General features: G+C 35.5%; 2 protein-coding genes and 1 pseudogene across 7 annotated transcripts; 1 reads left to right on the forward strand and 2 right to left on the reverse strand.

Annotated features, from left to right (window-relative positions):
- Window positions 1-11,473: 11,473 nt before the first annotated feature.
- Window positions 11,474-14,178, forward strand: LOC120074596 (uncharacterized). Of its 6 annotated transcripts, none has more exons than XM_039027759.2 (6): window positions 11,474-12,259; window positions 12,458-12,552; window positions 12,646-12,704; window positions 12,811-12,860; window positions 13,505-13,647; window positions 13,732-14,178. In XM_039027759.2, the coding sequence occupies exons 2-6, from the start codon at window positions 12,533-12,535 to the stop codon at window positions 13,931-13,933; spliced, it is 474 nt and encodes a 157-aa protein (XP_038883687.1). In that variant the 5' UTR covers window positions 11,474-12,259; window positions 12,458-12,532; the 3' UTR covers window positions 13,934-14,178. The 6 variants fall into 6 exon arrangements, with proteins under 6 accessions (XP_038883687.1, XP_090168258.1, XP_038883686.1 ...); XM_090312132.1 differs by having other exon boundaries at window positions 11,478-12,259; window positions 13,508-13,647; XM_039027758.2 differs by having other exon boundaries at window positions 11,497-12,259; window positions 12,331-12,552.
- Window positions 14,179-15,552: 1,374 nt separating this feature from the next.
- Window positions 15,553-23,565, reverse strand: LOC120074469 (SET domain-containing protein). The gene is made up of 5 exons (XM_039027603.2): window positions 23,440-23,565; window positions 22,979-23,351; window positions 17,329-17,525; window positions 16,528-16,795; window positions 15,553-16,420 (listed from the first exon to the last, which is right to left on the reverse strand). Exons 1-5 carry the CDS (start codon window positions 23,448-23,450, stop codon window positions 15,773-15,775), a joined length of 1,497 nt encoding a protein of 498 aa, XP_038883531.1. The 5' UTR covers window positions 23,451-23,565; the 3' UTR covers window positions 15,553-15,772.
- Window positions 23,566-33,083: 9,518 nt separating this feature from the next.
- On the reverse strand, window positions 33,084-33,859 carry LOC150037543 (uncharacterized; annotated as a pseudogene).
- Between the last annotated feature and the right edge of the window lie 38,230 nt (window positions 33,860-72,089).

Genomic DNA, 72,089 nt, shown 5'->3' on the forward strand with positions numbered 1-72,089 from the left:
TATTCATGTGATGTTAGAGCTTCAAGCTACAGGTCCATGAAGTCCCCTTGGTAGCTCAATAGGATTAATTTGAATTGTGCAATTTAACCGAGAGATTTAATTATATATGATATAATTAAGTTGTTTCAATTATATGTGATTAATTGTCATAATGTATTTGATACATTATAGCTTAATGGATGGAAATAAATATTTGAATGAGATTCAAATATAGTTTCTATGAATAAGATTCATAGTTGTTAAATTTAATATAAATATGATTTATATTAAATGTCATATAAAAGAGAAAAGAAGTTATAGTTTATATTGTATGTGATACAATATTAAAACTATAAGTTATATGTTATAATTGATAACATATAATTTAATATATATATGTATAACATGATAAGTTAGTTATCATATTTATATTTATATTATTATTATTTTGATAATAACGAAAGGAGTTACAACTCCCTTCCCATTGGATATAACCAATCAATAGTACGATGACTCTTCACAAATTGTTTGTAAGTATAGCTAGGCCAAATTACCATTTTGCCCCTATAGTTACATCTAACTCCTTCAGTACCACTGATTCCTCTAATGAACAATAGATCATAATCCTACTATGACTAAACCCTTCTCGGGCCAAGAGAAGGTATGACGCCACATTGTTCAAGCCCCAAAATCAGCCCTGAAGGGAGCAATTTATCTACTTCCCCTGCATCGGGGAAGGAATGAATTACATCCTATGTAGCTGAGTTTCCAGCTCCCCAATCAGACAAATCCGCAAAATGGTACACTTGTTGAGTCGGCGATCTGGCCACTCTCACTCATGCAAATTAAAGGTGATCACCCTCATAGGCAGGAGTTCACAACTCACTCAGGATTAAGGTCAACCTATGTTGGGGTTGATGACCTAAACTCTCGTAGGGTCCCGTAGTTTGAAAACACCTGTATGAACAAACGCTTGTGATGTAATAATATGAGATATTTTCATCACTATTGCCTATGAAATATGAGATATTTTATAAATATTTACCACAAACCAATAAACTAAGATCCATGATTGTCGTTGTAACTTAAGCATGTATGTGGAGACATACAAGTGGATCATGCCTTAAGTGAAAACCTAAATGGTCTATAGTATATGGATAAAGGAGAGAAACCTTATCCTAGTGACATTGTGAACATGACCCGCTTTGTAGATAGTTACAAGTGTTGTGATGTGCTATAGATGGTCTGATCCTGATCATTCATATGGAGACATATGAGCGAAGGTGTCCTATACAAAGGAGTTTGTATAAGACCGGACCACGAAGTGTTTAGTCTCGTTATATAACGTCGTTCATGATAGAGACTTTCATTTCACTAGGATGACCATAGGTAACATGACCTTAATTCTGAGTGAGTTGGGAACTCCTGCCTATGAGGGCGGTCCTTTGATTTGTAAGGGTGCGAGTGGCCAGATTGCCGACTCAAACCTACCACTTTGGGGATTTGTCTGATTGGGGAGCTGGGAACGCAGCTATACAAGATGGAATTCACTTCTTCCCCAAAGTAGGGGTAAGTAGATAGATTGCTCCCTTAAGGGCTGATTCTGGGGCTTGAATGATGTGGCGCCACACACCTTCTCATGGCCTGAGAGGTGTCCACTCATAGTAGGACTATGATGTATTGTTCAATAGAGGAATTAATGGTACTTAAGAAGTTAGATGTAATTACAGGGGCAAAATGTTAAATTAGCTCAGCTGTACTTACGAGCGATCTGTGAAGAGTTATCGTACTGTTGATTGGTTATATCCGATGGACACAAAAATATATCTGTAGTGAGAAGAGTGCAACTGTTGGCCTTTAGTGGAGTGTCCGGCAGTTAATGGATGGTGGATCTCGTGATTAAAGAGTTTAGTTAGCTATTCACGTACTATTAGAGTTTCAAGTTATAGGTCCACAAGATCCTTTTGGTAGCTCAATGGATTCAAGTAGAGAATTAGTTTTTGGGTCAGTTTGAAGTGTTCAAATTGACAAAAGGGAGTTTGATTATATATAATATAATTAAACAGGTTCAATTATATATGATATAATTGATATGATGTATGAGATACATGGAGGAATTTCATATGAATATGATTTATATTAAATAAAGGAGAAAAGGACTGGTTTAAATATTACATATGATGTGATATTAAAACTATAGGTTATAAATATAATATGATAAGTTAGTTACTTTATTCATTTATAATTAAAACAATTATATGATAATTATTGGTGGTTTCTTCTTTAACCATGCGTGGAAGTGGGAGGTTATGTTCAGTTTTCATAACTGAAGGATAAAATGAAAAATGTTTTCATTTTGAAAAGAATCACTTCATTAAGTACACTACTAAGCATTTAGCTAACTAGAGACTATATGATAGCCTTCTAAGCGAGAGCCTGAACGATCGTGTACTAGCGCCTTTGACTAAACGATCGTGTAAAGTAGTTTAGTAAACAATCACCTGGCAAGCGAGATTATCTAAACAATCGTGTAAATGATCAAGTCTGTTTTTCTAAACAATCGTGTACCTGCTTAGTTTTACTAAATGATCAAGCACACAAAGTCTATACGATAGACAATACATTTTCCCATTTGCTTGGTCTTAAAGTTCGATCGTTTCTTTCCTCCAACCCTCTATCAAATCCAACAGAGCCCACACCTCTTGGATTCTCACTCCAAGAATACCGAGGTTACCAAGGGGTGGTGTCCGAGAGGTTGTTCATGGTGAAGTTTGTTCGTGATCTAAGCGACAGTGAGAGAATGGCTGAACATTTGTAGCGACAATGAAAGGTTGATGTACCAGTGCTTCACAAGAGCGAGAGATATGTAGAAGAAAAGTTCTTCAAAGGTATGTCTCTCATCCCTTTTGTTATTAGTTTCTAAAGCATGTTGTAATTTGTTAGAAAATGCATAACTAGTTTGCATGTTTGCGAATACTTGTAATTCTGTCACAATGAATTTGGATCGATCGTGCTTCCGCTCATGGGTCTCTTCTTTGATAAGAGTTTCTTCAACCTATGGTCATTCTAGTGAAATTAAAATCTCAATTTTGAACGGCGTTATATAACGAGACTAAACATTTTGTGGTCCGATCTTATACAAACTCCTTTGTATAGAATATCCCCACCCACATGTCTGCTACATGAATGATCAGAATCAGATCATTTGTAGCAATTTACAATATTTGTAACATCTACAAAGCGGGCCACACTCATAGTGTCACCACGATAAGGTATCCCTCCTTTATCCATATACTACAGGCCATTTAGGTTATCACTTAAAGAACGATCCACTTATATGTCTCCACATACATGCTTAAGTTACAACGATAACCATGGATCTTAGTTTATTGGTTTGTGGTTAATGCAACTAAAATATCTCATATTTCATAGACTGAATTGAATAAAATATCATATATTATAAATCACAAAATGTTTGTTCATACAAGTGTTTACAAACTACAGAACCCTACGAGATTTAAGCATCAACCCCAACACACAACTCCTGGGTTCTCACCCTGAGAATACCAATGAAATATTCGTGGTAGTGTTCATTCATGTTTGAGGTTATTCTTGAATAAAGTCTTCAAGGAGTTCGTGATTTGTTTGAAGGAAAACGTGAAGAAAGGTCTTCAAACGTGAGGTTTTCTGAAACCTTTTTCTTTAGCATGTTGTAATTTATAATTAGACAATTTTGGCTATATACTAAAACTTGATCCACTTTTATGTCTCCACGTAAAGTTAAAGTATTCATATTATAGCCATGAATTTTTTTATTGGATTTTTATAATAGAATTCAATATCAATAACAATTTTATTGAATGAAATACTCAATGATAATTTTATTGATAAATAGAATATGTTCCCAATATTTACGAACTGTGAGTTCTAGGACATTCCCAACAAATACACCACTCACTGGGCTTCCCAACTCACGTTTCTCAAATATTTTGTTTTGTCCCCTCTCCCTAGGTAGTAGGAGAAGGACATTACGGAAAGCCACTAAAGTCTATCGACAAAATGATTTCTGGAATCATTTCTTCCTAGAGGTTACGTAAGTAATTGGAACTATAATTGGACATGAATTGTAACCTTAATCCTGTATGAACATTATTATCTCAAATGAAATAAGTTTCCTTCTAGCTAAACGTTTTTGGCTTAAGAATATGTTTGGTCTAAACAAGGTGGTTGGATAGTTGATATTACAAAAGTCTTCACACCTTCTTTCGGGTAAAAGTGATAAGCTCAGTAAGGGGTGTGACAAGAAGAAGAAGAAGCAGAAGCAGAAGGAGAAGAAGGAAGAAGGAGCAGGAGCAAGAGAAGGAGAAGAGGAAGGAAAAAAAAAAAGAACTGATCAACAGACATGAGTTCATAAATCATTCAGGATTAAGATCGAGTCGCACATGATCATCCTATGAAATAATAATCTCATGATCCATTAACAGATTTACAAAGAAAGATTAAATATTTTACAGTCTGGTCTTATACGAACTTTTTATATAGGATACCTCCACTCACATGACTTCTTATGAACAATTTGAATCACACCATTTCTAACTATTACAAAGTGGATCGTATCTATTGTGTCACTAGAACAAGGCGGCCAACTTTATCCATATACTATAGACCTTTTAGGTTTTTTCTTGAACATGATCGTATGTTAACTACATATTGTTCAAGATTACATATAATAACCTTAAATTTTTAACAGTTAATGAAATTTAGTATTGTATATTTAATAACTAAATTAATTACGATAAGCTTTAGAGCATAAATCCTAACAATCTCCTACTTGCATTAAAGCCAGTGAGACATGTATTCTATGGCATACTCTATATCCAACATGTTCTCCCACTTGTCCTAGTGAAGAAGGGACATGTCTCGTAATCCTAGACATTCTAGATGACTCTCAAACACTTTAGCCTAAGGAGTCCTTTTATATAAATCAAACCATACGTCATTCAAAGTCATCTTGATCACGACCATGATACTTTCTCTCAGTATGTCTTATACTAGATATTGGTGTTTACTAATATCCTTAGTCTTAGTCTTTGCACCATTATTATCTCATAAAGTGTGATAGACTAACCCAGAACTAAAACACTTTCAAATTTTTAAGGATATTTTATGACTACACAAAGTTTTCTTTTAAAAGAAAAAACAAATGTCTTGTGTACCAATCTCCACCACATAGGATAAAATTAATCTTACATAAATTTCTCTATCTGTAAGACCTAGTGTATCTTGTGAAAGATCATATCTTAACACTATACACAAAATTTCTCATTATCTATAGATACTTTGAAAATGTTTTAAATTTTGTATTCAATGATCACAAATTGATATAACCGATATAACTAACCAATTGTATGTTAAGTCTCGTTTATGTATTAATTATCTCATATAGAGAGAAGATAATTAATCATTTGTCCTCAACACTTGAGGTGTCTTAGGATACTTTTCCTTAAACTTAACTTCTCCTTAGAATGAACGTTATCATTCTTTTGAAATTGTGCGTCGAATACTTAACAAACATTTTTTAAATGTAAGATGTTTGAGACTCACTTTAACGTTGTCCTTAATTTGTTAGGTGGTCAAGTTTTTGTGATATATTTCATCATTCGTAATGAGTAATACTTCATTAACATAAAAGATGAGAAATATCCATTTGAGAATTAATGACCCTCTTATCTATACAAGATCATTAATATTTATTCAAAGTCATGGATTTATGATAACTCTTATCAAATCTTATATTCAAAGATCTAATTGTCTAATTCATTTCTCAAATGAACATATACAATGATGCAAACTCTTTACGTTTGATCTTTGGAAGTTGAACTCCTCTATATTATCTGTGTAGATGCATTCCTTATATATTTTTTATAAAAGAATCTAAACATTCATTTTACATATCTCATATACAACAACGAACAATGCTCAAAAGACTCCATAATGGCAACGAGTGAAAAAGTTGACCCATGATCTAATTTCTCTCAACATGTTTCACCTTCTGCCATGAGCCTTACTTTGAAGATCAATATCTTCTTAGCTACACATGCATGTCTCTTTTGTAGATCTATTCATATCCTAGGGTTTTTACCACATCAAGAAAATCTACAAATCCAAACTGAGATGAAGTACCTAGACTTTATCTTGAGTTCATGACTTTCACCCTACAATTCTTGTCAACATCCTTCACCACGACTTTGAGGATGATAAGCCTTTAATTTGTCAACTAATATGACAATTTTGACTTCAACTAAGTCATAGGGTTGAATTCTCCAATAACTCTCCCACTATGATGAAGGCTCATCTTGTTTGATTAGGATTCATTTGACATTCAAATGTAAATAAATGGTTAATAACACTTATTAACTATTTAGTGGGTTTACTTAGAACCAAAATATCAACACTATTTAACCTTAGTAAAGGCTTGCAGTCTTTTATTCGACATTCCTTATAAAATTAATACTTGTCATATAAATACATTATTTTTTTCAAGATTGCATAAAAGACCATTTTTTCCTCCTTAAGGACAGCCTACATATAGGCATACCTTTAAGCATATATATTCCTTTCGGATTTTCTTCACCATATGCATCTTAACATACCCAAATTCTGAAATGTTATAATTCTTAGAGAACGTAGGAGAGACAACATATTATATACCTCTATTCTTCCACTAAGTATTTTAAAATAGGGGTTTCATTACTTAGACAAACTTAGTTAAATCACGTATCCAAGTTTTAATTTTATTTGCTCAAACATTACTCTTATGTTTGGATAGTTTACACAATGTGAAATTTCCAAAGTTTATTAAACTCTTTAAGAAACTAAGTACATTATGTTTTAATAAAAGTTTGACTAATTCAACTCTTATATCAGTTTCCACATGAATGGTTTGGATCAAACCATTTGTTACTATTACAAAATGGGTCATATCCGTAGTGTCACCAAGATAAGGTGTCTAACCTTATCCATATACTATAGATCTTTTAGGTTATTTTTTGAATATGAACCATTTTGTATGTCAACTACATACTATTCAAGAATACATATAATAAACTTGAATTTTTAATAGCTAATGGAATTAATATTTCATATTTAATGATTTAATTAATCAACTAATTGATAGCACTGAAAATGTGTTATCTCGATCTGCTTAATTCAAGGTCGTTACTGTGTTTAATGTGTTTATTTATTGGTTTTATAGGTTTCGAGCGCCTTGGAGGTAAAATCGACCATTATGGACTGTTCAGAGTTAATTTAGACCAATTAAAAGCTAAAAAGAACACGAGGACTTCAATGGAGGAAAAATGACGAAAACGCCCCTAGATATGTAGTGCTCAGCACCACAATACCAGAACGCGACACTTTTTCCAAAAGCACTAGATTTTGGTGCAGCACCACGGTGCTATGTACTTTGACAAACGTGCATGCGCCTTAGCATCGCGATGCCACCAACCTACTATAAATAAAAATTAGGTTGTTTTTACGATTTATCATGCCGTTTTTCCATTTTCTTCACTTGTAATCTCCACCTCTCCGTTGTGAACGTTAGTTTTTCTTCCATTTTTGTCAACATTGAATCTCAATAGCTTGCTTTGAGGATGATTAGTGGCTAAGTTAAGTACTCTAGCTTTGGTTTGCTTATTTTCCCTCTTTTGGTTTAGTTGTAAGGCTTGTTCCTGATCAACATTATTCAAACTCCTTGTTTACGATTTTCAATATGATTGTACTGAGTTTGATTAGTCTCTTCTTGCTATGATTGAAAATTAAGGTGTGAATTTGGCTTTTCCATACTTTAGATTTGTCCCTGATTAAAGTAATAAATCAACTAGAAGCAAAAGGTTAGTTTAACTTGCTCATTATGAGTCAACCATCGATGAGTATTACTTTAATCGACCTTGATTTGAAACCGTATTGAATAAATTAATTAGACAATGGAAATTAGTTTGTTCATACTTGCATATCCCTACAACTTAATACGATTAGTCAAATTGTGTGGAGTAAATTTGTTTTCTATGCATTTTCGATTAATTAGGATTCTAATTAGTTTGGCAAGGCTTAAGCAAAGTATGTTTGATCTTGAGTTGGAAAATTTACATCTTAATTCCTTTTATTTGAAAATTTTACAATTTGTTATTCAGTCTTGTCTAAATCTAAAATCAAAACTCAATGTATACAATTAATCAAATTTAATTTTCACACCCAATTATAAAGAGTATTCATAAAAAGGAAAGAAAAAAAATATTGGTGAGTGAGGAAGGTAAATGTGTTGGTGGAGGATAGAGATTCCTTTTCCATGGCAAATCTCATAAACATTCAATACTCAATTCGTTTACCATATAATAAGAAATAGATTACAAAAGAAAAAGAAAACCTTAACAAGAAAAAAAATACCTTACCAATTATGAATTAGTAGTTGGAGTTGGCGTTAAGGTCCAGGCATAAAACTGCAAAAAGAAAATAAAATGATACTAACGAAATCGAAAAAGAAAAGAAAAAACGTGAGAGAGGAATAAAAAATGCAAAAAATGAGAAATAAATCGAGAGAGACAATGAAATGAAAATTTGGTAGGATAAAAATTAGATTTTTTCTTTTGTGTGTGATATTAAAAAAATATGGACAAAATAATTTATTTAATGATTTTAAACATAAAATTAGCTAATATATCCCTATAACCATCAAAGGAGAAATCAAAATGTTTCTCTCTCATAACTCCTTTTCCATAGTATAGAATATAGATGTAGATAGGGAAATTTGTAGGGATAGCACCTATTCAGGGTCCACTCAAAATTTTGCCCCACGTTTACAAACAAATGAAATTTGACTCTTTACTGATGTCATCACGATGTGAATTTACCACTTTAACCTTTCTTTCTTCTTCCTCCTTCCTCCTCTCTTTTGCAACACTTTTTCTTTTTCTTTTTTTCATTTTTCTGCTTTTCTTCTTCTTTTATTTCCTTTTCTCATTTTCGGTGATTTCCTTTTTTTCTTCTCCGACGATCTCTGTTTATGTCGCCCTCTTCCTCTTTTTTCGTTTTTTTCTCTTTATTATTTGTTTTGCAGTTTTTTCCCTAAGAGAAATGTTCCAGGAATATCCGATGAAAAACAAGACAAAGGAGAGATGAATAGGAGTGGGGAACGAGGAGCGGAAGCAAGAAAATGTGAGGAAGAATTTGAACAAATGAAAAGAAAAATTAGGGAAAAATTTTTGTTGTGATACTTTCACATGTGGATGACATCAATAGAAGGTTAAATTTCGAGCATTTTTCTAAGCAAGGCCAAATTTCAAATGAGTCCTTAAATAGAGTCATCCAGACAAATTCCCTATATACATTTTTCATAAACATATTATTTACAATAACATGTTATTTAGATAGGGGGTGGTTTTAAAAGTTAATTGGGAAAAATGGGTGGTTTTGAACTTATTTATGGAAAAAGGGTGGTTTTTTTATCCCCATCTGAATGCGTCTTGAAGATACGCACTATGGAATATTTTATTATTTCTTTTTTAGCCCTGTACACCGCATTAAAAAAAAAATTAAATCGGTTCCTCAAGAATATTTTATTTAGTTTCTTTCCCCCGTACCCGCATTAATCGCACACAATCATTTAGTAAACTATGTGATTGTTTAGTAATTATACACGATCGCACACAATCGTTTGTAAATTACTATGCGATCGTTTTAAAAAAAAGTAAACTATGCGATCGTTTAGTAATTATACACTATCGCACACAATCGTTTAAATTATTATTATGCAATCGTTTAGTAATTATACACGATCGTTTAATGCGTCATTCGGGAATATTTTATTTAGTAAATTACTATGCGATCGTTTGTAAATTATACACGATCGCTTAGTAATTATACACGATCGCTTAGTAATTATACACGATCGCTTAGTAAATTATACAAGATCGCTTAGTAAGTTATATACGATTGCTTTAAAATTTATACACGATCGCTTAGTAAGTTATACACGATCTTCTAGTAATTTATACACGATTGTTCATTTATCAATGATTTGTTTATCCAATTGTAGATCAATGGCGTTACTTCCCATCTTTGAAATCAGTGAAGGAGGATGAGATCTGTGAAAAAGAAGATGGAATCGGTAAAGGAAGAGAAATTTGTGAAAAGAGAAGATGAAAACGGTGGGAATGAAGATAAAATATGGGATTTTTTACGCTAAAACGGGGGGAAAATGCCAAATTTGGTTAGAACGGTCAGAATGCGTCTGTTGATCGCGGCGCGTCAGAGTGAGTTGACAACTCACTCTGACACGCGCGTGACTAATTTAATTTTTTTTTTTAAATGTGACCTACGAGGCTAATACTAAGCGATTGTTTAAATAAAACTAAGCGATCGTTTAGGTTTTGTTAAGCGATCATGTAAAGAATACTAAGTGATCGTTGAGCTAACTGTTCTGCGATCGTTTGGTTAATAATAAGCGATCGTTTAGATAATACTAAGCGATCGTTTAGCTAACTATTAGCGATCGTTTAGATATCCATTACACGATCGTGTACTAATTTATAAAGCAACCACTTAGGTTTTGTTATTCGACCGTTTAGACAATACTAAACGATCGTTTAGCTAATACTAAGCGATCGTTTAGATATCCATTATGCAATCGTGAACTAATTTATAAAGCGATCGTTTGGCTAATACTAAGCGATCGCTTAGGTTTTGTTAAGCGATTGTTTAGATAATACTAAGCGATCGTTTAGATAATTCTAAGTGATCGTTTACCTAATTGTTACATGACCGTTTAGTTTTCGTTTAGATAAATTTGTGCTAAAATTACTAAACGATCGTGTATAACTTACTAAGCAGTCGTGTATAAATTACTAAAATATCGTGTATAAATTACTAAACGGTCGTGTATAAATTACTAAGTGATTGTGTGCATTCGTGTATAAATTACTAAACGATCGCATAGTAATTTACTAAATAAAATATTCTTGAATGACGCATTAATGATCGTGTATAATTACTAAATGATCGCATAGTAATTTACTAAACGATTGTGTGCGATTGTGTATAATTACTAAACGATCGTGGATTATTTACTAAGTAATTGTATGCGATAGTGTATAATTACTAAACGATCGCATAGTTTACTTTTTTTTTTAAACGATCGTGTATATTTACTAAATGACCGTATAGTAATTTACTAAACGATTGTGTGTGATCGTGTATAATTACTAAACGATCGTGAATAATTTACTAAGTGATTGTGTACGATCGTGTATAATTATTCAACGATCGCATAGTTTACTAAGTGCGATTAATGCGGCGTATGGAGGGAAAGAAACTAAATAAAATATTCTCAAGGAATCGGTTTAATTTTTTTTTTAAATGCGACATACAAGACTTAAAAAAATAATAAAATATTACAAAAAAAAAACACTAAATAAGTTCAAAACCACCTATTTTCTCCAATTAACTTTTAAAACCACCCCTATCTAAATAACCCATTTTCGTTTTTTTTCTTCCTTCGTCGAGCCCTAATCGCGCCGCTCGAAGATCTTTAGCCTTAGTCGCTCGAAACCGTCGCGTAGCTCGAAGACCTCCAGTCCGTTCGATCGTCAAGGCGAAGCCCATCAACGTCGATTCTCTGTTGTCGCCGTCAGCCTCCTCGTGTCCGCCGTCTGAGAGAATAACCCAGTCGTCGTCGTATCGACGCCGAACCACGCAGCCGGTCACCGCGCCGCCTCTAGCCATCGAGCCGTCGACAGATCTGCTCCACAGTCCTTTAACCGTCCATTTTCGACGCCTAGCCACTGTCCTCCATCGGTCACTGCCTTCCTCCTCCACCGTTCGTCGGATCTTGGCTTGCGGTGGAATTTTGGATAAGATTGGGTTTCTCTTGGGTGCTTTCTTCGTGTATCAGCCCCTCGTTTTGTTCAATCAACCGCAGCGCCCTCCCACCTTCAGCCTTCCTACTCCGCCGATCACACGACGCCCCTTACGAGCCGCCAACGGCGGTGTAAGGCTGCGACGCACTGCCTCCTCAGCGTGCAGCGGCGCATGCGACCCACGACAAACGCGTGAGTTCCGGCAACAGTGCCTTGCAAACAGTGACGCTTCTACCCAAGAACCTGACTCGTGGCGGTTCCCGGCGACGCCTCCGTGTACAAACGGCGGTTCACTCGGCAGCAGCAGCAAACCAACGTGACCCACGCGATTTCGGCGGTTTACAGCGAGTTTTCCTCATTCCGACAAGGTTTGGTTCTGACCCACTTCGATGGACTAGAGATTAGCGTTACTCACTCCCTAACGCCTTCAAATCTATAGGTTTGGGCCTATTCAGACACTAATAGACAGCAAGGTGTCGGGCTGTTTTGCAGGGTTCAGTTGGTAATAGCATGCTTTAAAATCTTAATGTTTTTTGTGCTCTTCCTATTTTGTGATCTATGCACAGGAATTTTCAATTGGAACATTGGTGAAGAATTCCTTCTTTTGATTCAAGTAACCTGAAAACTTGCAAGTTGTCGTTATGGGCAAACCAGTCTCTCGGTATGGCTGCATGCTTTGAGTTTTCCTCTCTTTTGTGTAGCTTCTTATTTCATTTTCGTCAATCCTAAGTTTTCTTGTCTGTTGTCCATGAAGGTCAGATTCGAAATCTAAAGCTGAACGCAAATTTGAAAAGAAGGTCCAGTTTTATGAGAGTGAGTTTTATTGTTTAGGATTTTCAATTCAACTCTTGGGATGTTTATTTTTGTTTTTGAGTGTTGTTTGTGATATCATATCCTAAATATGGCTGGCTACATGCAGGAGTTGGAGAAACTATTTCTACCTTGAATGCTCAAAAGACTATTAGTAAGGTAAAATTATTTATTCCATTACTTTGCACATAGCTTTATATTTCTTCATTGGGTATGGCTATTCAATTTTCTTGTTATTTCTTTTCAGTTTTTGTTATTGATGGCTTTTAATACTCTTCTATTTTTATTATGTGAGTGAATAGTTCTTGAACAATTTTCTGTTTCTCCTTTTATCTTTTAAACTGTCTGTAGCTATAATTTTCTTGAAATCTCAATGTACGGCACATGGTGATAAGCACAATAAATATTAGGTTCAGCAAAGAGATTATGTATCTGTAAAAATTAGCCCAAGTTTCCGTTTCCTATAACCGAACGTCGCAAGGTCATAAATTGATCATGGAACCACATGAACATAGTTACAAGGAATACCCTTGAATTTTCCTCCTCTACAATGAAAAATTTGTCATGGAGCGCCTCAATCTTTCTACTTTACTTTTAAATTTTAAGATTTGAAAATAATTGTTTTAGTTACAACTATTATTGATGCTTCTATAGTATGAAGTGATTGTCAATGGTTAGAATGGGAGCATTTTGATTTGTTATTTGATTAGTTCGATATTCTAATTCCTTGTATAAAGTATTCTTGTACATGTTGCATACTATTTTGCCCTTTTAGTATTTTACTAAAGTTGATTGTGTAATAGAAGAAAAGCTATCGAAGACGTAAAAGAGACTTGAAGGCTTTTGATCTTTCTATTTTGTCCGAGTTTCTTCCTGGATTGGCGCCTAAACAAAAACCTTCTGCAGCCGAGTCAAAACTAAATTGCAAGTCTAGGCTAAAGTTTATGTAAGTTCCTTGTTACCATCATTTGACATGTTTTAAAATTTATCCTTGTTTACGTATATTGTGATGATGGGTTCATTTTAACAGGTTGAAGGAGAGAAAGCAAATGAGTACTGTTCTTAATCACCCTGTATTTCAGGCAGACCCATTGAGAGCTATTCGACTACATTTAGAGGGCACACAACCAATTGAGGAACCAAAGAAAAAGAAGACGAATAAAAATGGGAGCAAGAAAAGGAAAGAGAAGAAGTCGAACGCCTCTGCAAGACCTTCCTCTATGGAGATGTGACTAATTTCTCGCAGGCTTTGTTTTGCCATGTAAGCCGCTTGGTAAATGCTTTCATGCTCATTTTAATTTGTGAAATCAACTTTTTTTTGTTACCATTAACAGTTGATCTCAATTGAGCTCTGAAGCCCCCCGAAAAGGATCTGGTAGATAATTTTTGTTTTTGAATGCATAGGCAACCAAACAGTCCCTCCATCTGGATTCTGTTTGTAATCATCCAGAAAATAGAGGAAGAGATTTTGATCAAATTACATTTCCAAACTTTTTTGGATATTATAATTAATCTACAATGCATGGCACAGTTATGAATTGCAAAAAAAGAAAAGAAAAAGAAATGCAATTTTGAACAATATTATTACGAATAACTATTTTAAATTATATATTTATGAAATAGTCTTGCTTTCAAAAAGCTTCAACATGCAAGCTTGTCTGCATCAAGATGAAGCAGCCCCTTTGGAAGCAGTCTTATATTTTGACCATTATCTTCGACTGAAATGATGGCCTATTTCATCTTTTCATAAAAGCCCCAAAAACAAACTCGAGTATAATGCTGATTTTGGTGTATCTTGGAGTGTACCTATTTTTGTACATTTAACTAAATTGTTCAACATTATTTTAACTTTTTTGAAATATTTTATTTTATTATTTGGTGTAACTTTCTATGAGTTTAATTTTGAGCTCACGATGAGCTGCCAAATAACGACCCCTGGAATTGAAGTATTCAAAATATCATGTAGAGAAATAGATGAGAAGATATTTCTTGTAATCACCATTCACCACAACATTTCTTGATTTCAGTATAGTTTGTTACACCGCAAAAATGCTTAAAGTACTTATGCCAATCAAAAGATCTAATGTACTAATCCTTTACCCTCATGTTGAACTAAGGTTGTAAAGGTTGATGGCTCCTTTGGACCTTTGACTACTATTCTTTTTTATAATTATGATCTTGATTTCGTTCTTTTGGATCATAAACCTTTTCTAAACTTTTAGGGTATTTGGGGTAAGGAGTGGAATAGTGAGAAGCAAGAAATTATGAAGTCAATGGAGTTATAAACTCTTTGGCCCACAATGTAAGAAGATGAAATATAAAATTGATGTTTTTTTAATAGTGAGATCTACCAACTCCTTGGGCTAAACAAGAAGTTGAGTTTACAAACTCCTACCTCCCAACTTCTTGACTAAACACTCTTGAGATTTTGTATGGATGACTTATGTTTGGAGGCCCAAATGAAATAAATAAATGTAATTCCAAGTTAGTTTATCAATCTACATGTAAGAAGTATAATAAAATCTTAGGGGTATACACAGATTGGATTAAGGGAGTTTTTTGGACCAATTGAAAATTTTAGATTGATTGAAATGACAGCCCAAAAGCACCTAAAGGGCCTCCAACCCAACCCCTTAACTTCAAGTTCGGTTGGGTTGGGTCAATAGACTATTATTTTTTTTTATTTTTTTGCTTTCATAGTTTAAAATACTTAAATTTCAAATAAACTCTTTTACAAGTGACCATGACACAAAAATCCCGCAATCTAAATTTTTTTTTTTTTTTAAAAAAAAAAAAAAAAAAATCGACTGTGGGAGATGAACACAAACAATAAACAAACACAAACAAAAAATCAATGAATAGTCTTCTGTCTTTTGAAAGTGGGGATAGCTACTACACAAGCTACACGGCTTAACGTTAACTCCCATGAATTAGCATCACTAATGAGCAAAATTAGGAATAAAGTTGGAGATCCAAGGAGTCGTGACAAGTGCAATGACTCAAGTGAAAAACAAAGTGATTGTGGGTGAAATTTGGAGATGAATGAACTGATAAATTAAGAAATTACATGTTCAAGTGTTCTTCCTCAAAGACAATCGCCTTTCACTAATTGATAACTGACCAGCCATAGCAGCATAAGATCTGAGATTTTTTAGGATCGTCCTCTCACTTTCACGCAACGCCAAAGAATGATATAACTTCCTATCTTGTATGCGACACACCATCTCAAGGTCTTCTTCCAAACAACTCAAACCATATAAAGCTTCACGCATATCTGCAAGTGACACGAGAGTTTTGCGGACATCTTTGGTCAGCAAAACATCCTTCCTAATTTTCGAATCTTCAATCCAAATGCTCTTTCCTTTTTCATACAACATAAGACCAGCAAAATTCTTAGATACTGATGTAGTTAGATCAAAGTGATTAAATGCATCATCTGATAGCAACATCATGTATATTAATATCAACAGTTCAGTTTGTGGTTCCCCATCATGTGATATCTCAAAATATTCAATGTTTTCATTATCACAACCACAATACTCCAACTTTTTCCATAATGATACTCTTGCTCTACTATACCGCCTGGAAAATCGAGATGAACACCAATCAATAACCAGCTTCAAATCAATGTTCACGATATCATATGGATTATTTGCCTCCGTAAATCCGTATCTGTGAAGCAAAGCAGCATTTCCTAAAGATCCATATGTATTGAACACCTAATGTGCAGCATAAGAAAAGGAAAAGTTATTCCAAACACCCTTAGACTAATTCTGGCTACATCTATATGAAGGGAACAAAAATCATTCAAAGACCGAATCCTAACCTCACTGCCAGCTTTGACATTCTTTACCATAATCATCTCGAGTGTTGTAGGATCACCTTCGAGATCAGAAGAGTCTGAGTCAGTATCATCAACATTGTTTGCCTCAGTTACAAGAGAATCTGGTCCTACTTTATCCAGAGAAGAATTCCAGCAATTGGACTCGTCGTATGGATGCACATCATTTAGGTGAGAAGTACTATTATCAGATTCAAGGTCAGAAGACACCAAGGTAAAGTGTACATCCTCAGCATTTGTCTTGTGGTTAAACCTGGATTTCATAATTCAGTGAGAAATCAAAACATTTTATCTTTCAAAGTCAATTTTCTCCAATGGATCTCCAAGTCACTCTTGGCTCCAAAATCAAAATTATTGTGGTTTATTGCAGTTGAAGTGGCTGAGGCTCATCCACAACAAGCAACTTCTTCAGTTAGATTGTTTCAGCTCAGTTCATTTTAAGACTTTTTCTTAGTGTTCTCCTTTCAAATTCTACATGTATTTTCTTTTCAGGATACACAAGTAACTTCTTAGGTTGGCGCTTCAGCTCAGCTCGGCTTAAGTAACTATATGATAACAGGACATTCTTCACTATTTTCTTTTAAGGATATTCCCATCATGTCCTATGACAGGACTCAAGCAACTCTGTTTGATACTACTTAGTTAGAAAAAATAGTCACCATTTGGCCAGACTCTCAAGAAGTCAAGTATCTCTCCCTCACTCTAGTGGCCATAGGTAAGCAAAGCATAGAACTGAAAATTGTAAGTATATATACTGATAACAAAATAGAAGATAAATTAACTTACAGATCTGCCAAAGGGACCATCCCAAACCCATGAAAGTCATCAATATCAAAAGATCTAGAAGAAATGAGGCTCCTTGCAGAAAAATATTGTTCGACACCAAAAAATTCTGGACTGAAAATCAAAGGTGCAGACTCCATAAGAGGTAGAATATTCTCTTTCCAGTCCTCATACATAAGAGTCTTGTCTTCTTTCACCGTCTGCCTACAAGTGTAAGAAAAATCATCTACATAGATTACCACTTAACAGTCACTACATCATTACATTATGAAAACTTCATTACTAAAAATAACAAAATAGTGAAGAAGAATACTTCAAGTAAGTGAAAACAAAGCCTCAGGACATTATTTTTTTAAAAAAATGAAACAAAAGTTTTCATTAATGGAAATAAAAAGAGTCTAGTTGATAACTTGTAGAAATACAAGTTATTATCTCTTAAAAGTTGGAAGAATTAGGATTCTTAATGATAAAAACACATTCATCTTAAGGGAAAATGCATGGAATTCTTCAAACACATCACTAACTCTTGCAAAAGCATACTTCTTGTTAAAATTGCTTCACTAACACATCTTATTACAAGATTTCAAGAAAATTCACGAAGTGTTGCAAGCCAAGTTAACGCAAGGGCATGCATCCGAAGTTGTCCAATGCAGAAAAGATACATTGGCTCGTGCCTTTTCTGTCAAATCACCACTTGCAACTATGGGCATCTAACTAGCGGCGTCTGAAAAGCATCTGAACTGGCAGGCGGCTGACCAAGACATGGAAATTAATGCTGTCTTGTCACAAGTCGATGAGGAAAACGCCTATAAATAAAAAGACTTGCAGACAAAGAAAGGAGACAATTTTTGAGAGAAACCAGAGAACTTTGATCATAGTTGCTCTGCCGTTGCAAGAAAGAAATAGGAGGAAAAGAATCATTGTCATCGTTGATCAAGGAGAGTTGTTGAAGACCAAGCTCGAGAGAGAATTCTTCATCATTTATGGACGATTTCTCAGTTTTTGGGGATTCCTATCAATCCTGCTTAAACAACTTAGAGGTTGTTCTCACAAGATGCAAGGAAACAAATCTAGTGCTGAATTTGGAAAAATGTCACTTTATGGTGACTGAAGGCGTTGTTCTAAGACACAAGGTGTCCAAAGTTGGATTGGAAGTAGATGAAGCACAAATTGATGTTATAACAAAGAGGGATTTGAATGAACAGAGGAGTTGTCTAGTCGGACAGCGAGGGGCTGAAGAATTTCTGAAATTGAGGGTTTGGGGAAGAAGGAGAGGAGAGAAATGGTTTCTAAACCCTTTTATAGTTCAGCACAGAGGAGAGAGAAGGGGGAACACGAGCTGACGTGCGCCAAATGAGGGTGACGTTTGGGCTGCTCATTAAATGTGGATGTGAAGAGACGCTTCTTGGGCTTCCAAACACTTGAGTGGCTCATTCCCCCAAGGGAATATCCTTTCATCTTCTAAGTGTTATCACTAATGCTCAAAGTACATAAATCCCAAAGAAGAGTAAGAAAAATAACTCCAAGAGAACATTGATAGAGAAAATTAAGCAGCCAAAATTTACAAAGAAGTGAACAAAGTAGCCAGTAAAAAGATGGAAGATAGTATAATAGGATGAGGCTTTGAGACAGACAAGTCAGATGAGCAAAACGCATTAAACAAAGCCATATGATATTGAGTATTTCCTTTCACTAATTAAACCATTCTGGCTGGAATGTTCAACAGATTTTTTATATAAAATTTAACTTGTATAAAAGCAATGGGGACTTTTGAATCATCTCATATACATTGCTCTTTCCCGCTAATAGAACACTAAGGAAAGATATAGTAATCACCCTTCAGGCCTTGACCATGACCACCGCAAATGAATAGAATATCAAAAGCTTCTTTCATCACCTTCTCTTAGCCTAAAAAATCGAGAACTCGATTGTTGAAATCCTCTTGTGAATCAGAATATCTCCCAAGATAATGATGTAGAAATTGACGATAAGAATGGCGGTGTAGTACAGGGGTTAGGTTACTGACTTGGCTAGGGAACTAATTTGTTTTTGGCTTGTTTCCCCTGTTCTAGTAGTTACAATGGGTTAGTTTAAGGTGGATAGACTGTGTTCTTTTATTTTTTACAGCAGGTCTCTTAATTGTTTGCCCCTAAGTAAAGCATATTTACCTTGGGTTAAAAGCTAGTTTGAAGCCTTTATTTAGAGGTCCTTTTTTTTTCTTTTGGAAAAAAGAAACAAAAATTTTCATTGAAAGAGACGAATGCTCAAAGATACATTAACATTCAAGAGAGGAGAGAAACTGAGAAAAAAATTAGTAAAAAATACTATTGAGATATAATGAAAAGAAAACACCTAAAAAACAAACTCTTAAAACCTAGCAAACCAACAAAAGAAAATAAACCCAAAGCCATAGATCACAAAAACTTTAAAGGCAATGGCAACTAAAGACTAACAAGTAGATGAGGGAAAATGTCCTTGAAGACCAAAAGTGAGAGCTCCAAACTACAAAACAAGTCTCCTAGACCGCCGCTTCCATGCTTGCATAACTACTAGGAAAAATATCACAACTTTCTTACAAGAAAAAAGTTAAGGTTCAGTCTCAAGATCATGAGAACTCCACAATATTAGTTTCAACCCTGGACCATACCACCTAGCTAGACTTCAATTAAAAACGATGTGGAATTCATTTCAACTGGAAACCACATTTTTCCATCAGAACAAAGAATTCGGCAAGATTATGGGTGACTTTTCTGCTTGAACATTTTCACTATTTGAAACAAGGTACTAAAACCGTCTGTAAAGTAAACCTTTGGATTATCATTAATAAAATATACTTGTGCCTGAGAGTCCATAATATCCTCACTACTATCTTTATTTAGGGGTCCTTTAGATTGTAATTAAGGTATTATTCAATAAAGATATGATTCAAGAATTAATTTGTGTAACACAAATTTGGAATTAAAGTGCCCTTGACGAAAGAACCTAATAGCAGTAAAGAAGGCTCTCGTCACTTCTGGTGTTGGCGTAGTGTTGGCATAACATAGTCCATCGATGAAGTCGGAATCCTTTCCCCCGAGACATTATTCTCTACACTTCTTTAGAGCCGGAATTCATGGAAGAATTGAGAAACGGCCGGCTTGAACTTCACAAAATGTTCAAGGCTATGACTGAGAGAACGGATGCAATGACTATTCAGCCAAATAACGACCAGCAACAATGAAATGAAAGAAATAGAGATGCAGAACCCTTTCAACCTAAACCATGATAACTGATTGAAAGAACTGGTCCACAAGAAATACCCAAGAAACAACCCCATGATTTTTTTTTTTTTTTTTTAAAAAAAAAGTACAAAACTTTCTAGTGAGAAAATGAAAGAGAATTATGCTCAAAGATACAATAACCCTCAAGAGAGGAGAGAAACAAAGTAAACCAAAAGAAGACAATAATACTGTGATACAATTAAACAATTCCAAATATTCCACTGCTATAGATCACAAAAACTTGAAATCCAATGGCAACAAAAGACCAGTGAGCAACTAAGGAAAATAATCCTTGAATATGTTGTAAAAATCAAAGGCCTGCAAATAGAGCTAAACCAAGAACATGAAAATGTATCCTAGAGGACGAAGACCAAACCAAAATTGGATGTAGATATCTCGAATACAATGAGGAAACCGAGACTTCTAATTTTAGAGAAAACCGACAAATCAAACCAACCGCTATTTAGCTGCCACTTCCAAGCTTGAGAACTGCTACAGAAAACATAACTTCTTTAAAGAAAAAGAGTAAGGATAAGTCTCAAGCAATGTTTTTTAAAGCTCAAGGCGAAATAAAACATAATAGTCTTCTAGGGCTAAAGCACAAGACTAAAGAAAAGGCAGACTTTTTTTTGTGTAGTGCATATATAAAAGTCCTTCATAAAAAAGAGAGTGCATAGTTGAAGTGAGAATAAGAAAAAAAAAAAAATTCCTGAACACAATGAATTTTGCATTTAGCCTTAGTAAGTTTTATTTTTTTAGTTAATAAAAAGGGAATAGCATAATTATTATTATTATTTTTTTAAAATAATGAAAAAGCCCAAGGCCAGGGCTTTGGGCCTTTGGGCTTCACATAAGTCATGCGCCTCACGTTGTGCCTATGGCCTAAACGCATCTGGGTGGACTTTTAAAAACACTTATCTCAAGCTCACGAGTATTCCACAATATTAGTTCCACCTTGGACAAAACTACCCAGTTAGGCTTTAACTAATGAAGAACAACGTGGTATTGATTTCAGCTGCAAACCACATTTTTTACTCAAAGAAGAGAATTTGGCAGGAGTAATGGGTGACTTACATGCTTGATCATTTTCACCATTTTGAAAAATTAGGTCTCGAACCATATGTGAAGTAAACCTCTTAATTATCATCAACATGTTTTAATTGTGTCTGAGAATCCACAAATTCCTCACTAACCATCGATTCTCCATCTCAACTGTAAATAGAAAGATGTTCCTTAGGGGTTGAATAGCTAGAAACCCCTTTAACAAAGGAAGTTTTAATCTTGGAATATTAATAACCGATTGGCTGAAATTCATAACATGAGGCAATGGGTGTGGTTTGTCCATCGACTAAGAATCTACTACTAAGAGACGTCAAACATGCACAAGACTCCTCAATAGCATTCAGATTGATCTTTAAAAGTTCCTTTACAGAAGACTGCTCCTTTCTCCAATTCCTTTCTCTAACTGTAAAAAAGAGGATATAATGCTTTAGAGGGAAGTAAAGCGTGAACCTTTTCATTACTTACCGCCACAGGACCAAGAGAACTAGAACCAGAATGAACTAAGTAATCAAATTTGTTGAAAGAAGGAGAAAGTTGAAAATGGTAGGAATTTCCTTGTAAGAGAGGGGGCAGGTAAGAGAAAAATCGGTTGGTGCAGATGAATCGCAAAAAAAAAAAAAAAAAAATTTAAAGGTCCCTTAATTCAACAAATTACGGGGCAGGTAAGAGAACTAGGCTGGAAAAAGTCCGGGCCTGCTTACGAAAAGCAAGCAAGGGGTGGAATACCACGTCGAGACTAAGAGGAATGTATAAACCAATGCTTCCATAGATTTGATTTTAAGACTATGTCATGATAGATCTGAACACTTGCCTCGGATCAACTTCAAGATCATAATTGCTCTAGTGAATAACTAAATAAAAATAAATAAATAGATGGGAGATGGCAGAACCTACCTAATTTTATTGTAGAAAATTTTGGGCTCAATGATTGGACCATCAAAACTAGAAATACCTATTCTTCGATAAAGGAGGAGATTACTCGATCTGGGGCTATTTTGCCGAGTTCCTTAGAGAAAGTTGTCTCAAGCCCCTAGTTATTCTCTACCTACCCACCTGTGTCGATTTCGGGATCCAATAGGTAGCCACTCCCTTCTCAGGGAACCGTACGTGAGACTTCCACATCATATGGCTCCGTCCCGAGTTGCAATACACAGTTACACATTTCACCAAACTAAATCCTTTAGTATTAATAACTCCTACCTAAAATTTAATATTCTAAGAATTTTCTTGCAACATTACACACACTTGTCCCGCGAGATTTAACTCCATACATTTAACTTCCTAACAGACAGCACAACCAAAATAATCCGAGAAAAAGGAATGGACTTTACCTTGTGTAGCTCGGTTCCACAAAGAAACTGGTCCACATCTTCCAGAGACCAAAGCAAGGGTAAGCACTCTTTATCCGGCAGAAGCTGGAGATAGCCAGCCCAATTAGAGTTCTCCCCTAAACTTCTCTCATACATGAGAGCGACCGAAAGCCCCAAATAGCCACCCAAACCGGCTTCTTCTATGATGGAACAAGCACTGGTGGTTTTGACAGTGAGGCAAGCAAGTTTAGGAATGTTAGCAACAACATCGCCTTCCCGCAAATCGCACAAAGCTTTAACAGCGATTCCATTGTCGCGGCTATCTGTGAATTGGAGAGCATCACTGCATTGTATGCCTTGGGATGTCATCCATCGCTTGAAAGCTCTCAATCGCCTGATTATGAGAAAAAGAAAAAAAGGGAAATAAGCAAACATTCAAAAGTTGAGTAGAAGAAAGGAAGAAAGTTGATGGGTTAGAGAACCTGGAAGCCATTGTTTGGCTATGGCGGTCAGCTTCCAAGGAACTGGTTACTGCAGTTGCAAGACGTCGAGGGACGGCGATTGCTTAGCTTTAGCATTTTTTTCTTATAATAAATAAAAATTTGTTTATTAAGGAAAAGCATACTCTTAACCTAAATATATTTACCAAGGCCACAATAACCGCCCATTAGGAAAGTGCAAAATTGTTACTTTGAATTACGAAATAATGTAATGTGTTTGGTGGGCAGAGTTGAGATATTAAGTCAAGATATTTGATAAGTCTTTATTATTTTTATTTACTTAAATTTTTGTTTAATAATTTATTAATTTGGATAGTTTTGCAAATTTTCAACACTTTATTGAGATGTCAACTTAAAATCTTGACATGTATTCTACAATTTTCTGTAGTATAATAGACAAAATACAAATGTTCACACAAGCGGTAAAATTAGTATATACTTTCACACAATAGAATATATGAGTGAAATATTCTTAAATTTGAGGGAGTAATTTTTTTTTTTTCTTATTGAACATGTGCAATTTAGGACTTCTTATATAGGAGAAACACCTCTTACAAAAATGGAAAAGAATAAAAAGCAATAATAAAAAAATAATTGAGAATTAATATTTATACACAAATATTTATAAATAATATAAATTCTAACACGTCCTCAAGTTGGCTTAAAGGGCTTAAAGATGTCTTTCATTGCCAGCTTGTCAACTAATATGTCAAAGAGCTTCCTTGGAAGACCTTTTGTTAGTACATCAGAAATTTGATCTGATGTAGCGAGAGAGGGAATGTGTATTGCTCCTACTTCAATCTTCTCTTTGATAAAATGTTTATCAACTTCGATGTTTTGTTCTATCATGTAGAATTGGATTATGGGTAATAGAGATAGTGGCTTTATTGTCATAAGAAATTCGTATTTGTGTCTTCAAATGAATCTTCAATTCTTTATGTATTCTTTTGATTCATATGCCCTCGCAAATTTCATGAGCTAAAACTCTAAACTCTATTTCGACACTACTTCTGACACCACATTTTGTTTTATACTTCTACAAGTGACCAGATTCCCTCTAATGAAGGAACTATAATAAAAAGTTGGTCTTCTATACGTAACATTTTCTACCTAATCTGCATCAATATAAACTTCAATTTGGAAATGATTATGCATTTTGAATAAAATATCTTTTGTAGGAGGCCCTTTAAAATACCTCAAAATTCTATAGACAACTTCAAAATAAGTTGGTACAAAATGATACATAAACTGATTAACCATGCTTATTATATATGCAATATTAGGACGTGTATAGAACATACTTATTAATCTTCCAACAAGTCTCTGATATCGTTTCTTGTCCTTTATTTCTTCAGCAGCTACTTGTAGTTTTAGATTAAGTTCAATAAAAGCTTCTTCAATACTAAAACTAAGTAAGTTTGTTTCTTTAAGTCAATGACATACTTCTTTTGATTAATAAAGATATCCTCTTCAATCTTTTGAATTCTATTTCTAGGAAATATTTTAACGTTTCCTGATTTTGATTTGAACTCACATGCAAGTTTTTTCTTGAAGGTCAACTAAACCTGTTTCATCATCACCTGTGAAAATTTAAATTCATCTTTGCTCAAAACACAATACAAACAATTAATAGCTTTAGCATTAAAAGAATACTTTTTCATTTCATTTTCATCATACTCTTCTTCTGATTTAGGCTTATCAACATTATCAACCTTTTTCATGGGTATATAAGGACCTTTAGCAACAATTAACTACAAACGATAGTCAATAGATTGCAAATAAATTTTCATTTTAGCTTTCCAATATGCATAATTTGAACCATCAAAATAAGGAGGTCTAGAAGTAGATTGCCCTTCAACAATTCCATTTGCTACTAGGTTTGCCATAATGTTCTAACAATAAAGTTTATCAAGAAAATTAAATTTCAAAAGAGTAACTCGGGCTTTGATACCAATTGTTGGATTGGTATGACAATCCTAGAGGGGGAGGGGGAGGGGGATGAATAGGGTTTAATTAAATTTTTTTCTTAAAGTTTGCTCAATTTGATCTAATTAGATATTTTTAAATTAAATTGATAAAAACTCTAATTTATGCTAAATAACAAGATTGATAAAAAAATTATGTAACAATATACTTAATCAATCTCAACCAACAAAATCAAGCAATTAAACTTAAATGCAAGAATAACTAGGCAAAGAGATAGAGAAGAAGACACTGTGGTTTTTATAGTAGTTCGGTCAAACACAACCTTGATGGCGAGAAATTGGGAGTCAATTTTACTCGAAAACCAAAATCCCGTGGATGCGGTATGCGATGCATGTTCCTAAGATATGCGTTGATAGTCATGCGTCGATGGTCATGCGTTGGGCTGATAATGCGTCAATGAATGTATGTGATGACCATGCGTCCTGTCACGAGTTTTCTTGCGTTGGAACAAAGTATAATTTCAATGCAAATTTCTTGGGTAATCCGAGGTCGAACACAGGGACTTGTAACTATATGTTTGCGGCGGCGGTATAAATAAAAGAATGGAGGGGATGTTGCTAAGTTAATCCTACTCCTACTCCTATCTAACATACAACGTAATGAGAATATGCATGAAAGATAGAGATACGACAAACCTTGGCATGAAATAAATGTATTGGAAAATAGATAAAATGCGGAGATGTTTTCATTGCAACCCTTAAGAGTGACTGCGAGGGCAACCCTAGTCAACGCAAGCCAATGCGATCATGCAACACACATACAATAGTAAACCACCTCTCGGTGCGAATGCTACGACTTCTAATGTTAGAACGCATGCGATATATGCAATAAGTCTATAAGACCTACACATGAACCTCTATTCTTATTTATGTGATGACAGAGTGACACACACACACAAATAAGACGACCACATAATATCATACCTATTCCTAGGGTGCATGCGATGTAGTGTTGACAACAGAGCTTATCTCTAAGTCCCTATCTATTGTTTATGCAGTTCTAATCTTGCTCTCTCGAGTCCAGATTCTAACTTAGCTCTCTCGAGACATTAGGTTCTTTCTTTAGAATCTCTCTCGAGTAACTCTAAAGGGTATTTTGCACATAATAAAACAAGAAAATTGCAAGCAAAGAACTTCCTAGGTCATGTTAACTTAGTTCTTCTCAACCCATTCGACTAGTTTAGCTACTCAAGAATATTAAGAGAGTGAACATATATAGAAATAAAACTTCCAATGTATAGATATGAAGATGAAGTACACAATAACAATGCAAGTATAATAAAGAGTTTGGTAGCAATCTCTTGCTGCCAGGCGTTTACACTGTTTCTACTCGTGCTCTAAAGATAATCTCGCTCTCGCGAGAGTCAGCCTGGTCTCTGCTTTTACACCCCAAGGTTCTCTCTCGAGTTGCCCTAAGAAATCTCCAGTGCCACCACTCTTCTCTTGCTCCACCTTAAAATGGAAAGGAAAACTATGGACAGAGGCGTGAACTAATCAACTGGTTAACTCGTCAACCCCTTCTCTGAAGAATGCCCTTGGTATTTATAGAGCATCCATGGTGAAAGGCAGCTTCTCTCTCCTGGTTGTACAGAAGGGACAGCTTTAATTATTGACTGATGTGCCAGATAATTGTTACCGATAAAGCTGAATGTACTTTGTGGCCGTTATCGACTGTCAACTTAATTTGGATTCGACTGTCATCAGCTTTCTGTCCCATCACTCTTAATTATCGTTTCACCCGGATGCGCCCACCATGTTGCGCTGACCAAGTTGTGGCGATTCTTCTCGGACGAATGTTTGCGAGCATGATTAACACAAAGCCTTGCGGTGAAGTTGTGCTCGACTGATGATTTCCTATGATCGCAATCTTGCATTGCGTTAACGCGTATTCTGAACAAAAATACAAAGATCAACTGTTCTAATGTGTTGAACGCATGCGATCGCAATATTATAGAATTTATGCTTAATGGACATAATTTAACATATTTCATCAACGCAATCCAACATTGTTTAAAAACTTAGCACTATGATAACGTGTATTTATGCCCATTATCAGACCTACATCCACTTTCCCAAGTGCCTCTTGGGACTTCGATTAAAAAAATCTTCTTTTGACTCTTTCCACACATGAGAGTCGAACAACTACCTTGCTCCTTTTACGGGTTCAAGAGCAAACCTAATCCTTTCCATGGGTAGGATCCAATTGTTACAATGTTTTGAAACTTTAAATCACACAATGAAACACTCTAAAAAGAGTGAGTATACAAGATTGAGCTCATACACTTTAATCCTCACAATATAGTATAAATTTCTCTAAAAAATAAGATGAAAAGAAAGAAATTGGAGGTTTGTAGAGAGAGTAACAGTGGTGGTTTTTTTTTTTTTTTTTTTTTTTTTTTTTTTTTTTTTTTTTTTTTTTTTTTTTTTTTTTTTTTTTTTTTGCTAATTTTGAGGATTGTAAATTATGAAAAGTTGAAAATAATTTTGGAGAAGATGAAGTATAAAAAGAGAGAGAAGTGGGGTAAAAAGAGGGTTTTAATTTAAGTCATTGGATTGTTCAAAAAGTTAAATTGAATGGTTGAGATTTAAACTCAAATAGTTGTTAGAAACAAAATATAATATGATAATATATATCTTTTAAAAACATTTCTTCTTAAAAGCCAACAAAAAACAAGAGCCCACCATTTGTTAAAAACTAGCCATTAGACACAAATATAAAATAATATTAAATTCATTTTTCCTTCTTTTATTTTTTTAATTTAACAAATCAATTTCTTTTGATTTCCTTTTCTTTCAATAAAAACTAAAATCCACCAATTGCAAATTTAAAGCCCCATATGTCACTCACCTTATAGTTCCAAGTGGCTTTCTTTAATTGGTTCAATTTGATGATTAATTTGCCACATCACCATCTCGAGTATGTTTTCGTTACACTACGTTTTGTTATATCTTCTTAATCCAAACTCTGATTTAGGTGATTCAAGATGCGTTAGAATCGTTGTTCCGAGCTCTATGCTATAGACTACTCAAAATAATAAAATTATTAATAAATAGAATTAGTTTGTTATCATTAAAACCTTAATTAATTAATTAATGGATTAAGGGCCAAAAAGCCAACATGTGAGCTTTACCAAAGACAAATATATTGTCAAAGACGATGTCAAAGCTCTCATTATGACATGTTTGCGTTCTTCTGATAATTGTTATCTATGGAGTTTTGATCATACTTCACAGGTTTGTTATCTCTCTAGACAAGATGAAGTGAGCCTATGGCATAAACATCTTGGGCATGTAAGCATGAAAACTATTCGGAAGGCTCTTGCAATCGATGCTATAACTGTCTTTCCCTCTTTATCACCCTCTCCTAGAATCATATGTAGATATTGTCTATATAGTAAACAAACTCATACTTCCAACAAGCAATCAGGCCACTCAAGCTCTTCTCATGTTCTGGAACCTCTTCATATGGATTAGATGAGACCCATGCAATCTGAGAGTTTGGGAGGCAAATGATATATTCTAGTTAATGTTGATGACTTCTTTGGATACACCTGGGTGCATTTCCTTCATGAAAAATTAGATACCTTTTATGTTTTTCGTGCTCTTTGTCAACTGCAACGTGAGAAAGATCTGAATGTTATACGTATTTGAAGTGATCATGGTAAGGAGTTTAAAAACTCTCAATTTACTGAGTTCTGTCCATCTATTGGAATTCACCATTCAGCTCTTATTACACCACAACAAAACGAGATTGTGGAAAGGAAAAACAAAGCTCTTTAGGAGATGGCTCGAGATGGCTCATGCGATGATACATGTAAAGCATCTACCGTTTCACTTCTGCACAGAAGCATTGAACATGACTTGTCATATACATAATAGAGTTGTCTTACGACCAAGAAATTCAAGAACTATTTATGAAATATGGAGAGGTGGAAAACCTAATGTGAAATACTTTCTTGTCTTTGGAAGTGTCTGTTACATTCTTGTTTATAGAGAGACTAGAAGAATATGGGATTCCAAGTCTGATGAAGGGATATTTTTTTAGATATTTCATAAATTTTCGAGCTTACTGTGTCTACAATAAAGAACTCATACTGTAATGGAGTCTATTAGCATTGTAATTAATGATGATGTTGCATCCCTCGGTTCTTCTTCTATTGAAGAAGAAGATCTCAATATCACTCCAGTTGTTAATACTACATCTCGTCTGACATGTTGTTTGACATGATTTCAGAAATTCCAGTGGAAATTACTCAAAATAGCTCAGAGCAGCAGAAGCTAGTAACAAACAACCTTCCAGTAGGTTTCATAAAAATCATCACCTAGTAACATTATTGGGGACCTTGATGAAGAAGTAACAACAAGAAGAAAGAATAAAATCAATTACCTTGACATGATCAACAATATTTTCTTCACTTCCACTATTGAACCAAAAAATGTTAAAGAAGCACTTGAAGATGAATGTTGGGTTAATGCCATGCACGAGGAGCTCGGGCAATTCGTGAGGAATGACGTATGGACTCTTGTCCCCAAGCCTGAATTTATGAATGTTATCGGCACAAAGTGGATTTTCGAAAACAAGACTGATGAGATTGGAAACGTGACCAGAAATCAAGCCAAATTAGTGGCTCAAGGATATACACAAGTTGAAGGCATAGATTTTGATGAAACCTTCGCTCTTTTTACAAGATTAGAAGCCATCAGACTCTTGCTCGAATTGCTTGTCTTTTGAAGTTTAAATTATATCAGATGGATGTGAAAAGTGTTGGAATATAGAAACATGCAGTGGAAGAAAACATGATCATTAAGCATTCTAATTCATTAATTTTGACATCAAAATAAACATGTTCACAGAGAATTAAGAGGGTTTCAACATATACCTTTGAAGAACCTCTTGAATCTTGATCTTTAGTTGCAACCTCCTTTTTCTTTGGTTGTGAACCACCACAAGGTCTTCCCTAATATTTTTTTGGAGCCTTAGATTGAGTTGTAGGACTCAAAACAAGTTTGAATTATGGAAAATGGAGAGGAGGTCACTGGTTTACCTTCTTCAACCTCCAGAATTTCTCAACAAATTTAGTCAATTGCATGCTCGATTTGCACTTGAAACTGATTTATTTATTGCATGACTTTCATGCAAAGAAGAACCATACATGAATTACACCTACTACTGAGAAATTTGCTGAGATTTAGAGAGTGGAAAGTGATTGAGCAACTTGGTTCGAAAGTGGAGAAATCCAACTTTTGGATTTTCCAATTTTTCCAATTTTCTTCTTTTCCTTTTTAATTTTGACGTTCAAAATTAAAATCTTTTCCAATTTTAATTCATTAATTAAAATTGATATTTTATTAATTTTACAAAAAAATTAATTCAATAATTAATTTTTCTAATAAAATAAGAATAAACAATTTAATTAATTCTAATTAATTTAATATCAAATATTAAATTAATTTATCACCATTCCATTAAATTAATATTTAAATCATATTTAAATATTAATCGATTTTCCTATTTCGTTTAATTCCCAAATTAAACGTGTAATTATATCACATATACTTACTAATTTCCTTAATTCTAATTTGAACATTTCAAATCAACTTATCACGCTACTCTAAGGTTGATCCGTTTGTGAGCTAGTAGAGGAACCTAGTGAACCTACAGATCATGGGCTCCAACGATCCGACATTAATTGGCTAAACTTTTTACATCGAATTAACCCTCATTCGTTTAACTACCAGGTCACTCCATTAAAGTACGTAGTTGCACTCCCCTCACTGTAGATATATTGTGTCCACATGATATAACCATGATTAGTAAGTTAACCCTTCACAGGTTGTTCGTAATAACGGCTGGTTCAAAAGGCTGTTTTACCCCCGAGATTCCCTCTTGTTCCTTAAGTTCCACTGATTCTCTAATGAATAATTGGTTTGTGATTCGATCATCAAACTGAGTCTCTCTCGGGCCAATGAGAGGGTGGGGTGCCTTATTTAAGACTTGGAGTTAGCAGTTAAGGGAACAACCTCTCTACTATCCTTGAAAGCAGGTAGGAGTGAATTCCATCCTGTATCCTATATCCTCAGCTATCTACCAGGTCTTACCCCTAAAATGGGAGGCTTATTGAGTCAGCGCTGTTGAGCCAACTCTCACCTATGCAAATCTAAGGATAATCTCGAATAAACAGGAGTTCATAGTTAGCCCAGGATTAAGGTCAAGTTACCTTGGTCATCGTTTTGAAATAGTCAGTCTTAAATAGTAAACAGTGTTATAAAGTAAGAGTGATTTATTTCTTGGTTCAATCTTGCGCAAACTCATTGCATAGGACACCCCCACTTCTCATGTCACTACATGTATGAATCCGAATCACTTCATCTGTAGCATTTTACAACTTCTTGTAACAACTACAAAGTGGGTCGCATCCGATAGTGTTACTAGAATAAGGCACCCAACCTTATTCATATACTATAGATCATTTAGACTATTTACTCGAACTTGATCCACTCATATATTTTCACATAAAGTTCAAGTACTATGTAATAGTCATCGATCTTTTAGTTTATTTGATTTATTTTTAAAACGAAATAAGCAATTCATATATTCAATAAAACTTTATTGAATCAAACTTCAATAACAACTTTATTGATTTACAAAATGAGTTTATTGTTTACAAACCACATGTTTTAGCACATAAAACCCAACACAAACAACTTTTGTTACAGTATCAGCTTTAATCAATAACACTTTATTGATATACACTTTGCTTTTAATGGAAATTAAATAATACATGGTGATCTTGAATACTTTTCTAGAAAAAAATTAGCATTTGTCAACACAAACACTTGATTTTCTTTTACATGAAAAGTATACTACATTTGAGTTGCCTACAAATAGGCATGCTATTTGAACAGTATTCCAATACTTAAGGTTTCGACACTAACAAATGTGCTAATCTATTCCAGATTTCTGAACTATGTAAACATCTTTTACATATCATAAACAACTTTTATGAGTTCTCCATATCTCATATAGAGTTTCAGAAACACCTTAAAATGGAATGACGTTCAAAATTATTAAGGCAACTAGATGTAGAGAGTTGTCACTAGATTTCATGTTCTATCAAAATAGTCCTGGAAGTCTTTGATTCTCTGTACTCTCTACTTTGATCTAACCGAAGTATTTTCAATTATTTTACCTAACAAGTTTTATGCACCTTGAACCTTTCAAGTGTTCTAAACTTATCTCTTAGGTAAACATAACTATTTGCCTTATTGATTTCTAACCATTTTAAATATCTAAATATTTGTAAATGGCCTTTAACTTGGTTGGTTTTAATAGAAGTTGCTTTACAAATATATCTTTTTCTAATGAACATTTCATTTATAACAAAAGATTTATAAAATATGTTTTATACAAAAGATGAAACAACTTTTATTACAATAACAAAACTAACAGGTTCATCTTCTATCAACAACTCTATCTCCCACTAGTCATTTTGAGAAATTCTCCCCTATTCACAACCTGGACTATTGTCTCTTTACAAGCAACCCTTAGGAACTAGTTCCTTGTTTTGCTTTCTCTGCACTTTTGTCTGCAAGGTACTGTGGGCAGTTTCTTTTCCAGTGCCCTTCTTCACTATAGTGGAATCACTTTCCTTTTTCTATAGTTTTTGTCTTGTCTTTGTGGCTAGTAGGTTTCTTTTTCCCTTTCCCCTTGTTTTTCTTCACCAGAATACTCTTATTCTTTGAAGAAGAAGCAATGTCAAATTTCTTAGAGGACAATCTTCCTTTTTCTGCAATAGTAACATTTACCTCTGATTCTAGTTCTTTAGCCCTAATCATGGACTGATAAGCATGTAGCTCATTGAGAAGTATAGTCAGGATATATTCTATTTTGTTTATCAATGCGTTCGTACAGAACTGCAAGAAACTCTTCGGAAGAGACTCAAGAATAAAGCCGACTTGGCTATTCTCATCCACAACAGCTCCATTTACCTCTACCATGTTGAAATGGACCATCATGTCCAAGACGTGTTCTCTAACAGAGGCCCCTTCTTTCATACGACAGTTGTAAACTTATTTGATAGGATCATGCCTCAGGGAGAAGTATGGTTGTCCAAACATCCCATGCAGAGATTCCATAATCTCTTTGGCAATACTCATGCTTTCATGTTTCTTAGCAAGACATCAGATATGCTGGCAAGAATATAGGCACAGGCTTTCTCGTTTTCCTTTGTCCATTTGTCATATGCATCCCGAGCAGTTCGGTTTGCATTTGAGTTAGGAACGAGAGGACACTCCTCTGTCAAAACGAACCTTAGATCATCTATCACTAGTATTGTATTCAAGTTTGATTTGTAAGTAGCATAATTATCCCCAGTTAATTTATCAGAAGCCAATAGTTGAACTAATGAACTCGTCATTTTGAAAATATAAACAAATTTCTTTATTAGTGAATTTCTTTTAAACCCAATTACATTTTAGAAAAGTAATAATGAACCCAAAATTTCATTATTTTTGCAATGATACTGTAGTGAGTTAGAATAAGTGCTATTGTGGGCAGTCAAATACTCCTTCACTAAAGCAAGACATTCTTGACTAAATACTATCTCTAGAATAACTCATTTTTCGATAGTCATTTACCTACCGTTTTTTGTCAGAACTTACTAACACTTTAGTAACTTCGAAAATGTAACCTTCCATTTTTAGACCTTAGAGATCGGACCCATTGATGCTACCAAATTTGAAAGTTAAAGTTGGAAAACGACCTAAGAAATCCTATCTGTTTCTGGAATTTGAGTTGTTCCAAATCCCATGTTACAACCCTATGAGAGAATAGTCATTGTTAAACGACTAGCAAGATCGACTTAAAGACGACAAACAAGTGCAACATAGGAATCTCAAGGTCCAAACCAACGAAAGAGATTGCAGGACACGTTCACACATATCCTTCACCCACTTACTATGAACTACATCCCCCATTCACCTTGATCTTGACCCATACAAACACTTTTCGAATTGAGGTCACTCCTAAGGTGACACGAAGTGTCATATGAATCTCACGGTGTGAACTTTCCAGGTACGTGAGAGTTGAAATCAATATATCGTATACTTGATTTTACATCAAACAACTTCCTTTCATTCACCTTGATATTGATTCACACAAACACTTTCTGAATAGAGGTCACTCCTAGGGTGACGCGAAGTGTCGCATGAACCTCAAGGTGTGAACCTCTTAGGACGTGAGAATGAAAATCAAAACATCACTTTTGATTTTACTGTAAACAACTTCCCCTATTCATCATGATCTCGATTCATGTAAACTCTTTCCGAAAGTAGGTCACTCCCAGGGTGACACGAAGCAAAATATGAATCTCGGTTGTGAACTCTTAGGGATGTGAGAGATAAAAATAACATATCACATATGTTATTAATCTCCACTGTAGCGTTATTAAATTCCCACTGAAGTGTTCTAATAACATATCATATATGCTATTAAACTCCCACTGAAGTGTCCTAATTTTTGGTTTGTATGTCCTAAAACTTGTAGTTTGTAAAGCTAAACATTTTCTATTATCAATAAAGATGTTATTCAACATTTCTTCAATAAAGTTATTATTGAGTCTATAAATTGCATTTGTAAAGTCTAAATCCAATAAACTAAGATCCATGGCTATTACATGAATACTTAAAATTTATGTAGAGACATAAAGATGGATCAAGTTCGAGTACATAACCAAAATGGTCTATAGTATAAGAATAGGGTTGGGGTGCCTTATTCTGGTAACACTATTATATGCGACCTACTCTATAGTTGTTACATGTTATTGTAAAGGTGCTACAAACAAAGTGATCCTAATTTGTTCATGTATTGACATGAGGAGTGAGGGCGTCCTATGCAATCAGTTTTCATAAGACCAGACCAAGAAATAAGTCACACTTACTTTATAAAATTGTTTACTGTTTAAGACTAACTGTTTCACTTAGATGACCTAGGTAACTCGATCTTAATCCTGAGCTAACTATGAACTCCTGTTTATTTGGGATTATCCTTAGATTTGCATAGGTGAGGGTTGGCTCAACAGTGTTGGCTTAATAAGCCTCCCATTTCAGGGGTAAGACTGGGTAGATAGTTGGGGACATAGGGTGCAAGATGGAATCTACACCTACCTGATTCAGGGATAGGAGAAAGGTTGTTCTCTTAAGTATTGAATCCAGGTCTTGAACAAGGGGCCTCACCCTCTCATTGGCCTGAGAGGGATCCAGTTTAGTGATTGGATCACAAACCAATTGTTCATTAGAGGATCAGTGGAACTTAAGAAGTAAGACGTAATATCGGAGGTAAAACAACATATTGATCCAACCGTTATTATGAACAACCTGTGAATGATCGACTTATGGTTAAATCATATGGACACAAATATATTTACATTGAGGAGAGTGCAACTATCAAGATATAGTGGTGTGACTTGATAGTTAACGAATACTGATTAATTTGGACTAAAGAGTTTTAGTCAATTAATCTTGAATCGTTGGAACTCATGATCTGTAGGTCCATAAGATCCTTTTATTAGCTTGTAAAACATGAAAACCTTGAATTAATAAATTGAGTGAATTTGAAGTGATATCAATTTGAACTGTTCAAATTGAATTTCAATTTGAAAATGTTCAAATTGAAATTAGATTGTGAATTTGAATAAGTTCAAATTCAAATTAGGGTTTGTACAATTATATTTGATATACTTAATTAAACGTTTAATTTGTTGACATTAACGAAATTGGAGAGTTTATTATATTTAAATATTGATTTAAATATTAAATTACATGAATAAGATTCATGTATTAAAACTAGGTGTGTGATTAATTTAATATTTGATATCAAATTATTTATTTAATTAAATATGTTTAGTTAATTAAAAATCAAATTAATTTCCATTTTAAATTCAATTTAAGAAATTGAATTTTTTAATTTAGATTTGATTAGCTGAGAATTAATTAAATCAAATTTTAATTAATTATAGAATTAATTAAAACAAATTGGAAATTTGGAAATTGGGGATTTAGTGGGGTTTTCCCACTTTTCTCAAGCATGAGGTGTTTCTCATGCATATTCACACAAATCCCACCATGAACAACTGTTGGCAAATGTTGTTGTTGGTGAGTGCCTGCATGATGAAGGTTAATAAAATACTAAAAATTGAAGAAGAAAGAATTTTTTTTTTTTAACTAGAAGAGTTCTTCTTGGAAAATAGTTTTTCAGAGTTCTTCTTCTCCCTCTCCAAAACCCATATTTCTTACTTCACAAATTCACTCAAGGCTGAGAATAGTAGAAAAGATCTCTTGGTAGTTCATTGTCGATCTGGAGCTGAATTAACGTGAAAAGCAGCTTGGATTTGGGAGAGTTCATCAAAGGTATGTTGAAAATGAAACCCACTTTATTTTTCTACAAAAGCATGCTTTAGAACTCAAATTAAATGTAATTAGAGTGCTTACTGATTCTGTTTACTTCCGTTACATGCTAGTATTGTTGGGGATGATGCCTTAAAGTCTCATATTCTGTAGTTTGTAAACAGTTTGTACGAACGCTTGTGATGTATATATATGATATTTACTTCACTCTTGACCTTGCACATTGGATGTTTTATTTGCTTTACCACAAACCAATAAACTAAAGTCCCTAGTTATCATTATATAACTTAAGCATGTATGTGGTGACATAAAAGTGGATCATGTCTTAAGAGATAACCAAAATGGTCTGTAGTATATGGATATAGGAGGAAAACCTTATCTTGGTAACGCTACGGATGCGGTCCGCTTTGTGGAATAATTACAAGTGTTGTGACTTGTGACATATGGTTTTATCCTGATCATTCGTGTGGGGACATGCGAGCGGGGGCATCCTATACAAAGGGTTTGTATAAGACCTGACCACGAAGTGTTAACATCTCGTTATATAACGTCGTTCATGACAAAGTCTTCCTTTCACTAGAATGACCATAGGTAACATGACCTCAATCCTAAGTGAGTTGGAAACTTCTGCCATTGAGGGCGGTCCTTTGATTTGTATGGGTGTGAAGGGCCAGGCCGCTAACTCAAACATACCACTTTGGGGATTCGTCTGATTTGGGAGCTAGGAACTCAGTTCCATAAGATTGAATTCACTCCTTCCCAGAAGCAGGGGTAAGTAGATAAATTGCTCCCTTAAGGGCTGATCCCGAGGCTTGAACGATGTGGCACCATACATCTTCTCATGGCTCGAGAGGTGTTCACACATAGTAGGACTATGTTGTATTATTCATTAGAGGGATCAGTAGTACTTAAGGAGTAAGATGTAACTACAGGGACAAAATGGTAAATTGGTCCAGCTGTATTTACGAGCATCTGTGAAGGGTTATCATACTGATGATTGGTTATATCCAATAGACACAAAAATATACCTGTGATAAGAAAAGTTCAACTGTCAGTTTTTAGTGGAATGCCTGGCAGTTAACGGATGGTAGATCTCATGGCTAAAGAGTTTAGTCAGCTATTCACATACCGTTGGAGCTTTGAGCCATAGGTCCATAAGGTCCCCTTGGTAGCTTGGATACAAGTTGAGAATAAGTTTTTGGGTTAGTTTGAAATGTTCAAATTGACAAAAGGGAGTTTGATTATATATGATATAATTGAACTGGTTAATTATATATGATATGATTGACTAAATGTAAGAGATACATTATTTTGGAGGAAATTGGATATAAATATTTTATATCAAGTGGAGAAGAAAACACTATGGTTGATATATGATATCAAACTATAGGTTATGAATATAATATGATTACATTTATTATTTATTAATTCGACAGTTATGGGATAATTGCCCTTGACAGTTATCAAGCATCTTGAGTATACGATAGTCGTGCCTTCTCCCACTTGCTTGATCGTTGTATACAATCTGTTTTCCTCCTCACCTCTACCAAATCCAACAGAGTTCACACTTTTGATTCTAGTGGTGTCATGTAACGACCCGACCCCTTAGGACCTAGGTAAGGCCGTTACTAAAATAAATGCATGCAAACAATTTAAAACGATGCTCAGTTATTGGAAATAAATGCTAATTAAAACAAGAGAGGTTTAAAAGACATTTATTAAATGTAATTGTTAAAAACAATAATAGGGTACCCATAAATCATAAAAGGTTAATAAGTGCATATGAAAAACCATTCTTGATAATAAGTTTCAAACATCAAAACTAAAAATTAAGGGAAACATGAAAAGAACTCTAAATCTCATGATGCGGAAGCATAAAAACTAGTCCCAGTGGCTCGATCACGAATTCCGTTGCGTCATCGCCGGTGCATCTCTACCCTTACCTGAAACATTAACATAAGAAAGAATGAGTATGAAATACTCAGTAAGTAACCCCACCACTGGGGGTCAGGCTAGGCATCTATGTCCTCTAGATACCCGCCTATGGCACATAAATACATGTAACATATAAGGGACTGAGTCCTATCCTATTGTAGTTAAGTATGCCCTTAAAACTGGTGAATCCTGAAAGAGACACAAAACTGGTGAATCCCGAAGGAAACACAAAACTGGTGAATCCCGAAGGAAACACAAAACTGGTAAATCCCGAAGGAAACACAACTGGTGAGCATCTAACTAATCAATGAGGATATTCACACAGCCCTAACGTGCTAAGATTCAACATTGTACGGTTCTAAAGCATACATAAAAATCCTTAATACCATGGCTGCATCACATACCCATAATTCTTAACAACATATTATACATCATCCATGTATAACTTATATCATAAATCCGCAACATACAAGTATGCCTCAACGCCAGCAGATCAGACATCGACATATGAAAACACATACTATCACATACTAACGATCAAGCACTTAGGTGTGTATGTAAATAAATCAGAATTTGTGCCAGAACATACTTTGATTCAAGTCATACTATCAATCAATATGCTAACAGTTACCATAACCTACACTTATCATGCTTGCATACAATTAGAGCCTGGCCCGTAGGCAGTTCTAGTGATAAGATTACTTACCTTTACTCGCAAACTCCAGGAACTAGCAAGCTCAACCTCTTCCTTGTCCAACGAAACCGAAAGCCCGCAGGATCAAACTTAAAAACACCCAAAACAAAGACACCAGGACACCTCAAGATCCAAACCTAACACCCAACATCATGGAAAATTATTTTAGGCCGCAGTCCATGGTTCAATCAAACTTAAATCGAGAAATTCATAAACATACAACATGCTTAACAACCCATATAAGTTTAGAGCCTTACTCTTCACCAAGATTCATCGACTACCCCTTTACTCGGCTGGACGACAACTTCAGCAACCTAAAAATTTTGCCCTACATCCAAAACATGACGTGAACCAACAATTTAAGGCCAAACTCTAGTGACTACTCAAAATCCTCAAGGAATCCAATCAAAGCAATTTACACTTACCCTTAATCCAAGATTTCGACAAAGGCCAAAACGGACCCGACGCGGTAGGGACGACGGCAACCGGAAGTGGTGAGGCTGGGGCGGCGGACGCGCAGCTGGAGGGAAAATTGGACGAGCGGCCCGGCTAGACAGAGGCTCACGGTAGCAGTTAGAGGTCTTCTGGTTGCTCGCAGACGGAACGAACGACTGAAAGGGACGACGCGACGGTGAGCGGTGTGGTCTGACCGACTTGATCTGGTCGACTGAAACCCACGAACGACGAGCAATGCAGTTGAAGGGCGGTCAACGACTGGGCGACTGGTGGCAGTGGTGCGACTGGTTGAAAGCAGACGTGCAGCGCTTTGAGGTCGACGAACGACGGTCGGTTGGAGGCGCACGGCGACTTGGGTGCAACGGCTAGGCGTGCGGCAAGGAAGAAGAAATCGGAGGGCTCGCGTGGGTGAGGGAGAAGGTGAGGGGGGGGGCCCTTTTTATAAAAAATAATAAAATAATAATAATAATAATAATAATAATAAAAGGAAAATAGTATAACTTTAATTAGATCTTTTCCTTAACCCACTTTATACTATTTAATTCCTTTCCTTTTTCCAAAAATAATTAATTCCTGCCATAACTTTTTCCAATTGAAATTTTTGAATAAATTCCACGACAACACTTAAATCCTCGCATTTATACTTTAAATTCAGAATTCCAAACATGTCCTTCAACTAAGGACAATTACTGAAAAGGGAAAATTTTTACATAAAAATAAATAAATAAAAAGGTGTGGGATGTTACATGTCATCATCCCCATTTCCTGTTATTCGTGTGAAGCCGTTCGTGGTAGACGACCAGGGTGTTGTTGAACGATAGCCTGTTGTTCTAGCGAGAGCACAAGAAGTTTGTTCATGGAGAGAGCAAGATTTCAAATGAAAAGAGTCTTCAACTGGTAAGTTCCTCGTTCTCTTGTTTGTTTATCTGAAGGCATGCTGGTAATTTAGTTTTGTTAATGCATATCTGTTTGTGTGAATGTATATGTGGAAATTCTATCACAATGAATTGGAAAGATTCATTTCCACTCATAGGTACTCTTCTATAAGAGTTCCTTGAATTGGTATTAGAGCTAGGTTTTTGATATTCCAAATTCATTGCTGCAAAGAATTACATTTACATTTATGGTGGGTAAAAGAATGTCTACTCTCTATTTTAAGCGTTAATTCATTTGTGGATGTGTGGATTAATGGAGTTTTCTGGGATGAAATCTTAGTTTGTAAAATTCTTTTACATTTCAAGTTAATTGTAAAGGCCCCTGCGTTTTTGGGCATTATTAATGCTATCGAGTCTGTAATTTCAAAGTAGTTTGAGTCTTTGAGTTGTTCGTGAAGAAGCTTCGGAGCAAGAGTTGCTGTTCTTCGAGGATGAAGACGGCCAAACATTGGTCGGGTCATGTAGACGATGGGGGTAGACGATCGTTGAGTATCGGATACTCGGGTGTCATTTAACGTATGCACACTAGACGATCGTATAGCTTAGCAAGTTTCATTGCTTAGTTAAAGACTATACGATCGTAGAGTAAATTGCGTGGTAAATCGTTTACCTATCGCGTGTTAAGCGATCATCTAAGCGATCAGGTTTCACAGCCTCGTTGTCGTCTAACCAATCGTTTAGCATCCACACGCTATCATCTAGTGTGTTTTACATGATCGTTTACCTGGAGGCGTTTACTAAATGATGGGAGCTTCACTCGGCAGTTCAAGACCTGGTTTGCCTGTGAACCGGTTTGCTCGGTCGAAAAATGTAATAGATAGAATTTTTAATTTCGATTTTTGAGGTGGTTCATCCCGATCTATTAATCTGTGATTTTATACATGAGATGTATGGGTTAATTTTATATGTCATATGGTATGCACATATAGAAAAGTCCCACCTTAGGTTATGCATTGGTCAGGCATCATCTCTTTATTATAAATGTTATGATTTAGAGAAGCATGATTTAAATTATGTAAGAGCATGCTCATGCATCATATAATATAAGAGTTATATTTATGCATGCATAAAGCATTGACATGTATCATCTTTATATTATAAATGTTATAGTATAAGGATGTATGGAAAGCATGTGTGCTTGGTTGTTACTTGTATATAAAAGTTATGTATAGTAATGACCAAACATTGCATGAAGCATGACACATAGGTTATTTTATAAGCGTTACAAATACCTTGTTGTGTGGCAATGTATGTTTTAGTTGTTTCTTTTTAAAGGTTAAAGAGAAATTAAAACTAAAATCAATAAGAAAGACATGCATGCTCACTTAGGTTTAATTCATGGTTTTAAAACGTTTAAAACTTCGATGAGATAGACCTAAGATCAAGGTTCTAATATGGTTAGTAACCTTAGGCTTTAATCTTTTAATTAGTTTAATAGGATTAAATTGACTAATAAAAGGTTAAAGGGTAGCAAATTTATCTATAAGGGACTTTTTGTCTAAGGCAGGTTCTGTCTAGGCTGGGATATTTAAGGTGACAGAAACATAACACCCCTACCTGGGAACCGACCTAGAAAGGTGAATTAGATAGATTTGATGCATGCATGCAAGTTAAGGACAGTCCATTAAAGAGTTTAATGTGACTACTTGAACTTGTTCTATTTCAAAGACAAAAGTTGTGTTTTAGCGGATTTAAGCACTGACTTAGACTAAAATCAGTAGCCAGATTGTCTAGGTTAATGAACTCCTAGGTAGAACATTCAGTGGAAGGTACTTGGGGCATATGATGCTTCATTTAAACCTTTCGCATTTCTCCCTTATAGTTCACACCGTGAGATCTACCCTCGTCCTCGTGACACCTTGGGAGTGTCCCTTTAAAGGATGGTGTTTGGGTAGATCAATATCAAGTTGGATGTTGAGAATGTTCATAGTAAGTGGGAGCGGGAAGTGCGACAATATATCCCACGGTCTCTCTCGTTGGATTGAATAAAGTTTCTGCGCATCGCCTCGAGGCATCCTGGGAGTGTCCCCCCTATAGGATGGCAGTTTTGCGCGTTTCTTTATTTGATCTCCTATAAGAAGATAAGGTTACTTAGACTCTTGTTCTAACCTGCTTCTTCCCTATGGTGGGCTCATTAGAATGAGTCTCTGGCGCCAAAAACGAAGGGTTACACTTACGCGAAATTGTTAAGGGTTCACAGTTCTGGACCAAATAAATGGTGTCTGTTAGGTTCAGTTCCAAGAGTTGGTTCTGCCTAATGGTGAAGAATGTCTCATCCCAGTGAAGGGGTATCTGTTTACCCCACCGGTGATGTTTGTCCTGCCTCGCTGGGGCATCATTGCAAAATAGAAGTCTCATCACTTAGGTTACTTGAAAATTGTTTTGCTAAAACTAATTGGTTAAAATGTGGTTTAGCAAAGTCTAATAAAAGTTTGTTCGTTTTTTAGCAACGGATTTTAAAATTTGGCTCGAGCCTATATTTTGGCCAGTCTAAGTGACGTGTTGGCCAAGAAGCATGAGCCCATGGTCTCGGTGTGTGAGATCATGGAGTCTCTAGTGGGGATGTTTGGACAACCGTCTGGACAGCTCAAACACGAGGCTCTTAAATACATCTTCAACTCCAAAATGGAAGAAGGCACCTCTGTTTGTGGACATGTGCTTAATATGATGGTCCACTTTAACTTGGCAGAGATGAATGGATCTAGAATTGATGAGGGCAGTCAAGTTAGCATCATCCTACATTCATTGCCGGAGAACTTCCTCCACTTTGTTAGCAATGCGATTCTTAACAAAGTGGAATACACCCTTACAACTCTCCTCAATGAGTTGCAGACATACCAATCTTTACTGAAAAGTAAGGAGAGAAAAAGGGATGAGGCAAATGTTGCCTCGTCTTCTAGAACGTTCCATCAAGGTTCGACCTCAGGAACGAAGTCTACACCTTCTATTTCTAACTCTACAAAGGGGAAGAATAAGAAGAGTGGTCAGGGGAAAGGGAAAGCGCCTGCTAACCTGCCACCTGTCGCCCAAAGGAGGCGTCTGCCGTCGGTTGAAAAAGGAAAATGCTCCCACTGCAACTAAGATGGACACTAGAAGAGTAATTGTCCTCATTGGCTGAAGGAAAGGAAGGCTTCCAAGGCTAAGGCCAAGGCAAACAAAGGTAAATATGATTTACTTGTATTAGAAACATGTTTAGTGGAGAATGATGATTCTGTTTGGATAATTGATTCAGGTGCCACTAATCACGTTTGTTCTTCTTTTCAAGGGATTAGATCCTAGTGACAGTTGGAGGCTGGTGAGATGATGATGCAAGTAGGCATCGGGCACGTCGTCTCAGCTTTGGCAGTGGAAGGCATCCAGTTAACTTTACAGAATAGGTTTCTTGTATTAAAAGATGTTTTTATTGTTCCCGAATTAAAGAGGAACCTTATTTCTATAAAGTGTCTATTACAATGTAAATATATGCTTTCTTTTAATGTGGATAAAGTGTTTATTCATAAGGATGGTATTGAGATTTGTAAAGCTAAACTGGAAAACAACTTGTATGTGCTAAGACCGTTAGCCTTAAGTTCCCTCAATAACACAGAGTTGTTTAAATTTGTCATAAATCAATCTAAATGTCAACGAATTTCTCCAAAAGAAAATGCCCAACTTTGGCACCTTCAATTAGGGCTCATCAATCTCAATAGGATTGAGAGATTGGTGAAGAATGACAATTTAAGTACGTTAGAAGAAATTTTTTTATCGGTGTGTGAATCTTGCCTTGAGGGTAAGATAACTAAACAACCTTTTATTAGAAAAGGTTATCGAGCCAAAGAGCCTCTTGGGTTAGTACATTATGACCTCTTGGTCCTATGAATGTGCGGGCCCGAGGTTGCTATGAGTATTTTATCTGTTTCACTGATGATTACTCTAGGTATGGGTATGTTTATCTGATGCAACGAAATTCTGAATCCTTTGAAAAGTTCAAAGAGTTCAAGGCTGAAGTTGAAAATTCCTTGGATAGACAGATTAAAACAGTTCGATTAGATCGAGGTGAAGAGTTTTTGGATTTGGGGTTTCAGGACTATTTGATAGAACATGGAATCGTTTCCCAACTCTCAACACCGAGTACACCTCAATAGAATGGTGTAGCGGAGAGGAGAAATAGAACCTTGTTAGACATGGTTCGTTCGATGATGAGTTACGCTTCCTTACCGGACTCGTTTTGGGGTTTCGCAGTGGAGACTGTGGTATACATATTCAATTGTGTTCCTTCCAAGAGTGTTGTGAGAACGCTGCTGGAGTTGTGGAACAGGCATAAAGCCAGTTACATCACTTCCATATTTGGGGTTGCCCAGCACATGTGCTTGAGGCAAATCCCAAGAAGTTGGAACCATGGTCGAGGTTATGCCTCTTTGTAGGCTACCCCAAAGGTACACAAGGGGGTTATTTTTATGATCCGTCGAAAAATTGGGTGTTTGTTTCCATGGATGCTACTTTCCTGGAAGAGGATCATATTAGGAAGCACAGTCCACACAGTAAAGTCGTGTTATGTGAGCTTTCCAACAAACTATTGAAACTTTAACAAGAGTTGTTGAAGGGCTTGCTTCATCAGCAAAAGTTGTTGATGATAGTTCATCTAGTTGGTCGATTCCACTTCAAGAGTTGAGGGAACCTCGACGCAGTGGGAGGGTTGCAAACCCACCCGTTTGCTATTTGGGTTTCATGGAAATCCTAGCTATGGTAGCAGATGGCGATGTTAAGGATCCGTTGTCTTATCAGAAGGCAATGGAGGTTATAGACTGGGATGAATGGGTCAAAGCCATGGATCTCGATATGGAGAAGATGTACTTCAACTCAGTTTGGGATCTTATAGATCCGCTTGATAGGGTAGGACTTATAGGTTGTAAATGGATCTACAAGCGCAAATGGGGTGCTGATGGGAAGGTGTACACCTTTAAGGCTCGATTAGTTGACTATGAAGAGGCTTTCTTGCCTGTTGCCATGTTAAAGTCGATCCGCATTCTTCTATCAATTGCAACTTATTATAACTATGAGATCTAGCAAATGGACGTCAAGACGACCTTTTTGAATGGAAATCTTGAGAAGACCATTTACATGGTGCAATTTGAGGGATTCATTGCCCAAGTTCAAGAGCAAAAAGTTTTCAAACTGAATCGGTCCATTTATGGGTTGAAACAGGCGTCTTGATCTTGGAACATTTGGTTTGATACTGCAATCAAATCCTATGGTTTTGACAAAAACATTGATGAACCTTGTGTCTACAAGAAGATCGTTAAAGGTTAATAGTTTTCTTAGTGTTGTATGTAGACAATATCTTACTCATTGGGAATGATGTAGGTCTACTGACTGCAGTTAAGAACTGACTAGCGACCAAATTCAGATGAAATATTTGGGAGAGGCTCAGTTTGTTCTGGGTATACAGATCTTTCGAGCTCGTAAGAACAAAGTGTTGGCACCGTCTCAGGCATCGTACATCGACAACATGTTGCTCAAGTACTCAATGCAGGACTCCAAAAGAGGCCTACTATCATTAAGGCATGGAGTCACTTTTTCTTAGGACATGTTTCCTAAGACATCTCAAGAGGTTGAGGAAATGAGACAGGTCCCATATGCATCCGTCGTTGGCAATTTGATGTATGTAATGCTCCGTACTCAGCCAAACATCTGCTACGCTGTGGGAATAGTCAATAGGTATTGTTGGGATTAGTGTCCTAATTCTTCTGAAGTTTCGTTGTTTGTAATGATACACATTGTTTGATGAATAAAATAATTGTTATTTCATTCTGGCATTTACTCATATTCAATAAACAAAGCTTCATGGTTATTTTATGTGAACTTCAGCATCTATATGTGATATACAAGTGGATCATGCCTTAAGTGATAACCTAAATAGGTCTGTAGTATAAAGATTAAGGTGAGATACCTCATCCCAGTGACACTATGGATACGGCCCGCTTTGTGGAGGTTTGAAAGAATTGTAAACTACTACAGATGGTAGATCCTAACCATTCATGTGGAGACGTGCGAGCGGGGATGTTCTATACAAAGAGTTTGTATAAGACCGGACCACGAGATGGCTAGACTCTGTATATAACGCGATTTATACTAAAGACTTACATCTACCTAAATGACCATAGGTGACACGACCTTAATCCTGAGTGTTTTGGGAACTTCTGCCTTTGAGGGCGGTTCTTTAATTAGTATGGGTGAGAGTGGCCAGATTGCCAACTCAACATGCCTACCTTTCTGGGGACTTGTCTAATTTGAGAGCTGGGAACTCAATACACAAGATGGAATTTACTTCTTTCTCAAAGCAGAAGTAAGTAGAGAGATTGCTCCCTTAAGGGTTGATTCCGGGGCTTGAACATAGTGGCCACAACTTCTCTTTCGAAGAGAGGACTCAGTAATAGTAGAACTATGACTTATGTTCATTAGAGGGATCAGTGGTACTTAAGGAGTTAGATGTAACTACAGAGGCATAATGGTTATTGGCCAAGTTGTAATTACGCGCGATCTGTGAAGGGTTATCGCACTATTGATTGGTTAAGATGCACACATAATATATCTGTAGTAAGGAGAGCTCAGTTGTTAGTCTTTAGTGGAGTGCCGACAGTTAACGAATGGTAGATCTCGTGACTAAAGAGTTTAGTCATTTATTCACCTACTGTTGGAGCTTCGAGCTACAGGTCCATAAGGTCCCCTTGGTAGCTTAATGGATTCAAGTTGAGAATCAGTTCTTGGTGTTGATTTGAAATTTTCAAATTGACAAAAGGTATTTCGATTATATATGATATGACCGGTATGGTGTATGAAATACATCTAGTGGAGGATTAATGTAAATGAGATTTACATTAAGGATCATGAAATAGAAAAAGAGCTATGGTGTTTGTATGTTTCATGAGATGAAATATTAAAACTATAGATTATAAATATATTATGGTAAGTTAGTTATCATTTATTTATAATAATATTAGTTATTGGATAATTATCTCTTTTTCTTTAATAACCAATTGAGTGGGAGGTTATTGGTGGTTTTATGGTAACCGTGAGATAAAAGGAAAAATATTTTCCTAATTTTAGAAAGGTTGAAAATTGTTGTTTTGAGATTTCCTCTCTCGGAAATATTCTCACAGAAGTTATCAAGTAAATTGGATTTACTAAGCGATAACTTGGATAAGGTAAACGATCGTAGAGTGTTTGTAGGCAATAGACACTCAGCTAAGCAATGAGCTAAACGACCGCATAGCTTTTACTAGACGATCGCTTACCTTTTCCTAAACAATTGGGCATCGACCTATACGATAGGTTCTACCATCTCCCACTTCTCAATCGTTTACACGATTGTTGTTTCCTCTGTCTTCTGCCTCAAACCAAGTCCACATAGAGCCCACCCTCTGGATTCTCGCATCGAGAATACCAAGGTAGCCTTCTTGGTGGTGTCACTCAACTCGACACTGTCGAGGTTCTGTGGAGGTTGTTTGTGTTGTTTGGGGGGTTCGAGACCTAGGCGATCGTTTAGTTCGAGTGTGAATTGATCGTACAGTGTAGCAGTCATGTTGGACGAGCGTTTGAGTGTTGATGTGTTCAAGCGTTCAGGATCAAGGAGCTTGGCAATGAGTCTGCAAAAGTGTATAGAGTTTATCCTTGATCTTTTATATATCATGCTGTAATTTCTGTATTTATTTCATAACTGTATGTTATTGCATAACCATATGTTTTTGTTTTGATTGTAATTGTAAAGTTCATATATGATTGTAATTTGGAATGATCTTTCTGCTGCTCATGGAAATCCTCGTGTTCGATTTCCTTCATTTGGTATTAGAGCCAGGTTGTTCTGATATTCCAAATTAAAAGTCTGTTTTGAACTTCTTTTACAGTCTCGGTGGGTTTTGCATTTGTGTTTAATTGTTAGATGCTTTTGTGGATGGAGTTGATGAATGTTTTCGGGTTTAATTGCCTTTGTTTAAAGCTTTCTTCAATTACAAAGTGTTAATTTGTAAGGGCCCCTGTGTTTTTAGTTGTAATGAACTTGCAATCGAGTCTTTAATTCAAAGAGTTTGAGTTAGTCGAGTCGTTTGTGATGAAGTTTCAAAGCATGGAGATGCAGTTCTCAACGAGAAAGAAGACCAAGAGTTGGTCGTATCGCATGGCCTAAGGTAAAAGATTGTTGGGATTCATCTAAGCGATCGTGTAGATTTTTCTATACGATCGTGTAGTATTTACTAAACGATCGTTTAGCTAATGCTAAGCGATAGGGTAAACCATTTACTCTATCGTGTAGCGTTGGTTGCTCGATCGCGTAGGCGTTGGAGGTAGACAATCGTAGTGGGAGCATATGATGCTCATCGTTTAGTAAAAGGCGTGCACTAGACGATCGTGTAGTTAGCAAGCCTCATCGCTTAGTTTCTACATACACGATCGCACGGTATACGATACAAAGGCGCTAGCTAAGCGATCGTTTAGGCGAGAGTGCTTTGCCGCATCGTAATCGTTTAGGCGATGGCGGAAGGCGTGCATTGTGCAGAGTGCGCTAGGCAATCGTGTACTTCGGGCTTCATCGTTTAGAAAAAGGTACACGATCGTGCATTATTTGCTAAACGATCGTTTAGCTTTGGGAGCGTTGTTAAGTGGTAGAGCGAAGTGTTTGTTTTTCCATGTAGACGGTCGTGGGGAGTTTAGTACACGAGTGGTTCAAGACCTGGTTCGCCTGTTTGAACTGAAGACTCCTTGATTTTGTAATAGTTAGCTTTAATTTTTGTGGTTTTAAAACAATTCTACCCGGTTCATCAACATTTGTTTATTATACATGTGATGTATGGTGTTTATATGGCAAGATGTTTAACATATAGTTTAAGAACCCACCTTAGGTTGTGCAATTATTCATGCATCATGTACTATAAATGTTATAATCTAGCATGAATAAATTACATGAAAGCATGTCCATGCATCATGAAATATAAGAGTTATATTTTGCATGCAGTGAGCATTATCATGCATCATCCTTTTATTATACATGTTATAGTCTAAGGGTGAATGGAAGCATGTTATGCTTGTTTCATTGCTGTTTTGTATAAGTGTTATATAAAAGAAGTAGCAATGAATGAACAATGCATTGAGAATGACATTTAGGTTGTTTATAATCGTTATGATTGCTTTGCATGTGTTAGCTTAGCATTGTGGTTTTGATTGTTTCCGTTTATAAGTGTTATAAAGGAAATTGGACCTAAAATCGATAAGACAGGGTTGCATGGACTTAGGGTAAACTCAAGTTTTTTAAAAAGGTTTTAAAATTGGATTGAGATAGACCAAAGTTCAAGTTGTTCTAAAGAGTTTAGCAACCTAAATTAATCTTTTAAAATTGATTTAATAGGATTAAATTGGTTGGCATAAAAGATAAAATTTGTTTTAAATATATCTATAAGGGACCTTTTGTCTAAGGCAGGTTCTGACTAGGCTGGGGTTCTTAAGTTGACGGAAACGGAACACCCCTACCTGGGAACCTACCTAGAAAGGTGAATTAGATAGATTTACAACAAGCATGCAATATTTTGGTTAAAGACTCCGTTAAAGAGTTTAATGGATGATGATCAAAAGTTGTTTAACTATCCAAGGTGAAAGTTACTATTGGGAAACCTAAAAGTCACTTAGTTAAAATCATTAGCCGTGTTTTTTCTAAGTAAACTAAGGTTATAAAATACTCAGTGGGAGGAAGAAATGTATCTGATATGTCATGATTCCACTCACATTTATCCCTGTATGTTCACACCGTGAGATTCATGCTTGGCCTCGTGGTGCCTTAGGAGCATCCCCCTTTTGGATGATGTTTGCATGAGTCAATATCAAGGTGAATGGAGAGAGTGTTTATAGTAAGTGGGTGAAGGGTGTGTGTCAACACGTCCTATGGTCTTTGTCATTGGTTCACACCGTGAGATCATTCTGTACTCCCTCGTGGCACCCTGGAAAGTCCCCCTTTAGATGGGTTTTGTGCAGTTGGTCAAGATCAAGGTGAACTCCAGAAATGGATAGGGTCGCTTTAGGTTTTTCTCCAATCGGATTTTTTCCATTCAGATTGGCTTTTTGGGGCAAATCTCTAGGGCTTAAAATGGCGGGTCACACTTACGAGAGATTATTAAGTAAGTTAATGATCTCTTGGCCAAATCAATGATGGCTAGTCATTATAGGAGCAAAGTTGTTCTGGTATTAATGACTGGTTGAGAATTTCTCAATTCAGAGGAAGGATAATTGACCTCCCTTCGACGACTTTTGTCTTAAACCTTTGAAGCATCATTGCGAAACTAAATGTCACACAGGGCTCATATTAGTTTTGTTAAGACCTTATTAGATGTTGTTTGTTTTACAATGGGTATTTGCTTTAAAACCTAACATAGGTCAATGTGTTTTTCTTTTCAGCAACTCATTAGTATTTCCATTTAGTGCTTTTAATATGACTGACTACATACAGTGGAAAGAATCGTGTGAAACGTATTTCATGGCAAACGACCTCGAATTTTCCATGGTTGAGGAATGTCCTCAAGTCCCAAACCTTGATGCACCGTGAAGTGTTCACAATGCATATGAGGTGTGGATGAAGGCTAATTCGTTGGACTGACTTCACATTTTGGCTAACATACCTGATGTTTTGGCCAAAAAGGTTGAGAACATGGTCATTGCATGCGAGATCATGGACTCATTGTAAGATATGTTTGAACGTCAGTTCTTATTTTTCGAGCATAAAGGGATGGGTGACAAAAATAGTAGTGTCATTTATTCTAACACTGATCCCACTACTTTCCAAAAGAGGAGACAAGACAGTAAATCTGATTTATTAGTCTTGGAGACATGTTTTGTAGAGAATGATGATTTTTCCTGGATCCTTGATTTGGGTGCTACTAATCATGTTAGTTCCTCTTACCAAGGATTCAAATCCTGGCAAACATTAGCAAAGGGAGAGATGACTCTACGAGTCGGAAACTGGTGAGGTTGTTTTAGCTATTGTTGTAGGCAGGCCGAAGTTCTTGACAAGAAATGTTATCTGTTACTAGATAATGTTTTCGTAGTTCTTCATATTAAGAGGAACTTAATCTCGGTTTCTTGTCTCTTTGAACAAGGGTATACAGTCTCCTTTTCTGAAAATAAAGTGTTTATTTTCAAGAATGGGATGGAGATTGGTTATGGTTCAATGGAAAGTAACTTATATGTACTAAGGCCATTAGTCATAAAAGCCTTGTTTAACACTGAAATATTCAGTACGGAAACAACAGCTAAAAGACCAAAGGTTTCTCCTAAGGAAAATGCCCATCTTTGGCATCTAAGGTTAGGTCACATCAACTTCAATAGAATTGAGAAGTTGGTGAAAAGTGAACTTGTAAAGAGTTTAGAAGAAAACTCCTTGCCGGTGTGTGAATCTTGCTTCAAAGGCAAGATGACCAAACAACCTTTTACTGGAAAAGGTTACAGAGCCAAGGAAGCCTTGGAGCTTGTACATTCAGACCGCTATGGTCTGATGAACGTTAGAGCTCGAGGTGAGTATAAATATTCATCTATTTCATAGATGATTATTCAAGGTTCGGGTATCTCTACCTAATGGACCGTAAGTTTGAAGCCCTTGACAAGTTCAAGGAGTATACGACTGAAGTTGAAAACTTGTTAGGTAAAAAGATAAAAATACTACGATTTGATCGTGGTGGAGAGTATATGGACCTCCAATTCTAGAACTATACAATAAAACATGGTACTGCATCCCAACTCTTGGCCCTTGGTACACCTAAGTAGAATGGTGTATCAGAAAGGAGAAACAAAACCTTGTTGGACATGGTTCGGTCTATGATGAGTTGTGCTCATCTTTCAAACTCGTTTTAGGGTTTTATAGTGCAGCCTACATGTTATATCCTGAATAATGTTCCCTCGAAAAGTGTTTATGAAACACCTTTTGAGTTCTGGAGAGGTCGTAAAATTAGTTTACGTCACTTCAGAATTTGGAGTTGTTTGACACACGTGCTAGTGACTAACCCAAAGAAGTTGGAACCACGTTCAAAAGTTTCCCTCTTTATAGGCTACCCCAAGGAAACGAGAGGTAGATACTTCTATGATCCGAGTGAGAACAAAGTGTTCGTTTCTACAAATGCTATCTTCTTGGAAGAAGACCACATGAGGGATCATAAGCCACGGAGTAAGCTCGTTTTGTGTGAGATTTCTAGTGAGACTGAGACTGCCAAGGGTTCAACAAGAGTTGTTGAGGTCAGAACATATAGTCAACTAGCTCAAGAGTTGAAACTGCCTCGATGTAGTAGGAGGGTTACGAACCCACCGGATCGCTACATGGGTTTGACTGAAGCCCAAAACGTCATTTCAAATGATAGGGTCGAGGATCTGTTGTCTTTTAAGAAAGCAATGGAGGATGTTGACAAAGATGAATGGGTTAAAGCCATGAACTAGGAAATGGAGTCTATGTACTTCAATAATGTATAAGAGCTTGTTGATCCATCTAATGGGGTAAGACCTATTGGGTGTAAGTGGATCTATAAGCGAAAGAGAGGTTTATATGGAAAGGTGGAAACCTTTAAGGCTAGACTCGTGGTAAAGGGTTTTACCCAGGTCGAGGGAGTTAACTATGAGGAAACTTTCTCACCTCAAAAACTTGATGCTTGATTTTTATGAAGTGGAAATGTGGATGATATGCATTGATGAAATTGCGTTGTGCACTCAAGTTTCCTCAACGGAATCCAAGTGTAAATTCTACTGAGTTTCTTGGTAAGTCCAGGGTCGAACACAGGGACTTGTGAAAATAGGTTGCGTTGGTAATTTTTATGAAAACTTTGCGTGGCCAAATAAATAAATTGTTGGTTTGTTGTTGATTGCGTTAATGAAAAAGAACAAATGCGGCAGATTTGAGAAAAGTTAGTTGTGTGATAGATGCACTGAGTATGTAATGAACGAGTTGAGATGATCTTTAGCTAGCGTTACTTAGGAATGCAACAGACTATGTGATCATGCTACAACCATGCACAGCAAGTCATTTTCCAATGCAAATGCGATGCTCCTAAGTCTAGGACGCATGTGTTGAATACAAAAGTGTCCATAGAGCTTATCCCTAAGTCTCTACTCTTGTCCTATGCGATGATGAAAAATGCATAAAAGCAAAGTGACCGTATACAATCATATCCTATCTCTAGGATGCATGCGATGCGTTGATAACAAATAGTGCTTATTCCTAAGCTTCTATCTCTTGATTATGCGTTCTAATCTGACTCTCCCGAGCCCAGATTCTAACCTGACCATCCCAAGCCTAGATCTTGTCCTTAGACTACCCTCCCGAGTATCTCTAATGGAAGAATGAAGCATACATAATACAAGATAATCGCATAGCATGAAGATTCCCTAGTTGTGCTAGCTAAATGCTTCTCAACCCATTCAGTTGATTTAGTTACTCATGCATAAATAACAGAGAGTGAACAGATATAGAGAAGTATATTCCATTTCAATAAATGAGAAGAGTACAAAATAACAATGGAAGTTAAAAGTAGAGAGCCTGGTAGCAATTCCTTGCTGACCGAGGCTTTTACACTGTAATCTCTATTCGGTTCTAAAGATGTTCTCGCTTCCACAGGCGTCAGCCCTCTCTCTGTCCTTGAAGCTTCTGGCGCTCTCCCAAGATTACCGAAACGATCTATCGGCACAACCTCCTCTTTCGCGTTCGCCTTAAAATGAAAGAAAACTATGAACAAGGACGTATGAAACTTTGAACTAATGAATGGTGACCCCTTTTCTGAAAGATGCCTCTGGTATTTACAGAACATCCAAGGTTAACGACGGCTTCTCTCTCATGATTGTATAGATGGGACGACTTTAATTCCTGACTGATGTGTCGAATATTTGTCACCGAAAAGCTGACTGTACTTGTGATCGTTATCGGCTGTCAACTTAATTTGGATTCGACTGTCATCAGCTTTCTGTCCCATCGTGATTAATTAGCCTTTCACCTAGATGTGCTCACCATGTTGCGCTGACCAAGTTGCGGCAATCCTTCTCGTGCGAATGTTTGCGAACACAATCATCGCAAAGCCTTGCGATGAAGTTGCGCTCGACCAATGATTTTCTATTATCGCAATTCTTGCATTGCATCAACGCATATTCTGCATAAAAACACTAAAATCAACTGTTCCTATGCGATGAACGCATGTGACCGCAATATTATGAAATTGATGCTTGATGGACGCAATTTAACATGTTTTATCAGCACAGTCCAACATTGTTTAAGAATTTAGCACTATGATAACGTGCATTCTGCTCGTTATCACCTGTTGTCATGCTGAAGTCTTTCTAGATTCTCCTGTCCGTAGCCACATTTTATGATTATGAAATATGGAAAATGGACGTCAAGATTGCTTTTCTTAATGGTAATCTTGAAGAGACCATCTATATGACTCAACCAGATGGGTTCATAGTTCCAGATCAAGAGCAAAAAGTTTGAAAGCTTAATAGGTCCATTTATGGGCTAAAATAAGCATCTAGATCTTGGAACATCAAATTTGACACAGCAGTCAAGTCGTTTGGCTTTAATCAGAATGTTGATGAGTCTTGTGTTTACAAGAAGATCATCAACAATTCAGTATCTTTCTTGGTACTATATGTGGATGATATCCTACTCATTGGGGATGATGTAGGGTATTTGACTGACATTAAGAAATGGCTAGCTACCCAGTTTCAAATGAAAGATTTGAGTGAGGCACAATACGTTCTAAGGATCCAGATCATTCAGGATCGTAAGAACAAATGGTTAGCCCTGTCTCAGGCATCGTACATCGATCAAATGTTGATCAGGTATAGGATGCAGGATTCCAAGAGGGGTTTGTTACCCTTCAGGCATGGAATCATTTTTTCTAAGGATCAATGTCCTAAGACACCTCAAGAGGTTGAGGAGATGAGACAAATTCCTTCTGCTTAAGCTGTAGGAAGCTCAATGTATGCAATGTTGTGTACCAGACCCGACATTTGTTATGCAGCAGGGATTGTCAGTCGGTATTTGTCCAATCCAAGATTTGATCACTGGACGACGGTCAAGAAGAACCTCAAGTATCTTCAAAGAATGAGGGACTACATGCTCGTGTATAGAGATAAGGATCTAATCAAGATACATGGACTCTGACTTTTAGACCAATAGAGATTCTCGCAAATCGACATAGGGGTCAGTTTTCACTCTAAATTGAGAGTGTGTAGTCTGACGAAGCATCAAGCAAGGATGCATCACGAACTCCACTATGGAAGCCAAATACATAGCCGCTTGTGAAATGGCTAAGAAGTTGTTTGGCTGAGGAAATTCCTTTTAGATATGGATGTTGTTCCAATTATGGATTTGCCTATCACTCTATATTGTGAAACAATAGAGCTGTGTCAAACTCAAAGGAGCCTCGGAGTCATCATCGGGGTAAGCACATAGAATCAAAATACCACATGATCAGGGAGATTGTGCATCGCGGTGATGTGATAGTCATGAAGATCACGTCAAAGCACAACATTATTGATCCCTTTACAAAGGCCCTCACAGCTAAAATGTTCAAGGGTCATCTAGAGAGTCTGGGTCTGCGGGACATGCGACACCTTGTCTAGGGTAAATGGGAGATGATACTGGGGTATGCCCTAGTTTATTGTATACTGTAAATTTTTTATATTGTATTGTACATTGGTCTCCTAATGAATTAGGACAAGTGGGAGAATGTTAGGATTGGTGTCCTAATTCTCCTGTAGTTTCGTTGTTTGTAATGATACACATTGTTTGATGAATAAAATAATTGTTATTTCATTCTGGCATTTACTCATATCCAATAAACAAAGTTCCATGGTTATCTTATGTGAACTTAAGCATGTATATGTGATATACAAGTGGATCATGCCTTAAGTGATAACCTAAATAGGTCTGTAGTATAAGGATTAAGGTGGGATACCTGATTCTGGTGACACTATGGATACGACCCACTTTATAGAGGTTTACAAGTGTTGTAAACTAATACAGATGGTAGATCCTGACCATTTATGTGGAGATGTGCGAGCGAGGGTGTCCTATACAAAAAGTTTGTATAAGACCAGAGCACGAGATGACTAGACTCTGTATATAACGCTGTTGATACTAGAGACTTACATCTCACCTAAATGACCATAAGTGACACGACCTTAATCCTGAGTGTTTTGGGAACTCTTTCCTTTGAGGGTGGTCCTTTGATTTGTATGGGTGAGAGTGGCCAGATTGCCAACTCAACATGCCTACCTTTTTGGGGACTTGTCTGATTTGAGAGCTGGGAACTCAATACACAAGATGGAATTCACTCCTTTCCCGAACTAGGGGTAAGTAAAGAGATTGCTCTCTTAAAAGATGATTTTGGGGCTTGAACATAATGGCCATAGCTTCTCTTTGGATGAGAGGACGCAGTCATAGTAGGACTATGACTTATGTTCATTAGAGGGATCAATGGTACTTAAGGAGTTAGACGTAACTACAGGGGCATAATGGTTATTGGCCGAGTTGTACTTACAAGCGATCTGTGAAGGGTTGTCGCACTGTTGATTGGTTAAGATGGACACATAATATATCTGTAGTAAGGAGAGTTCAGCTGTCAGTCTTTAGTGGAGTGCCTGCCAGTTAACGGATGGTGAGTCCCGTGATTATAGCGTTTAGTCAGTTATTCACGTACCGTTGGAGCTTTGAGCTACAGGTCCATAAGGTCCCCTTGGTAGCTCAATGGATTCAAGTTGAGGATCAGTTCTTGGTGTTGATTTGAAATATTCAAATTGTCAAGAGGTAGTTTGATTATATATGATATGACCGATATGGTGTATGAGATACATCAAATGGAGGATTAATGTAAATGAGATTTACATTAAGTACCATGGAATAGAAAAAGAACTATGGTTTATATGTTTCATGAGATGAAATATTAAAACTATAGGTTATAAATATATTATGATAAGTTAGTTATCATTTATACTTATAATAATATTAATTATTGGATAATTATCTCTTTTTTCTAATAACCAATTGAGTGGGAGGTTATTGGTGGTTTCCTGGTAACCGTGAAATAAAAGGAAAAATGTTTTCCTAATTTTAGAAAGGTTGAAAATTGTTGTTTTGAGATTTCCTCTCTCGGAAATATTCTCACGGAAGTTTTCAACTAAATTGGATTTACTAAGCGATAGCTTGGATAAGGTAAACGATCGTGGAGTGTTTGTAGGCAATAGACACTCAACTAAGCATAGCTTTTGCTAGACGATCGCTTAGCTTTTCTTAAACGATTGGGCATCGACCTATACGATAGGCTGTCATCTCCCACTTGCTCAATCGTTTACACGATTGTTGTTTCCTCCGTCGTCTGCCTCAAACCAAGTCCACACAGAGCCCACCCTCTGGATTCTCACACCGAGAATACCAAGGTAGCCTTCTTGGTGGTGTCATACTCAATTCGACATTGTCGAGGTTCTGTGGAGGCCGTTCGTGTTGTTCGGGGTGTTCGAGACCTAGGCGTCATTTAGTTTGAGTGCACGTTGATCGTGCATTGTAGCGTTCGTGTAGGACAAGCATTCGGGTGTTGTTGTGTTCGAGTGTTTATGATCAAAGAGCTTGGCAATGAGTCTGCAAAAGTGTGTGGCATTTATCCCTGATCTTTTTGCATATCATGTTGTAATTTCTATATTTATTACATAACCATATGTTTCTGCTTTTGGTTTTAATTGTAAAGTTCATATACGATTGTAATTTGGAATGATCTTTTCGCTGCTCATGGAAATCCTCGTGTTCGATTTCCTTCAGGTATCAATCTAACTCAGGCTAGGGTCACTGGACAACAGTGAAGAACATCCTCAAGTATCTTTAGAGAACGAGGGACTACATGCTCGTATATGGATCTAGGAATTTGATCCTTATTGGATACATGGATTCTAACTTTCAGACTGATAAGTATAACCTATCACTAACATTTATTTGGGTATATCCTTACTCAGGTTTGTTCCGGCTAATTAAACAACCTAAGTCTAGGTGTTTATCCATTTATAACATTTATACTTGGATTTAACCTACGATGTCTAGGTGATAAACCAGTTTTAAAACCTCACACTGCTCACGTATTGCTCGTAAAACTAGTTAAAAATGCTGAATTATTCGGCCATAATCCTCAGGTAGAAGGTGTTCCATAGACCGTCAACTTAAAAATCCCCAGCCTTAGACAGGATTATATACCCGTTGAGTTTGTAACCATATTTTACAAGATGTCGACCTATTTTATCTATTAAAACAGTTGGTTAACCTACGTAAGCATGCAACTTATCTTTGTTATGGATTTTAAATGTCTTAACTCAATTTTATAATAACTTATAAAACTTTAGACATGCTAGGCATCCATAACATACATCAGATATCTCTTAATATAACACTTATATTAAAGATCTGAAACCCAAAACGTGCATACTATATATTATAACACTTTATAACATATTTTCAATGCATGTAACATGCTTCCTATGCTGGGATTTTAAATCTACATGGCATACTTTATGCACATACAAGATTTATTTAATTATAATATACATCACATGTATAAATAACTAAACACATACTTATATGGTTTTAGTTTTGACATTTTCAAGCAAACAAAAGCCTAATTATTACAAAATTCAGCAAACACCGGCTCCAAAACACTTATGGACCACTCGAACTGCCCTAAACCGGACCCAAACCTCTCGAATCAGACCTCCAATGCTAAAAAAAATAACTGAACTAGGCAAAAAACCATCGAGTACCATCAAGCATTGAGTATGCCATCGAGCATCGAGTATGGCATCAAGCATCAAGTATGCCATCGTGCATGAGCATCAAGTATGCCATTGAGCATCGAGTATGAGATCGAGCATCGGGTATACCATCGTGCATTGAGTATGCCATTGAGCATGAACATCAAGTACGCCATTGAGCATCAAGTATGGCATCGTGCATCGAGTACCATCGTGCATCGAGTATTTACCAAAATACCATCGAGTACCATTGAGTATGACATCGTGCATCGAGTATTTACAAAAATATTATCAAGTAAATGCCATCGAGTATGGCATCGTTCATCGACTATGCACCAAAATACCATCAAGTAAATGCCATCGAGTACCATCGAGTATGGCATCGTGCATCGAGTATCTAGCAGTGGCTTAAAATCCAGTTCTACTATTCGACCTTCTTCACTTCTTTCTTCAATTACATCCTAATTTCAACTCTAAGGAATCCAATCAAATTACAGACACTTAATTATACATTAAGGCCCATCAATCAAGAGCCAGTTACAAGAATTACAACATAATTGAAGAGAAAACAATGCCAAAACTTAGAAAAACCATATCAGTTCATCATTTTCATACAACTTATGAAAAATACCCACCAAGCCACAATTAAACCGAATTGAATACTTAAATGGTGCTTTGATACCAACTGTTGGAATATAGAAACATGCAGCGGAAGAAAACAGAATCATTAACCATTCTAATTCATTAATTTTGACTTCAAAATTCAGTCAATTGCTTGCCCATTTGCACTTGAAACTGATTTATTTATTGCATGACTTTTTATGCCAAGAAGAACCATGCATGAATTACACCTACTACTGAGAAATTTGTTGAGATTTAGAGAGTGAAAATTAATTGAGAAGCCTGGTTAGAAAGTGGAGAAATCCAACTTTTGGACTTTCCAATTTTTCCAATTTTCTTCTTTTCCTTTTTAATTTTGACTTTCAAAATTAAAAACTTTTCCAATTTTATTTCTTTAATTAAAATTGTGATTTTATTAATTTTACAAAAAATTAATTCAATAATTAATTTTTTTTAAATAAAATTAATAATAAACAATTAATTAAACAATTTAACTAATTCTAATTAATTTAATATCAAATATTAAATTAATTTATCACCAGTTCCATGAAATTAACATTTAAATAGTATTTAAATATTAATGGATTCTCCAATTTCGTTTAATTCCCAAATTAAACGTGTAATTATATCACATATAATTACTAATTCTCTTAATTCAAATTTGAACGTTTCAAATCAACTTATCACGCTATTCTAAGGCTTATCCATTTGTGAGTTAGTAGGGGGACCTAATGAACCCACAATTCATGGGCTCCAATGATCCGAGATTAATTGGTTAAACTATTTACACCGAATTAACCTCCATTCGTTAACTACTGGGTCACTCCACTAAAGCCTAGAGTTGCACTCCCCTCACTATAGATATATTGTGTCCACTCGATATAACCATGGTTAGTAAGTTAACTCTTCACAGATTGTTCGTAATAACGGCTGGGTCAAAAGGCTGTTTTACCCCCGAGATTAGCTCTTGTTTCTTATGTCCCACTGATCCTCTAATGAATCAGCACTTAAGGGAACAACCTCTCTACTATCCATAAAAGCGGGTAGGAGTGAATTCCATCTTGCACCCTATGTCCCCAGCTATCTACTCAGTCTTACCCCTGTAATGGGAGGCTTATTAAGCTGGTGCTGTTGAGCTAACCCTCACTTATGCAAATCTAAGGATAATCCCAAATAAACAGGATTTCATAGTTAGCTCTCGATTAAGATCAAGTTATCTAGGTCATCGTTTTGAAATAGTTAGTATTAAATAGTAAACATCATTATAAAGTAAGAGTGACTTATTTCCTTGTTCGATCTTATGAAAACTCATTGCAAGGACGCCCCCATCTCATGTCACCACATGAACAAATCAGGATCACTTCATTTGTAGCACTTTACAACTCCTTGTAACAACTACAGAGTGGGCCACATCCGATAGTGTTACCTGAATAAGGCACCCCAACCTTATTCGTATACTATAGATCATTTTGACTATTTACTCGAACCTGATCCACTCTTATGTCTCCACATAAAGTTAAAGTACTCATGTAATAGTCATGGATCTTTTAGTTTATTGGATTTATTTGTTAAACGAAATAAGCAATTCATATATTCGATAACAACTTTATCGATTGACAAAATGCATTTATTGTTTACAAACCTTGAGTTTTAAGGACATAAAACCCAACAAAAAGTGCCTTCTTGAATGGATTTCTAAATGAGTAAGTGTATGTTGCTCAACCTAAAGGATTTGTGGATCCTTCCCATCTGGAGCATGTGTATAAACTCGACAAGGCTCTCTATGGCCTTAAACAGGCTGCCAGAACATGGTACGAGTGTCTAACTCAGTTTCTTCTCAAAAATGGGCACAAATGAGAAGGAGTTGATAAAACTCTCTTTGTAAATAAATCTCATGAAAATTTTTTATTATTCAAATTTATGTTGATGACATTGTTTTCGGAGGAATGTCTCAGGAGATGGTTGGGCTCTTTGTGAAATAGATGCATGATGAATTTGAAATGAGTATGGTAGGAGAACTATCTTATTTTCTAGGATTTCAAATAAAGCCATTGAATGAGGGAATCTTTATCTCTCAAAGCAAATATGCCAAGAATTTAGTGAAGAATTTTGGCCTTGAAAGTGCCCGTGCTAAAAGAATCCTACTCCAACTCATGTAAAAATGTCAAAAGACTCCAATAGATCTAATATTGATGAGAGTTTCTATAGGAGTATCATTGGGAGTTTTCTTTATTTGACTGTCAGCAGACCTGACATTGCCTTGTCATTGGTGTATGTGCTAAAAATCAATTTTGTCCTCAAAACAGTCATTTACTCAGTGTAAAGAGAATCATCAAATACATAAATGGGACTAGCAATTATAGCTTATTGTATACCCTTGATACAAGTAGCTCTCTAGTTGACTACTGAGCTACTAATTAGATAGGTAGCTCATAGGATAAAAAGAGTACATCTAGAGATTGCTTCTTCTTAGGGAACTACTTGATTTCGTGGTTCAACAAGAAACAAAATTGTGTTTCCTTATCTACGACTAAAGCAGAATATATTGCAGTAGGGAGTAGTTGTACTCAATTACTTTAGATGAAGTAAATGTTGATGGAGTATGACCTCTCACAAGATGTCATGACTCTTTTATGTGACAATATGAGTGCGACTAATATATCCAAAAACCCAATTGAACACAGTCGTGTTAAACATATTGACATCACACACCATTTTATTTGTGATCTTGTTGAATGTAAACAGATTATGTTAGAGCATGTTAACACAAAAAAAATCAAATAGCTGACATTTTTACTAAGGCTCTTGATGCTGATCGTTTTAAGTCCCTGAGGGCAACCTTGGGCCTTTATGTTTCTAAGGTAAAGAAATTAAAGTTATGGACCATTCAATAAAGAATCTTGACCCATCAGTCGTGGAAGCCCACAAGGGTTTTATGGGTGTTGAGAACTCAAGGAAGTTTAACCGGGTTTTATCCTTAAAGTTTTGTTTGAATTCAAACTACGAGAGGTTTAATCGTCATAGGTTTCCTTGTTGCATCATTGGTTTATTTCTCTCTCAACTGCCTCTGTTCAAAATTTATGTTCTTGTTTGTCTCACTCAGTCATCTATGATGGTGAGTACTCATCAAGGGACTCACACTTCTGACAGTAAAATTGTAAGATACAAAGAAAAATTCAAGCGCAAGATGCATACTGTAGAAGAAGTTCCACCGCCCTCTACAAGCAAATTCGACATTTGTGTACTTGGTTTTCCTGTTGAAATTAAGGAAATTGGAGTTCCATCTTCCTCAGAAAAAAGAAAACGTTCTGGAGCCAGTCAGCCATCTGAAAATAAAGAGAAAGAAAAGGTAAATTCATCATCTTTAACAATGGTTGATTTAATTTGGGTTGGTGTTGAAATTGTTCCAAAATATAACCCTTCTAGTGGTGAGTCTGATCACATGCATGAATATATCATCTTACCTAGAAACCCTAAAGAGATTGTTGAACCTTTTGTCAAAGCTCATGTAGATGCTAGGGTTTCTGGAGGTAGTTTAGTTGATGATGTTAATCTTGAATCTGGTTCTAGTTTTGTTGATACGACTATTCATACTTCTGCCACTAAGTTGTGTTCCAATGTTGTTATTCCGGATTGTCATGAGTTTGAAAATTTGTCTATTTATACTTCAACTATAATGTCAGTACGTGATAATGTTGAAACTGTGGCTGAGTTAGAAGAAACTAAAGGTGTAAATGCTTCTGATGAGATTGTTTTGAAGTCTATTATTGAGAATATTGTTTTTGCCTCCCATATACTCGATGTTATTGATTCGTAAAGTGCTCCTGTGGTTTCAACTGTTACTGGCATTAGGCCTAATGACGAGGCTCAAACTGTTGAAGAAAATGTCAAGACTCTATATGAGTCTTCCATTTTACCGGATCAAAATCCTGATAATGTTGATTGACCTCTATAGCTCCTGAAAATATGAAAAATGTTGGTGAATCTGAAGTTGCCACTGAATCTAGTAATCCGAGTTTTAAGTATTCTCCCTTCTCCACTCATTTTGATGATGAAGACAATATCCTTATTGCTACTCTTCGTTCTAAGAAAACTGTCAATGATGCTGATGTTTCTGGCAATGGTACGGTTGGTCATGATACCTCCTCTGAGTCATCTGATAATGATTCTAAGCACACTGCTTCTGAGGAAGCCTTTAATTGGGGTTTCAAGAGTATCTCACATAAAGAAGCTACATGCTCTGTTTGGGCCACTAGGGCCACGTCTTAGACCAAAAGAAAACAACCATCTGTAACAAATGTTTTCCCCATACCTTTAGATAGGGTCTCTTTTCACACCGAAGAGAGTGCAAGCCTGTGGAAGTATGTTGTTAAACATAATATTGTGGATGAGAAAGAATTATCTGATCGTACTCAAGAGTGTGTTGGGCTTATGGAATTGATTCAAACTGTTGGTTTTGAAAGAACTATTTTGAACTTGGGGCTCTACTATCCTCAACTGGTACGTCAATTCATTATGAATCTTCCCTTAGAATTTGCAGATTCAGTTGGTCCAGATTTTCAGAGGGTACACATAAGGCAATGTGCCTTTGTCTTCTCTGCTGCTGTGATCAACCAATTTCTTTGTCATAATGTGCCTCAAAATATAAGAGAACAACATCCTTCTCTAAGAGATTTCGTGTTTGAGTTGACTGGAGGAGCTTGTTCGACTTGGCCACGAAAGGGTTAATTATCTACAACTACTTTGACAGTTAAATATGCCATTCTGCATAGGTTTAAAATTTATAATTGGTGTCATTCTTCACACAAATCTGGTTTGTCCATTGCTCTTGCTACTTTGATGTATCAGATTGGGACTAGAACACATTTCAATTATAGTGTGTTTGTAATCAATCAGATCAAACGTCACATTGGGTTCACAACTCTAAAATTGCCTATTTGTTTTCCTCGCCTTATCTGTGGTATCCTATTGTCTCAGAAGCCTAATCTTCTCACTGCTTCAGAAGTTGTTGGACCACTCCAAGTCTCTTCTTCATCAACCCTAAACTTCTACAGGGTCATTATGTTCCTGATCTGGATACTAACACGACACCTTATCATCTTGTTGGATCAAGTCAAGCTTTAATAGCTTCTTCGTTTGGTAGTTATATTCTTTAATTGATTTTCGCTGATTCTCGTGATATTGAGTATTTGGTGCGCCAACTTTAGGAGAAAAGGCTGAAGTGGATGAAGTTTTACTGATCACACGGTCCGTTTTATCTAGGTATGCATGTGCTTCCTCTTCTCAACCATGGAGATGATGTTTTGGGTGTTTTATTCCAGTCATAAAGTGGGTGTGGTGGTAATTTTTGGTTTGTGGTTTAATGGTTAGTTTCGGTCAGTTGTGTTTGGAGGTTTCTGTCTGATTTATGTTCATGATTATGGGATGTTTTTGTGTTTTTGCTCTGGGAATGATATATTTTGGCTTGATCTGTGTTGTACTGTTGATGTTATTATTTTTGTTAAGCCTTTCTTTAAGACATATGTACTTATTATTGAATGATAGTTATTTTTTTATTCTACCTAAAAAAAATTATAAGCCAAATGGGGAGTTTGTTGGAGATTTGAGTTGTTGGCTTTATAACTTTCTCTAAGGCAGTGGTTCTGTAGATATCTCAATTAAAGCTTTAACATCAAGTTATGACATCAAAATATTTTCCTGTAGAATATTTTTCTTATTTGGAATTATCTGGTTGTGATATTTAGTTCGATATGTTCCTTTTAGAAGCACGACTTTTTATTCCAAATGATGACTTATTTCCTTTATTGGACTCGATTATTTAAAGTGTGTTTTGCATACCTTTTAGGGTTGGCGCATTTGTTTAACTGAGCAAGACGTTTTTCTATACTTTGGCCAAACTATTCTATATCGTGTTTTGCTCGTGTGCTCATTATTCTGCTACGGATGATGAATACTTCGAAGAGTTTTACGGTCTTAGGAGGAGCCTAAGTCATTGCTGCCAAAAAATAGATTCTCAGTTTTATGGGGATCTTAAGACTCAACTTCAAAGAATGAATTCTTTATCTTAGAAAGTCCTAAGATTTGTCAGTGAAGAGAGTTCGCTGATTCTAAAGGAAGATAATCAAGTTGAGAGGAGTCTCACACACTCTTGAGTGTCGAATTGTCAGACTCTAATTTTAACATACTTAGGGGGAGCCTAAGTTCAATTGAGAGGGTTCACATTTAGAGGAGCCTTGGTGACATGTGAGTTCAGCTCTACGTGAGCAACAGTAGTAGTTGGTGTATTACAAATAAGTACTATGTTGTACAGTGCTTAACTCTTTAATATTAGTGGATTATCTTTCCTGGGCACTCTACCCCCTAGACGTAGTTTTTATCACAAAACTGGGTTACCAACTGTTGTATTCTTTACTTGTTTACTTGCTATTGGTATTTTTGTTGTTACAGTTATTGTCAGTACCTTCTGTTTAACATCCGCATATTGAGTGATGAATCATCCTATTGCATTTTTCACTATCGTGCATAAGAATGTAGTTATGTGTCTATAGTGGTATGCCTCATAGTTAGCAATGCTAATTTATTTAATTAAAGCATTTAATTAATTAATTTTGGATCATTGAAGCTTTCAATCGGTAGGTCCATTAGGTCCTCTTGCTAGATTAAAACGAACCAGATTAACAAGGACCAATATTTTGAAAGAATAATTTGAAGTGTTTAAATTAATTTAGGGAATCTAGGTTAATTGTATCTGATACAATTGACATAATGTATAACGATACATTATAATATATAGCTAAATTTTGAATTAAACTATATAATATGAGAGATGTAATGTAGTTGAATGTGATACAAATAACAAATTAATGTGAATAAGATTCATATTAAAACTATAGGTTAACAAATTAATATGAATAAGATTCATAATAAAACTATAAGTTAAAAGTTAATGTGAATAAGATTCATATTAAAACTTTAAGTTATGAAAGGAATAAGTATTTGAATATGATTCAAATATTCATTTGATTAATTATGAGATATATAAGTTAATTAATTAATTGACTAATTGATTGATTAATTAATTTTTTTAAATTAAATTAAATTAAATTAATTAAAATAACTCTCTTGAGGGACTGGTCGAGAGAGAGGAAGTGGGAAGTTATCCATTTAACATAAAAGACAGGAGTTAGTTCTTCTCTAGCATTGGAATTTTTCTCTCTTCTCTCAAGGTCTCATAACTTAGAGAAAATAGTTCTCTGTAAGAAAATTAAATTCCCTGGAGTTCTCAAAAGAGGCTCCTACAAGCCAATCTTTGTTAGAGTCATAGCGAGGAAGACTCACATGAAAGGAAGAATTATTGGAAAAGTAGATCAGTTCATGAAAGAGGAGATTTGAAGAAAGTTATGTTCTTCAAAGTTAATATCCCCTTTCCTTATAAATTCTTCATGCTTAACCTATGTAGATTGCATTTTGAATGTATTGTCTTTCTTTTCTACTCTATAAAATTCTAAGACAAATCAAAGCAAAAACAATCACTCGCTTCCGCTACAGGATTTGATCCCTTCAATATTCTCATTTCTTTCATTTCATCAAAATTCTAATACCTTTCGTGATTATTATGGCGAAAATCAATTTTCAGACAATTGTCCATCTAATATAGTTTCTCCTATTTCTTGTGGTTATTGTGAAATGAATCATTTAATCCAAAATTGTCATTGTAACCCTAATTCTGTATGGCCAGGAAGAGATGAACTAGCAATTGACCGAAGAAGTGCCAGCTTAGAACATTGGCAGTGAAAAACTTTTACAGGAATATCTGGCAAGGAATGATGCTGTGATGCAAAATCAAGCTGTAACTCTTTGAAATTTGGAGATCCAATTTTGTAACATCCTAAAATTTTCAGGTAATTTTCATTAAATTATCTTAAAATATTTGGAGTTATTTTGATAAACTGGGACTAAAATTTTAATTTGGGAGGCAAGATAATTAATTTAAAAGACACTTGTAAAGAATTGAAATTTTAATTCAATTTAAGAGAAAATTGGATTAATTTACTTGGGGGAAGTGTGATTTTTAAATTCATTAAATATTTGGAACAATGTAATTTATCTCAACTATTGAATTGTATATTCCCTTTAATGTTGGTTTGGAGACAAAATAATTGGAGAAGTTAATTGGTTTGGGATTAATTTGATAAGAGATTTGAAATTTTTGGATTATATTTGATAAATATTTGAAAATAAAGAAAAGGAAAAGATTTGGAAAAGATTTGATAAGAGATATGAAATTTTTAGATTATTTGGGATAAAGATTTGGAATTTTTGGATTATTTTGGATAAATATTTGAAAAAAAAAATTAGGATTTTGGAAATTGAAAGGAATTTAAAATTTAAGAAGAAAGGTGGGAAATCGTGGTTTTAAATTTTATCCTATTTAATTTTGGAGTTTGGATCCAAACTAAAGAAGATGATTTATTTAAATTGAGTTGACAAGAGAATTTAAGTTAAATTAATTAGATTATGGAATTTCTAATTTAGTTAGATTGTGAAATTTTTTAATTTAATTAGAATATGAATTCCCAAATTAATTAGATTAAGGATTTTTTAATTAATTAATATGGATTTCCTAAGAAAATATCTTATTAAAAAAGAAAATCTAATCTATCTACTACTTTAATTATTGGTTTTCTAAAAACTAGATTTCCTAATTAGAAAAAGTGTCAGATTCGAAAAAGAAAATCTAATCTATCTACTACTTGTTATGGAATCTCAAATAATTTAGGATTAGGATTAATTTTCCTCTATAAATATAACCATCCAGTTCATTCCAAACCATTCACTTCATTACAAAGGGAGGTCAATTAGTGAGAAAAATCCATGTTACTTTCATATTTTTTTTAGTCGTTTGTCGTTGTGCGTTCATCGGTCACCTCCGCTTGCCAGATTTTTATTTGATGAGTATTAAGATTATGGAACCTTTTGGATTAGTTATAAATGTTGGGAATTAGATTTTAAATCTTAAATTATGGTTTATGTGTAGATTTGAATATTTGAGTGAAGTTTGAAATAAATTTGGAGCAAACAAATATTTGGAACGTTAATTCAAGTTTTTGTTGAAGATTGATTTCTTGAATTAATTTTGGAATTTCAATTTGAGGGAAGTGTCTTTCTACTAGTTTGCCTTCGATTCAGTCGTCCCTACCACTTGGACTTATCATTTAGACTGCTTGAATTGATCATTCTAGATTATTTGGATGGTTACTTTTTGACTGATTGGATCGTGTGATTTAATGTGTGTGAATGGTCTATTTTGACCATGATGTTATGTAAGATTGACTTAGGATGTACTGGAATTGAAGGAGTAATATAATATGCAACAGAAGACTTCAAAATCAATAAGCATTTAAACTACATTTAATTTGAGTTTTAAACATGTTGTTCATATGACGTTCATAAGAGTGTTTGAAACACAGGTTACCTTTGAAGATCTCTTCCACGAATTCAGCAAAAATCCACCAAGATAAAGCTTGAATCTTCAAGAAGACCACTACCAATATCTTCAACACTATGCTCAAGAAGGAATGTGGTGGAAACACTCAAATCAAGTTGAATCGAGGATAAACAAGTGAGGGTTTGAGTAAAGTTTTTAGAATTTTTCACTTCAGCAAGTAAACTCCGATTTCTTGTAATCTTTCTACATGGAGCTTCTATATATAGATAGAAATCATGCAAAACCAATAGTCTGCATGGAGGGCACCACCTACTTGGTGATCATCACATATTACAATTGGATTTTGGTGATAATCTATCAAAAAGTAGTTGTGGATTTTTCCCAACATAACTTAAAAATGATTTTAAAAATCATTTTTATTTTATTTTTTAAATTAGTGTTATAAAATTAATTTAAATAAAACTAATTTTAATTAAAATAATATTAATTTAATATCTTAATATTAAATCAATAAAATACCAATTTCAACAATATAAATCAATTTCATATTTAAATCATAATTTAAATATTAATTGATTTTCCTATTTCGTTTAATTTCAATTAAATTAAACGCTTTTAATTGTATCATATACAGTCAATTGAAAACCCTAAAATTGAATTTGAACATTTCAAATTCATAACCCTAATTTCATACATCAATACTCAATTTGTTATTCCAATTTAAGAGCCATTAGTAGGATCTAATGGACCTACAGTTCATGAGCTCCAACGATCTGTAATTAATTCATTAAACTTTTTAATCAAATTAATTATTATTCGTTAACTATCAAGACACACCACTATAGCTCGATAGTTGCACTCTTCTCACTATAGATATATTTTTGTCCATGTAAATCATAATCAGTAAGTCGATCCTTCAAAGGTTGTTCGTAATTACAGTTGAGTCAAAATTACCATTTTACCCCTATAAATACATCTCGTTCCTTAATTTCCCACTGACTCTCTAATGAACAAGTTAATTCATAATACTACTTATGAATCATGTCCCTCTCTATTATGAGAAGGCGGGGCCCCGATTATTCAAGACCTGGAATCAACACTCAAGAGAACAACATATATGCTTACCCTTAAAACGAGTAGGAGTGAATTTCATCTTGTAGGGCTATGTCCCCAGCTATCTATCCAGTTTTATCCCCAAAATGGTAGGCTTATTAAGCAGTGCTATTGGACTACTCTCACCCATACAGATCAAAGGATAATCTCGAATAAATAGGAGTTCATTGCTAGCTCAGGATTAAGATTGAGTTATCTTAGGTTACTTTAGTATGAAATATTTAGTTTTAACTATAAACGGTAGTTATAAGGAAAAGTGACTATTTCGTGGTCCAGTCTATATGCAAACTCATTGCATAAGATGCTCCCACTCACATGTCTCTACATGAATGATCCGTGGAATACATCATTTGTGTTACCAAGATGAGATACTCAATTTCATCCATATACTTATAGACCATTTAGGCTATATGCTATTAACTTATCCTATTTATGTCACCACATAAAGTTAAAGTGTTCATACTATAGCCATAGATATGTTTATTGGATTTTCATAATAGAATGCAAAATCAACAACTTTATTGAATAAGATACTCAATAATATTTTATTGATAAATAGAATGTTTAACACAAAATTTACAAACTGCGAGTTCTAGAAAATTCCCAACAGGAATATTTTTTCCCCTAAGACAAATGACTGTAATCATAACAAAGGAGTTGTGAACTGGTGCATGCTAAGTTTAAATCATTCTTGTTAATTTTTCTTATCTGGGCAAGTGTACACATACAACTGATTGTGTGCTCCTTCGAGTCCACACCATGACTGTATATGTGCACACTTATGACTGATTTGTGTACCTTCGGGTTACACACTGACTGATGCATATTTCTTTGGGATCACGTTTACGACTGATGACTGATGCGTGTGCCCTTGAGACAATATTTATGATTGATTTGTGTATCCTCAAGTTACACACTATGATTGATGTGTGTTCCTTTGGATCATGTTTATGACTGATATGTGACCCATTTGGGATCACCATGATTGATATGATATGGGTGTACACCGATGCTTAGATAGACTAATTAACATGTTACCTAGAGGGCCCAGTAGCGAGTCACTTATTGGTTATTGTTATACTCATTCCTTCTTGCTTTACGTTTTTTAGGCAATGACAGGAATCGATAAGCAAGTGACAGACGGGACTCGTGAAAGCCATATGGGAACAAGAGAAACCGCTTCTGCTCAGTCTATATTTTTTTTAGTCATTTGAATGTTTTAAAACTAGAATTTAGTGTTAAATAGAAAATTTAATGTTTTA

Source organism: Benincasa hispida, chromosome 3, assembly GCF_027475165.1.
Source record: "Benincasa hispida cultivar pf3 chromosome 3, pf3_genome.v1.1, whole genome shotgun sequence".
Classification (NCBI taxonomy): domain Eukaryota; kingdom Viridiplantae; phylum Streptophyta; class Magnoliopsida; order Cucurbitales; family Cucurbitaceae; genus Benincasa; species Benincasa hispida.

Excerpts from the sequence above, each read along its gene's own strand:
- LOC120074596 (XM_039027759.2), top strand. The coding sequence starts at position 12,533 with ATGGGCAAACCAGTCTCTCG. Across the intron at positions 12,705-12,810 it reads GAAGGTCCAGTTTTATGAGA|GAGTTGGAGAAACTATTTCT; the intron begins GTGAGTTTTATT and ends GGCTACATGCAG. Across the intron at positions 12,861-13,504 it reads CTCAAAAGACTATTAGTAAG|AAGAAAAGCTATCGAAGACG; the intron begins GTAAAATTATTT and ends ATTGTGTAATAG.
- LOC120074469 (XM_039027603.2), bottom strand. Across the intron at positions 17,526-22,978 it reads GTGGAACCGAGCTACACAAG|ACGGTGAAAGAAGACAAGAC; the intron begins GTAAAGTCCATT and ends ACTTGTAGGCAG. Across the intron at positions 16,796-17,328 it reads ATGGTCCCTTTGGCAGATCT|GTTTAACCACAAGACAAATG; the intron begins GTAAGTTAATTT and ends TATGAAATCCAG.